At 36.5% G+C, this 72089-nt stretch overlaps 2 protein-coding genes and 1 long non-coding RNA gene across 3 annotated transcripts; 2 read left to right on the plus strand and 1 right to left on the minus strand.

The window, feature by feature from the left end:
• Positions 1-9629: 9629 nt before the first annotated feature.
• On the minus strand, positions 9630-14223 carry LOC104247309 (AP2-like ethylene-responsive transcription factor PLT2). Its single transcript, XM_009803278.2, has 10 exons — positions 14085-14223; positions 13750-13951; positions 13265-13667; positions 12656-12738; positions 12515-12523; positions 12316-12404; positions 12127-12200; positions 11389-11439; positions 11181-11257; positions 9630-10570 (listed from the first exon to the last, which is right to left on the minus strand). The coding sequence occupies exons 2-10, from the start codon at positions 13886-13888 to the stop codon at positions 9840-9842; spliced, it is 1656 nt and encodes a 551-aa protein (XP_009801580.1). The 5' UTR covers positions 13889-13951; positions 14085-14223; the 3' UTR covers positions 9630-9839.
• A 21268-nt stretch (positions 14224-35491) lies between these two features.
• Positions 35492-40461, plus strand: LOC138882350 (uncharacterized). Its single transcript, XR_011403936.1, has 2 exons — positions 35492-36060; positions 40274-40461. It is a non-coding gene; the product is annotated as an uncharacterized lncRNA (long non-coding RNA).
• A 24316-nt stretch (positions 40462-64777) lies between these two features.
• LOC138881891 (uncharacterized) lies at positions 64778-65663 on the plus strand. Its single transcript, XM_070162189.1, has 2 exons — positions 64778-64810; positions 65121-65663. The coding sequence occupies exons 1-2, from the start codon at positions 64778-64780 to the stop codon at positions 65661-65663; spliced, it is 576 nt and encodes a 191-aa protein (XP_070018290.1).
• The last annotated feature ends 6426 nt before the right edge of the window (positions 65664-72089 follow it).

Here is a 72089-nt window from a genome sequence, read left to right on the forward strand (position 1 = left end):
TTTTTCGAAAACTTTATTTCTGTAACAGTCAGGTGTTACCTAGGGGAACTCGAAAATGCCTCTAGAATGGAGCAAAACAAGGCAAGGCCAGAAGCACGAACCAACCTCCCCCATAAAACTTACAATTTTTTCTTTGAATGCGGGCACAGTTGACGTAGCGATAGCATCCACAAATATATACACATAACAAATTCACTATCAATCAGGACATCAGACACCGAATATATCTCCAGCTAAGACATGTACTACTCTCATTTGCTACTTGTTATCTACATGAGGCTAATCTTTGCCTCCCCATTTGCATGAGGCTAATCCTTGTCTCCCCATTTGCATGAGGCTAATCCTTGCCTCCCTATTTGCATGAGGCTAATCCCTGCCTCCCTACTTGCATGAGGCTAACCCCTGCCTCCCCACTTGCATGAGGCTAATCCTTGCCTCCATACTGGCATGAGGCTAATCCCTGTCTCCATACTTGCATGAGGCTAATTCCTGCCTCCATACTTGTATGAGGCTAATCCCTGCCTCCCTATTTTGCATGAGGCTAATCCTTGCCTCCCTACTTGCATAAGGCTAATCCTTGCCTTCCTACTTGCATGAGGCTAATCCTTGCCTCCATATCTGCATGAGGCTAATCTTGCCTCCCCATCTGCATGGGACTAAGCACAATCCCTCTCTGCACAAATATTGCGCTATTTCTAATACTATCTATTTATTTTTCAGTCGGGCTAAGCTTTGCCCTCCATTTCACAAGACTAAGCCTTATCTTGTTAAATCATATTATTGTATATCATGGGTTGAAACATCGCCAATCTATCCGAAGGCGTCATAGTCTAAAAGGCATCATCCTCTTAGCCGGAACACACCATACTATGGCCTGAGGATCCCTCAAATTTGCATATCATTATTCAAAGGCTTCATGGTTCGAAGGCACCATCTTCATGGCTCGAGAACATCATTTCATGGCTGTGAATCCCTTACTAAACAATTCATGGCCCAGGATGTCATGGTCCAAGGACGTCATCTCTAACCGTCCAAAGACAACCTTTATGGTCCAAAAAGGGAATTTGCATCATGTTTAAATTTTCGTACAAATACATGTTCGTAGCATCTTTTATCTGCAGGTGACCAGTAAGAAATTGCTATCAGGAGTGACCTCACTTTAGTTCCTTCAACTGTCTCAAACCTTAACCGCTTACCATAGCCGCTTTTGCATCTCGTGTCCATTCTTGCAATAACTTCATCGGTATATTCCGCCAATAAATCCAGAACTACACATGGCCTGATTTTTGTAAGACCAGGGATATATAGGCAACTCGAAGACCAGAGTCCAACCTCTATCTTTCAAAACATCCCATCCGGTCAAAATTGGCCATCATTTCTTTACCCGAAAACTCTTTCATCCTTCCTAGGTAAAGAAAGGCAGATGTTGATACACAACTTTTTTTATATTTTTTTAATACATATATATATATACTTTCAAAATAGCATATATGCAGTTATAAGCATGCATGAGCATTTTTATAATTTTTTATGCAATTTTTATAATTTTTAAGACCATGGATATGTAGGCAACTCGAAGACCAGAGTCCAGCCTCTGTCTTTCAATACATCCCATCCAGTCAAAATTGGCCATCATTTCTTTACCCGAAAACTCTTTCATCCTTCCCGGGTAAGGAGGAGCAGCTGTTGATACACAATTTTTCTTTATATTTTTTTAATACATATATATACTTTCAAAATAGAATATATGAAGTTAAAAGCATGCATGAGCATTTTTATAATTTTTTTATGCAATTTTTATAATTTTTAAAAGCTCCAAATTGATTTATTTCTTCCTTTTTATTCATAAAATTTTCAATAATTGCCCTTCAAATTATTTTTCTGGTGATTTAGCCATCTAACTTCTATATTTATGCCAAAATATTGTTTAAATATTTTTAGTGTATTATTATAATTACATTTACTTTTTTTAAAGCTAATTTGTATATATTTGCAATACTAGCCCTATTAATGCATAATTACTTTATTAATACATAAAATGGTCTTTTATATTTTTAAAATGTTAAATAACTATTTTAACCCATTTTAGTACACGAAATTATTTTTCAGAGATCATTTATTATTTTCTTATAAATTATATAGTATTAAAATGGCTATTTAAAATCTAGCTTAATTTCATTTCAATTTCAGCCCAATTCCAAACCCTCCCCAATCCCAATTTAGTTGAACTGGAATCTAAAATTATCCAGACCAACTTAGGAACACCTACCTGACCCAAAGCCCCATCAGATCGTGGCTATTGGTCTTTTAGCTCAACGGCCCTCGTTGAAACCTTCTTTTTTATTCCCAATAACCCCTAACCCTAAATCATTTCTACACACCCGTCGCCCTGAAATCCTCTTTGCACTCAAACGCTCTCAACCTAACCTTAATCTCCAAACGCCATCACTCATCTATGGCCATCTCCGATGACCTCTCACCGCCTCTCAGGCCTCCGATGGCCTCTCTCATGTTGTTCTTGCCATCTCCAGAGCCCTCAAGGGACCAGGGCTAGTGGCTTGCATCTATTTGTCCTCTCTCGCCGGTTTCAGGCCACTTCAATGAGATTCCGAATAAGATCGTCCTATAATAGTTACGATCTATGGGTTTCTCGGTATGTTTCAACATCTCTGTATGGTTCTCTTCGAAACCCTAATTTCTTTTCTAAACCTCTTAGATCTGTACAGATCTAAGATGATTTGGGTTTGTTTCATGTGAGTTTTACAATAACCTTGAGATTCTTTACAAAATCGTATGATTTTCATCTTTTCCTAAACCTAGGGTTTTTAGATTTTCTTTTAAGAACTGTTTGATAATTTTTTGTGTTTAATCTTCTGCTTCTCGTATATTTTGACTAATTTTGTAAGTCTGCTACAGCCCTAGCCCGTTTGTATTGAAAGCCCTAATTTTCTAGGGTTTTTCGTTTGGTTTCTGAGTATTGTTGCATCTGATTGTGTTCTTATCTTGGGTTCTTGTGACTTTCCATGATTTTCTTGTCCTAACATGCTTCTACTGAATTTTCCTAGTTCAAACTTTCACTAATATTATGTACTTGTGTTCATACTGAACATTCGTGCAAGAGTTGTATACTTCTCCTTAAATCAGTGTTGTTTAACTTTTGTTTTATTAAAATTATGTATCGATTTCTGACTACTCATGCTTTACCTCATTTTATATGCTAAGCAAGCTGATTCTTTCGTGACTTTCTCTTCGATTGAACCCTTGATTATTCTGAATCCCTTAATTCCTGGTTTAATTTGAACACTTTCCTTTAAACGTTTGATTCTTACCTCTTTACTCAATTTGATTGAATTTACATGCCTTAATTGCTTTTCCCTACCATGTTTGTATTCTGCTGATTATTTATTGATCTGTTTCCTTTATTAAACTGTTGTGCATTTACCCCTAATTACCTATTCTATACCTAAACTTTACTTGATTCTTTTCCTTAAATACTTAGTAAGTTTTGTCGTTGATTTAATTGTCCCTTGATTAAGGGAAGATATTGATGATTTATATGTGACTTCCTTGATTTTGCTACTTAATTGATCTCTTAACTTATTTGTTAAGTTTTGATTACTATATAACCCCCCCCCCCTAATTCTAAGTTAAAAAAAAAAGAGATAACAGCGAACACTAGTTCAAAAACTCTCTCTTATACTTAAGCTTTCTGCTCTTTTCTATTACTTGTTACTTCTATTGAACTAGCCGACCGTAAGCCAAGGCTAGTTATTGCACTACACTGCTCTATACTTTGTGTCTGCTCACCTTAACTGGTATGTTCCTCATTAAGTTTTGAAAATCAAACCCTATGTGTTTCATTCCTGCATTAGTCCATCAATTGTGATTTCAACTTGTATTCATGTTTATCTCTTTGCTCAGCATGTCTAAAGTTCTGTCATGTTCAATGTATGTTTTACATTCTGCCCTCTCTCTTGCTTACTCCTTTGTTTAGTATGTCTAAAATTCGGTCATGTTCAATGCATGTTTTACACTCTGCTTACTTCTTTACTTAACATGTCCAAACTATATGCTTAAATCCTGTTCAAGATAGGCCAACTATTATTTATGTTCTAAACTATATAGTAAGTCTCCAAGATCCTAAGTGTGTATGCAGTTTGTGACTGTATGTTTCTACTATCCCTATCCCTATACCCTGAAGTGATTCTTATGTGCCACAACCCTTTTATTCCCATGTGAAGTTTTGTTGTTAAGTAATCTGAATATGACCAATTAATTGTCTACTGCTTGATACTCTTCTCAAACTGTCTTTTACCACTAAGTTATTTCCTGTTTTCTGGAAAAAAAACTTTCCTACTTCTGAAGTCATCTCTGTACTATTTTTAAAACAAAACTATGTCAAGCACTCTCACACTACTCCTAGAATATTAGGTTCTGCCCCTCTGGCATGTGTACTGCCTTGAGATCCTTGAGATTTCTCTGAACTCTGGCATGTTAGAGCTGGCCTTTCCATACTGCACTTAAATCAGTTCTTGTTTGAGAAAAGTCTAGGTGTGAGCACTGCCCGGGATCCTTGAGGTCCTTAGGGAACTCTGACACACCTAGACAAGTGTCTATGGAACTTTGGTATTTGAGGCTATTGGAGGCTTGGAAGTCATTTGGGCCTACTTCAGGCTCCCTATAGTTAACTTCTTCTCTCTTTTTTATTTGTTTATGTAATTTATTCAGATGGTCTGTAATAATTATTTGTAAACAACATTGGGGTGATTAGTAAAAAGGGGTGGGTAGTCATATCTATTGGGTAACTCGGATAGATACCATGCCTATAGGATTGTGTTAATGCACTTACTATGTTTGCTTTACTTTCACAATATTAGAAATCATGCCTATAGGATCTAAATGGATTCAATAATAGAAATCATGTCTATATGGTTAAAATCAACTTCATAATTAGATATTATGCCTATAGAGTGTAAAGTGTTTGAGTTCAGTTTCTATTACAGCATGTGTTTACATTCGTCTCACTAGAAATCATGCATATAAGTTCAAAAATCAGCTCTTAACAATTAGATACCATGCCTATAGGAATTAATATCAGAAATCCTGCTTGTAGAACTCAAAATCAGTCTAGTTAACAAATCAGTTTAATCCATGTTAGTTCATTCTGAATTAGTTTAATCAATTGTCCGCTTCTCTAAATGAGTTTTCAAACACTGCCTTAAATCAACATCGCTAGAAAACATGTCAATAGGATACCCAAGTGTCCGTTTAAAAACTGTTCACTATTTTACTGCATCAATGCAGATATTATGCTCGTAGGACATCATTGTTATGCGTTTAGGCAATCTTGTAGGGTGATTTAAATTCTTCAACTCTGAAACTGTGCTTTGTCATTTAAAAATGTTCAGATTTAACAGGTCTAAATCAGTAGGCAAGTCAAATAGGATTTTGACACTTTGTCCTAAGTCAATACTGCATAATCCCTGCTCACCTTGATATCATATTCTAGGATTTTCTCTTAAATACCTGACTGTTGTTTGAAGACGTATATTTGCTTCTTCTATTTATGGAGGTGACTGTGAGCCTATAATCTGTTCTCTTTAAATGCAGTCTTACTTGTTCTTGATTGACGCCTAGATTTTTATCCTTTAAAACCTTAGGAAGGTCTAGAACTGTCAAAAGGTAGAGGTCATAAAATACCTCCAGGGCCACGAGGAAGGGACGGGTAGTGCAAGCATAGGACATTTTTAAGGTTGCTAGAACGTTTTAGGATACGACCAAGGGGAGGGACTTAGGTAGAAAGGATATGATGACTACGCGCTACTGTCACGTGTAGTCCCTCATTGAGGAGTGTTTACCGGGCATTGTGTGGGGTGATCCTATAGGCTAATCAACCTAGGACCCCTATTTCCCAATTCCTGATGTTTAAACCTTACTCTTTTATATGCAACTTGTTCAAATTCTTTGAGTCATACAGTGTCCAAAACATGCCCTTGTTTGCAAGTACGTGTTTAACTGTTTATTTGTTGAAGGACTAATTCATAAGGATAAGTTTGGCTGGGGCCTACCTTGTGGACCTAGAGGGGTACCTAACACCTTCCCCTCAAGGTTATTTCGAGCCCTTACCTTAAATCTCGGGTAATACAAACTAGTATCACTCTAGGTGCCCTAACGCACCATAATCCGCTAGGTGGCGACTCTTCAAACCCAATTCCCAAAAGAAAATGAGTTATTACCCCTCATGAATGTCGAAACTCGGACTTCTCTATCTCTCTCCGTGGAGGGTAAAAAAGGGGGCGCGACAGGAGCAAATCGAGGTATGATGTAATATAGAGATTTTTTTTATAACCATAGCAAGACTAAGTTATCACTTATATATATATATATATATATATATCACTTTTGGTTGTTAACAAATTTAGTTACAATGAGGTATACGAAATATAGCCAGTTCTGATGATCGTACTATGCTAGAGTTCAAGTGCACCATAAATTTAAGTCATAAGAAGACACCGAAAATATTACCACTACCGGAAAAATATTACCACTATCGGTGGTTATATGGTTCTTGTAAACTCTACTTGAGTTTAAATGGACCTAACAATATTATCCACTTTATAATATTTTTTACAAATGATACGTGATGAAAATAAGTATTAAAAAATAGATGTTATGTGCTAATACGTATACAGAGCACGTAACATAGCAAGTGTTAATTCAATATACAATTATTTTCTTAGCGTTCAAATTTGTATTTCAAATCACAATATACCTGCAAGACCTCTTCAGAGACTTGGAAATTAACAAAACCAACGTACTGTTCACCACCCCAAGGATAAAATTCCTCATAATGCTCTGAATGAACTCGGTCCAACCATAGACGTAAGAGCGTCGCCTTACATCGGAGATGAACTCTAAAATAGAAAATAAATTCGAAGTAAGTGGTCAAAATGATAGAGTCTCGTGCTGATAACGCGTTATAAAATAAAAATTGTAAAGTAAATAAATCGAAGACAAGTATAGAGAGAGCTTGATATTTTATTCAACTTCAAACTGATGTGCATAATGAACTGAAATCTCTTCTATATATAAACGAAAGGAAGTAGTTGCGAGGCTTTTTAGAAAGCTGCTGCAAGGCTTTTCTTGAGCTGCTTGTAAGCTGTCTGCATGAGCTGCTCGCAACCAGCATGATTAATAAGAAGTTGTTGCAAGTTATTTCATTAAGTTACTTGCAATCTGCTTGCATCAGCTGCTTGTAGTCAATAAAGTACTAAATGGATAATCTTCTTCAAAAAGATTATCTATAGTGGAGTATTAAATGAACATCTACAATATAATATTTTTATAATAATTTTTTACTTTTATAATGAATGATTTCTGCTTTTATTATGATTCAGGCAGGGCAATGGTCAGGGGGAGCACGTGATCTTAAAAGGAACGTGGAACACACGTGTTTGTGGATGAATTGACGATTATACCCTTTGAACAAAGTTGTAAGAAAGCGAACTTTTTGTATTTCTTTTTAGATTTGCTTAGTTTGATCTCGGTTAAAAACCTTGCTTTTATTAAGTTCATGTTTGACCCAAAATTTAGATTTAAATTTAAATAATTAAATTTTCTAATACGATAGAGTTATTCTTAACCAATTTTAATATTCAAAAGATTTATTAACAGATTTTGTAGCAAAATGTTACGAGTATTATTTTAATAGCAATAAATAGTGACAATAAAGCAATTTTTAATGACCCGAGTACAAAGAAGGTAGTATTAAATAGCAATAAATAATGATGAATGGCATTTCATAAATGCACATGAATCATTTGAAAAGGGTAAAATTCTTCGATGTTCCTTCTGACAAAGATGGGTGATGATAAGTCTTAGAATATTCGGATTCTCCTTGGATTGTGGGAGAAAACATAGATAAAGACCTAAAAAAAAGGTGTATCTTGTATGTCAATGATAAAGCTAGAATCTTCGAAGAATGTCAATGTGTTATTTTTTTACAATGAGTGTCCCCTCCACTTTACAATCCTTTCTCTTTCTATTTATAAGGGCATATGGACCACAAAAACCCTAATAGTACAGATGGGAGGAATATTCCCTGGAATATTCTCTGTAAGGTCTTATTTCTAAAAGTAGCCGTTACGACATTCTCTTCTTGATCACCGGATATTGATAGAAAAACAGTCACACCAAAAGAAAGACGAAGAGGGAGCCTGCGGCAAGGGTCAGATTGACCCTAGGCTTAATGCTCCAACGAGCACAGTCAGAAGAGAAGCCTTTGGAACTGTTGCTGAATTCATGGGCAGGCAAGAGAGAACCAGGCGAGCTGAAAGATCTTAGTAGCTAGAGGAAAAGAAAGCAAAAGCGATTCCCGTAGTAGCGGGGGCGAAATGGAAGTTACCTAAACCGTGAAAACGGGATTGTGGGAGCTGCTCTGCTAAAAGGAGTATTTGTCCTCGTCTTTATCCTCTGTTGAGTCAACTCGACCTCGCCTTCGTCATCTGTTAGGTCATCTCGACCTCGCCTTCGTCCTCTGTTGAAACCAAATCGATGACGCGAGCCAACCTTCGAAGGCTTTCTTAATGTCGACTTGGCCCATATATTATTATGATAATTTTTAGCCCATACAATTCAATTTCGATCAAAGTTTAGCTCGGACTCAACCGAGGCAACTCTATTTTGTAGTTTATGTTTAATCACATCCAAATTTAAGTTTTAATTCATTTATATGAATCAGTCACATATGAATTCAATTACTATAACTTCATCACCTCTTTATTCTTTTATATTTTTCTTAACACAATCGATTTATTATGAAAATAATCTCTCTTAAACTAACATTAAAGAAATGATTCAAAATTAAACATGGTAGCAAAACACAATTGGACTTGATTCGGAATAGTTACGTTCGATTCGGCTGAAAAATAGTAGGAAGCTCAGTTGAACTAGATAGCCCGAATGGACGAAAGTCGTCATCCCTTCGCACGAAAGTTGCACCTATGTAGCTAGGTACAATTTTTTTTTTTAATGTATATGTAGAACCCAGCCACTTAAATACACCGGGTGTGGTGTCCTTCATGCAGACAAGAACGGTTTGCGCAATGTCAGATAAAGATAATATACAAATCTATGACATATATTGTGATTATAGTATAAGTGTTGGGGTTGGACTTGGTTAAGAATTGGACCATTCTATGTCTCATATACATACACTATAGTACGTAATTAGACTTGTTTGGAATACGTGGCATGGGCTGATCAAACATAATAGTACCCGGTTAAATTAAACTCATAACTTTCGAGGCGGAGCATAAATTTAGACGTAAAAATCGATTAAAATTCTAACAAAGAATAGATATGAACTCATAATTCAAAAAGTAAAATGGATTGAATAAAACCATAATCCGCCTCTAATACATGGCGGTTGGTACTTCCGTTTAATATCAAGGTTACTCTGCTAAAACAACTCTTAACAGAAAACTAGGTATGAGAAGGAAAAAATAATGGCTTAAAAGGTGGATATTTGACAAATAATTTCAAATTGCAGGAAAATAGCAAATTAATATAACAGCCGCGAATATAGAATTAACCAGATTTAAAGAGACCAAAAAAAAATTAGAGAAATATTGGAAGAAACTTGAATGCATTAGTCAGTTGGTCCGAGGAAAACTCTCATCAAAATAAAAACGAACTTAAACTTGCTAGCATTGCAGATAAATCTATGTTAAAACATAATCTCACAAAATATTTCGTCAGCCATTTTCAAGAAAATTCACGTTACCATGCACCGTAACGATTTATAGCATCCACCTTTCTGAATTCTTAATTAATTTTTCTCAATCATTCCACATAGAGAAAACACCAGGATTTGATCCTTGAACTGATGAATCTCCAGACCAACCATTGTAATTACTTCCATTAACTGGCATATTATCATAATCAACTTTCACAAGTGCAACTTCCTCTCCATTTCCTCCTCCTCCTACACCATTAGAAGTTGAATTTGAACTTATTCCGCCGAGTCCAGTTGAATTACCAAAATACCCTCCAGTACTGTAACTTCCAGTACTAGAACTTCCTCCACCATTCTCCATCAACCCATGCAAGAAAACCGGATTACTCTGAAGATAATTGTTGTAGAATTGATGAGTAGAATCATAATGACTAGTCTGCACGGCAGGGTGAAGTTGAAGTTGTGTTTGGAGATAACTCTGGTGGAAATGTGATGGTTCTTGATTTTCGAGAGTCATTAAGGGTTGATGAGATTCAATACTAAAGGGTTGTTGTTGCAATAAAGGATAGGCGTGTAAAGGATTATTTGATGTACTTGAATTTCCATATTGGAAACTTGAGTTTAGAGCAATCATTTCTTGATCTCTTTTTCTTGAGGATTCAAGAGCTTGTGCTTCTTTTAGTCTTTTTGCTGCTCCTCCTCCTATAGGAAGAGTGTTGCTTTCAAGTATGGCTTTCACATCATAACGATTCATGTCGAAATTTGTAACTGCATTTAAGCCTCTGAATTTTATTGCTGCTATGTCATATGCTTCTGCTGCTTCTTCCTCAGTAGCTGCATGCAAAATTCACTTGAAATTAGAATGGTCATTTTTTGCTTTAACGTAGGGTCATAGGGATATAACTAATTACTGATAAGATTGACAGTACGTAGAACATGAATCTTTCTTAGTTTAGCTAGGTTATTAATCTTGTTTGTTGTAGAAGTACAATTATCTCTAGTTATCTTATCTAGTTAATTAGAGGATGTAAAAATTACTTCTACTTTACGCTATCAATGCATAGAAGCTGAACTCCAAATATATTGTTAACAATAATAATTCTTTGAGTTTAAATTCTATACACTAACAAGTATAAAGTATTTTCTCTATACTGTTGTGATTTGCATGCTTGACTGGAGTTGAGGGGTTTACCAGAAACAGTATATCTACCTGCATAAGGTAGGGGTAAGGTTGCATACATAATACCCTCCTCATACCCTCTATTTATGGAATATATTGAGTTTGTTGTTATTGTTGTTGTAATGAGTATAAAAGAATTTTTACACTATCATGATGAACTACGACAGCATTTAACTATTCACAATAAGTGAAATTTATAGTTACATGAATAATAATAAGTTACTTTATACTGAGAGTGTAAATATTATTGACACAATTACTTACTGAAAGTTCCCAAGTAGAGATCTTTGTTTCCAGCAACTCTTCCTATCCTTGCTTGCCATCTTCCATGCTGATGGTGCCTGCTCCCAGATATGTCAGACAGAAAAAGAAAAATTAAGGATGAGAATAAAGAGAGAGGAACTTTCTTTTTTTCTTTTCTTTTATCTATATGAAGTTTTAATTGGGAAACAAAAAACAAGACTATGAATACCTTGTTACACCACGATACATGGATGCACCCCTGGAGAACCCACTACTCTTCCTGTTATTATAGCAAGAAAAAGTTGAAGTAAGAGTTTAAATAGAATAATTAACTTATATATAATGACAGTTTAGAAGGGAGCCTTGGCGTAACTAGTAAAGTCGCTATCATGTGACCAAGAGATCACGGGTCCGTGACGTGAAAATAGTCTATTGCAAAAATGTGGGGTAAGGTTGCGTACAATAAACCCGTGTGGTCCAGCCTTCCTAGACCCCGCACATATCAGGCGCTTGCTGCACCGAGCTATTCCTTTTTTTTATACTGACGGTACAATGATCTTCTTTATTATCAGTGTATTTTGACTTGTTAATTAGATCTGTTATTATGTCATTTTGTAAGTTACTAATTCCACTTTTATGGTAATCGCCAGTAGTTACCTTTCGGTTGATTTGACAGTATAAAAATTCTTTTTTAGATCATAGAAATAGAAATTATAAAAGAAAAAACAACAAAATTGTAAATACAAATAGGTATGAAGGGGTTAAAAGAAGTTGTCAGTGGAAAGAAGCTATGGTCAGTCACTGCCAAGATTTTCTGGATCTATTATAGTGCCAATAATTGGTTACTATAAAAAGAATACAAGTTTACACAGACTATTAATTTCCTATTAAAATAGAAACTCTAGAGCAAAGAAAATTAAAAATATTATAGATGGAATAATAACAACAATTTATAAAAGGTTCTGACCTTCTAATTGCAGCAACAAATTCTTGCCTTGTCATGTGCTTCATATCTTCCAGTTCCTTCTCATAGTTGCTAATCTATTCTCATTATATAAAGAATTAATAAACATGTCAGAACTAATGCAAACATTTTTATTTAATACTTCATCTATTCTATAATTTATATTTTAATGTTCTAAGTAAGGTTAATTACTGGGAAATTAGTAGTGGTAGATGTTCCCCAGTATTTCAATGCAGCAAGATCATAAGCCCTAGCTGCCTTCTCCTCCTTATCATACCCTCCTGCTCGAAAAAATTAAAGTAAATAAAAAATAATTAAAGAAAATTAACATTTTATGTAATAATCAAATAAGCATTTAATAGTTGAACTGATAAACTGATAATTTACTTACCCAAATACACTGCAAGTGATAAAAATTAGCAGCCACCCCAAAATGATGAGAAAAAAAAATAGTTAGCTAAAATTGATTGTAGAGAAGAGATTGATTTAATAAAGAAACAACTTTAAAATATTATTGATATTGAAATTTCACCTTGACGACCCTTTCTTGATTGCCCTTCCCTTCTACAGCTATTATCCCATAGATGTGCTTCATATCTTCCTGTCCATCTATGTCTACATTTTCCAAAACAAAAAAAAAACATATATAAAAACAAAAGTTTTTCTCCTTTAGCCTAGGAATTTCATAATATGCTGGTGTCACATAAGCATAACCAGCCTAAAAGGCACGACCAAGTCCAGAACGAGCACTACCAAGCATAAGATAAAGAAAGGGTGTTTCACACAAGGAACCTCCTACTCTTAAGGATAAACTACGATATTTGATGGACTGGCAGGTCAGCCACGTAATTAGGAATAACATGATGAGAAATCAACCAGAATAAAAGAAAGCAATTGTAAGTATTTAGGGTTCCCACGAGCCTGACCAGCCTAAAAAGCACGACCAAGTCCAGAACGAGCACAACCACTCATAAAATGATCAGAAATCAACAAGAATAAAAGAAAGAAATTTGTAAGTATTTAGGCATTGCACGAGCCTACAAGCACGACCAAGTCCAGAACGAGCACAAGCACTCATAAAATTATGAGAGATCAACAACAATAAGAGAAACAAACGCTAAGCTTAGTAAGAAAACTTTACCTAGTTACACCTCTATAAATTGATGTTCTTTGGCCAAAAGTATCCAAAGTCCTTCTAGGTGCAGCTTCAACAATACTAGTATTACTATTTTCACTTGCATTTACTGTAGTAGTAGCACTTGGACTAGCACTTGTTTCGCTAGTTGAACCTTTTCCACTTCCCATTGACAATGTCAAAGACTGAATATTACAAGCATTTTCTTGAAGTTCATAGTTTCCTGTTGGAGCTAAAGCATTTTGCATTGGCATAACGCTATTGTTTTGAAAGAGATAATCTGAATCGTTCGATTGGATTTCGTTGTAATGAACTAATTCAGATTGGTTTTCATCAGATTTGTTCACTCCAAGAAAATCAGCCACCTTTGGTACTTCATTGCTTCCTTGTGTGTTCATTAAGTTCCATTCTACAAAAATATACGAATTATTGATGAGATAGTCATACACTTCAACATGCAGAAATTAAAATACGATAAGGACGTAGTATACCTTGGTTATGGAAGGGATTGTCAATGGTTTCATTCACTAACCCTAAAGTAAAGTGATGAGATTGAGTTGTTTGTAGATGAGGAGGTAAAGATGAATGAGTGGGAGATAGTGGAAAAGATAGCCAATTGTTTGAATTCATTGAAAACTCAAGATTTTCTTGATAATTTCTTGAATCTAATGTTTTGGACCAATGGATCAATTCCTGCACATGTTCAAAAAAGAAAAGAAATGAATAAAACAGAAGAACAACAAATCATAAATACATAATTAGTAGCACATATATATTGTCATACATATATACAATAGAAGATGAAACTGACAAAGGAATGAATTACCCTAAAAAGAATATGAAGAGACTCTCTTTCTCTCTCTCTTTCTCTCACTTTCTCCCCCTTTGCCTTTCTTTGGTTTATTTCATTGTTTCACTCAAGTATGAGGTTTTAGTAGGGGGAGAGAGAGGAGAGAGAGAGAGGAATAAAGAGGTGGAAAGAGAAATAAATATTGAGAAAGAATGGGGTATTTAAATGACTGATTTTTTTTTTTCTGCCAAACCCCATTGTAAAGAATGGTCAATTTTTTCAAATGAAGCTGACTGTATGCTCTCCACATTCCAACACTTAAAACTAGAAGCGGTAGAATATTTTTTTCTTTGGGGGGGGGGGGGTGTGCTTTAATTTATTTTAGGAGTTAAGTCATACACATTTATGTGCAAATATTTTTAGTATAATATAACCTGTAATAATAGATTAAGTAATTATAATTTTATCAAACTATCAACCAGAGTAATATTTATCATAAAGATTTAATAATTATCTTATATGAACTACATAAAGGTCTGTTACATAAACTAATTTATTTATCATCAAAGATTATTAACTTTGGTGCACCGATCGATGTATATTCATTTTACACTATCAGATTAAGCTATCTACAATAAAAATGTATATTCATAATAAGTCTAATATGATAAAAAGATCACAATAATAACTACGTATTAATCCCGAACGAGTGTATGTACATACAAATTAAATTAAAACCATTTAATAATAGGTCACGAGTGTCTTACTGTAACAAAAGCTGGTGGTCCTTTCAGTCATTGAACTAAGATAAACCTACAATTCCTAATGGAAAAATTCATTATTTTTTACCAAAGGGTAACCCTATAAGAATATTCAAGCAATATTTTCAAGTTGGGTTTATTGGAACTCTCTTAAATACCTCGTGGAGCGTAAAACATGACACCCCAAAGGCCAGCATTCCCACACTACACAAATCATCTCTTTTAGACTAAATTTTGACAGTTTTACATAAAGTTAATTACCCCATCTCTGATCTCTTTTCTTCACTCGTGCAACCACTTGTATATTCATCCACACCAGTCAAACATATTCTTTTCTTAGCCAAGAAAGCAATTGACATTATACTCTTACTACTATCAACTCTAAAAAGGCAGAAGCTTAATTTTTATTTAGGGGATTTAAAAATATAAAAAAAGTAAACAAGTAAAAATACTAAGGGAATTCAACATCTAATATATACAAATTAAAAAAAATAATTTAATATAGACAATGTAATTTCGGCAAAGAGGGTTCGACGTACCCCCTTCCACCCACTTGGCATTGTTCCTGCATGCGCGCACACACAAAAGTCTATATTTCAACTAAAAAATCCAATCTATGTCAAGTATAAAACAATTATGCTCGAGAATGAATTGTGACGACTTTAAGGGAAATAAAATAAGAGGTCCGACACCATACATTTTGCTGCCTTGGGACGACTACACGTTACATCATAGCAGTAGTTGTGTAACATATATCACTATATTGTCACAAAAACAAAGCTCAATAAGTACCGATTGACCTTCACATTGCACTAGCAAGGTATTTTAAGGGGCAAAATGGGATGGATGTCTCTATTCTTAGAAATTAAACCAAATAAAATTTAGGGTTAAAAAGAACGATGTAAATTCAAACGATTTTCAATGACAGGCTGCAAAATTTGATATCATATGATTTTTAACTACTATTATAGGAAATGCACCATTAAATGCTATGTTAAACATAGTACTATAGTATAGGAGTTCTCTTTGCCATGAAATAACCAGTCAGTGGAGTGGATCCCCGAGTAGAAATAGAAGCCCTAGTGCAATGTGTACGGATAATTAAATACTTAATGTGAAAATATCCGACATATTAAATAATAAAAGTACTGTAATTGAGTAAATTTTACTCTATTAATAAATTTAATAGAAAACCTATTAATTGGAGAGAGATGAAACGATCTTTGATTGGATTTCCAAGTTGAATTCTGTTGACCGTCTAATTGGAAATCGCACTCGTCAAAAGATTAAAAAACATAAATTAAAATTTTATTTGAATATTTTAATGTTCTTTTTTTAGTAACTAATTATTTAAATATTTGTGTTTGCAGTGCATGTCGACTGCAAATTTAGAAGATTATACTGCTGTACAGAAGTCTCTTTGTTTCTGTGCCTTTTGTCTTCCACTCACAGGCTAAAATCTCAGTCAAATAAACAGAATTTCAAAGAGTATCATTTATAATTAACCACATTATAGTTTAATTTAACCCTTCATTAAACTAAGTCAAGCATATGGTTAATTAAACGGCTATATTTAATATTTTCTAATATCCAGATGAAAAGCAGACCTGCTATGGACTATTTTGGTCAGGTTATCTGCAAAACACTGCCACATGCAATCTTAGGAAAGTCATTAATTTATAAATAGAGTAAGTAATAAATTTTTAAAATCTTAATTAGGGAAATATATATGTTCAACTTTTATATGCATTAACATCATAAATATTTTTTCACACAATCTGACAACCCTACAAGTAACTAACCATAATAAATGACGCAACCTGCTACAATAGGTTATATTACTCCGTGAATTAAAAATTCTAGGTCATTTGATTAGAACACAAGTTATCCAGGGATTAGTTTTACTGAGAATAGTTAAATTAAGATTAATTATCCTGGTATTATTTCTTATTAATTGTTTGGCATATATATTGTATTAATCCTGGATTTGTTAATTTTACTAATTTATGCTACGATAATTTATACTAGAAATAATAACAATTAATCCACCTCTAGCATATATTACTATATAAGTTATCCCAATGTTATTTTTAATTTTATGATAACTTATCCCAGAATTAATAACCAAACAAGGGATAAGGCGATTCTAGATTTTTCTCTATAATTATTTTTGTTTATCCATCCTACCAAACAACCCACTTAGTTTATATAAATTTATTTCCATAAAAATTCTTTTCTAACTCTGACACTTAGGTTAACACATGGTTTACTTATTTATCCAGTTTTAATTTAAAGTCACTGAAGTCTCTGACATTCAATTTTTGTTAGATTGTTTTGGAACTCTGCTTCACGCTGTCTAACAGAGATTCTTTGGACAGTTTCTAAAAGCAAAATGTACCCTTTTTGACTGTGAAAGTACTACTCAAAAGTCTAAGCTTCCTGTATTTGCAAATATACTAATGTTATTAACAATCAAATTCACACATGAAAACTAAGTTACAAAAGAATATTATAGGAAAACGCACAAAAGTTGACCAAAGAAAAATTCTGAACAATCCGATAGTAAAAAGAACTAAAACAAAAAGATATAGAAAATGATTGTACTTTTTTAAAAAGGAAATAATATAAACAATTGAGTTATATGCATAATATACCCACATTGCAATACATTGTCTAGTGTAAAAATATATGCATCCTCAGTGTACATACATATATATATATATATATATATATATATATATATATATATATATATATATATATATATATATATATTAATTACTGAAAAGGTAAGAAAAATTCCTCCTTTTGGGTTTCTGTTTCTCCTATTGAAAGTTCGTACACACACACAGTAGCTCTATATTTGCTTATTGGAAAATACTACAAACATCATCCTTTGGTTAGATTATGCATACTCAACAGAAAAAATTGTCAACCAACATACAAGAGACTAATACGTACATATACAGTAAGTTAATTAGATATATTTTTCTCCTTTTTTCTTTTGTTGGGTAGCTAATACCAAAGCTTTATAGGTTTACGTGCTTCACATATATATATAAACCTATTTATCTGTACAAAGTAGAGACAAAATTTACGTACACATTATCCTTTTCAGACGCTACATATAAAAATATACTGCTTGTTTAAAATAGGAGCAATATTTGCATACACACTACGCTTCTCAAATCCCACGTATAAAAATATACTGGGTATATTGTTGTTGTCGTAATATATGTATATATTAAGAAATAGGACCCCTTCTCTCGCTTTCTTAAACCCTTCTAAAGCCATTTAAAAAACCATAGTATTTTTACCCTATCCCAGAACTCTAGTAAAATGGAAGAAAAATATATCCTTAAACTATACTGAGAATAGATAATGAACTTTCTATGCACGAAATATTCAAACTTACCAGTAAAGAAACTTCCTTTTTTTCTACTGAAAATCTTGTTCTTTTCTTTTCTTTAAAGTTCTTGTTTCTCGATCTAAATCTCAGTATCTACAACAGTGCATGTATGTATAGTTGTTGGAAAATGTGAAGAGAAGGGAAAAAGGTGGTGGGATTCGCTACTATTTAGGGTTAAATTGACGTTTTAATTTTCTTTGTTTTGTTTTTTAAATTTTTAATTTTAGATAGACCGCCATGTCGTTTCAGGTTTTGTGACTAGGTTCGAAGAGACATGAATGACACGTGTCAGTTTCTCGTGTTCTACTTTGACTCCTGTTGCCCAAATTTCTATAGCACGATTTCATTTCCTTTTTATCTTTATCGCTTTTATCATTCATTAATAATTAGAAGGGTTTTTCTTTTTCTTTTGGAGGCCAATAAATTTTCAAGAGGGTTATGTTTTCATTAATCATAAGGAGTTACGTCTAATTAGTTAGGGTAACCTATTTTTAAATTGTTGCCCATTGTAAATATTTACTTAGCTTCCGTCGCTAAACTGTCTAATTCCATGCTAAATATTGTTGTCGTCGTTAATAATCTAATTTCGTCATTAGTCCGTCAGATATATTTATGTAGCTCAGATCATTCGTCGCAAAGTTCGAAGCTAAATTCAGTTTTTTTTGTAGTATAACATTCTAATAACAGATTTTTTTTTTAAAAGTACATTTTATAAAACACATGGTGACCTAGCTTAACAAATTTACGCATTTTGTTAAAAAGAAGCTTTATTAAAAAAAAAATTCCAAGACTTTTTCTTATATTAAGACCATGCAATGTGGATATTTTGAGTCGATTCTATTATCATACTCATGTATAGTGATAACACTTGTTTTCTAGCTAGTTTGATTTTTGTGCATCGACAAGAATAAATAAATAACCCCGAATTGGTTATTAAAAAGGATTGAGGGACAGAAGAAACGGAAATTAATTTGGACTAGCTATTTCAGTGGAGTATTATTTTTCCATTTTATCATAATATTCGATCACTATATGGTGGAATCAAAGCAAAGTTCTTCACATAATAGATAAATAAAATCGCTAAAATTAGATCAGGCTAGACTTGTTTTTAACCGCATTCACGAAGAAAATCTTGGAACAACAGTAAAGTGTGACCAAGTTAAGGGTTTGAGTCGTATGTGAAATTATTCTCTGATACTTGTGTTAGGGTAGATACCTACATCAGTATAGGGGTGTGACACTTTTTTGAACTTAGCAACAACAACAACACGTCAACAATCATCCAGTGAAATCATATAAGTGGGGTCTGAGAAGGGTAGTGAGTACGCAAACTTTACCCCTACTCATCGATACTTTATGCACCATATTTCTTTTCTTTTTTTTTTCACTTTTAAATGTTTATGTTTTTTTTTTCTAGAAACCAAAACATCGAAACAAGGGGGGAAAAAGAAACATGCAAGAAAATGGTGATTTCCCATGCGACTAATGCTAGTGCCTAGCTAGTAGCATATTTTGCTACTAATAGCCAGATTTTGAGCTCATCATGGGCGACAAACTCTTAAGTACTACTTCCTCCGGTCCACAATAAATGACTATTTTATCTTTTTATTTTGGTCCAAAACAAGTGTCCATTTATATAATCAAAAAAGAATTCATTTTATTTTTATAAAATTTGCCCTTATTTATATATTTCAATGTGTCAAGTTAACAATTAATTAAGGTTAATTTAATAAATATATGTTTTTTCTCTAGAAGTTCGTATTTTCTTAATGGGTGTGCCAAAGACAAAATGGTCATTTATTGTGGATCGGAGGGAATAATTTTCAGTCCTTCACGCCTTGTTTCTCAACTGATTATAAACGGATCAGCTTTCAATTCAACTTTATTGGATCGGAAGATGAACTTATAATCCCATCAAAATTAAATTGTGTTTTTATGTTTCCAACTCATCAACTGGCAAAATTAATTATGCATATCTTAATTACAGGTTTCTTTTCTAACTAAATTTTGACAAAAGCACCGGTATTGATTTCCTTGTGTTTATTGCATGGTTTGGTTGTGGTTACTGATTACCATGTATATTTGGATTGCTGCTATAATTGTTCGTGTCTTTTTTTTCTTGATTAAAAACCCATATATGAGGATTTAATTTAGTGTTTGGATTATAACTCTTCTTAATTTACAAGTATATTTCATGAAGTAATGCTATTGAAATTGACATTGGTGACACTTGCAATTCAACATTGTACCAGAAAAGGCATACATATTTCGTTTCAAATTATACCACCACCTATTATAAGAAAAATATTTGGATGAGTTTATCACATAAGTCAAGAATTTATGTCAGATTGAACGTCTGATAGTCTTGTAAATATGATATATATCAAGCTAATTAGCTATTTCATATAACTGTGTAAAATTTTAATAATATCATGAATCAAACGACTAAGAAATACAAATGAAATAACTTATCATGTGTACGTCTAAAGGTTTTCAATTAATTTCAAAAATTTAAACTAATGATCTTTTCCTTTTCATTATAATCATCTTGTTAGTGTCTAGAAACCACTCATCCGACCAACTCAAATTAACATCATATATTATTTAAGGAGAAAGCACTTCCTACAGTTAGAGGGGGACTTATGTATAGACAAGAGGGGTTATCGAACCCTATTAAACTCAGCGAAAATTCTGGATATATATATGTATACATATATTAAAACGATCATATATTTTTACATAAAACATAACCCTTAAGATTAAAAGTCTGATGGAGTACTGATTGAGTTGTCCGCTCATATACCTACATCACATTCAAATCTTCAATCCGCCTCTGCATATAATGATCACCTTAACAACTTAAAAATTATAAAGTAAACTTAGTCATGTTGCCAGTTGGAAGAAGAATCGGTAATATTAGTAGTAATTAAATTGAGGTAGACAGGGGAGGGCAATCTTGGAAGGGAAACCTACTACATTAACACAAGAATTCATGAATTGAAAGTATTGAGGAGAATGGGTGGGAGAAAACGCCGGGAAAGTGCTCGTGTCGCCTCGAAATGGAGCATATATTTTCATGGCTGCAACCCACTGTTTCCTAACATTTTAAATTTTAAACAAATGTTAAGAATTGTAAGGCTATAGGTCTAGGGTTTTAGTATAGTAAGGTTTAGGGTTGTTTTCTTGGGATATATATGTAACGATCTGACCGGTCATTTTAAGCATTAATGCCCCGATCTTCTATTAACTGCATTCTTTGTGTTTGTTTCTGCTATTGTGAGTTACCGGGAGGATTTATTTGGAGTTTCGGAGAGTTTTGGGACACTTAGTCCCTAAATGAGAATTTAAGTTTAGAATTTAGACCGTAGTTGGAACAGTGTGAAGACGGCCTCGGAATGGAATTCCGTTGGTTCCATTAGCTCCGTTGGGGGATTTCGGGCTTAGGGGCGTGTTTGGATTGTGTTTTGGAGGTCCGTAGTTTAATTAGGCTTGAAATGCCGAAAGTTGAATTTTTGAAGTTTCTGGTTCGATAGTGAGATTTTGATCTAGGGGTCGGAATGGAATTTCGAGAGTTGGAATAGCTCTGTAGTATTGATTGTGCGTGTGTGCAAAATTCCAGGTCATTCGAACGAGGTTTGATAGACTTTTTGATCGAAAGCGGAATTCGGAAGTCTTTAGAGTTTTTAGGCTTGAATTCATGGTTAATTCGATGTTTCGATGTTGTTATAGGTGTTTTGAGGATTGGTATAAGTTTGAATAGTGGTATATGACTTGTTCGTGCTTTTGATTGAGGTCTCGGGGGCCTCGGGATGATTCTGGATGGTTGACGGGAAGTTGAGAGTTAGGGTGCGCAGCTGAAGCTGCTAGATTACTGTCATAACCGCACCTATGGATTGGGGACCGTAAGTGCGGAACCGCAGAAGCGTGTGGGCAGCCACAGATGCGGCCAGACGAGGGAAATCCAGAAGTCGCAGGTGCGGAATGTTGCTTGCACCTGCGAGACCGCAGATGTTGTAAGTTGGTCGCAGGTGCAGAAGTCCGGGTTTTAATGAGTTATCGCAGGCGCGGTTTATTTCCCGCAGGAGCGGGACCACAGGTGCGGTCCCATAGACGCAGAAGCGGATTTGCTAGGCAGAAATAAGACATTTCGAGGGTTTGAAATCAAAAGTTAGAAAAATCGATTTGGAGCTCGGAGAGGGCGATTTTGGGAGGATTTTGAAGGGGAAATCAGTGGATAACGATTCCTAATCCCTTTCTAGTTGTATTCATATAATCTAATCTTAGTTTTGTCATTTAATTTCGGATTTGGGATGAAAATTGAGGAAAAGTGGAGAAAAGTTCTTAGGCCTAGTTTTGGGGTTTTGATCTAGATTTTGTGTCGGATTGGAATAATTTTGGTATAAATGAACTCGTGCGAGTATGAGAATTCTGAATTTGTAAATTTTACCTGATTCCGAGACGTGGGCCCGGGGGCATTTTGACCATTTTCCCCAATTTCGCGTATTAGTTTAGAATTAATTAGTGGAATTAGTTACTTGAAGTTATATTTACATTATGCAATTGAATTGAACAGACTTGGGCCATTTGGAGTCGAGTACTCGTGGCAAGAGCGTGGTTTCGGGTTGATTTTGAGCCGGTTCGAGGTAAGTGGCTTGCCTAACCTTGTGTAGGGGAATTCCTCTTAGGATTTGGCATTTGTTGATATTTGAAATGTCTTGTATGCGAGGTAACGAGTGCGCACTTGTGCTAATTGTTGAAAAATCAGGTTTTCTTTAGGTAACTTAATTGTGTTTCCTTTCATGTCTATATTACTTGCAATTTAAGTCTGTTGTTAGCTTAGGAAAGCATGTCTAATTGACTTAATTGCTTTACTTGCTCAAACTGCCTTATTTGGATTATGTGTAGCATGCTAGGTTAGAAATACCTGTTTCACTTTGGTATGAGATTGAATTTAGTTGAATATTCTTTGTGTTGCTACTGTGTGTTTACTTTGGGACTACATGATGGTATCCCGAGAGATCCCCTACATATATATTGACTTGGACTGTAGTGCGGGATATCGAAAGATCCCCAGCACGTATATTGAGGATACTAAAAGATCCTTGGGATACCGAGAGATCCCCAACATATATATTGAGGATACTAAGAGATCCTTGGGATACTGAGAAATCCCCAACACACATATTGAGGATACTAAGAGATCCTCGGTATCCTGGGAGATCTCCGGTTGTTATCTCTATGTTGAGCGATATTCCTTCTATGATTATTTTGTCTCTGTCATAGTTGTTGTTATTCTTATTATCTTGTGTTACTTCTTACTGTTAGCATTTAATTATATTATATTGTCGTATTACACACTGTTTTACCTCATTTTTTAGCTATAATCAGTAGGGCCCTGACCTTCCTCGTCACTACTCAACCGAGGTTAGGCTTGGCACTTACTGAGTATCGTTGTGGTGTACTCATGCCCTTTCTGTGCATGTTTTTATGTGCAGATCCAGGTACTTCGACTCAGTCCCACTACCCTTGAGGCAAGGCGATCCTCCAGAGACTTCAAGGTATATCTGTCGTGTCCGCAAACCGAAGAGTCTCTTTCCATTCTCTCTTATAGTTTTAGCCCTTTTGTATTTATCTTGATTTAGACATTCTGGAGTTAGAGCACAATGTAGTATTCATAGCTTGTGATTTCATGAGATTCCAGGTTTTGGGAATTGTTCAGTTTTTGAGATCTTGTATTGGTATATGCCGAGCGGCATCTTAAACACTTCTATAATTGTTTATTTTCAGTTTTTATTAGTTTTTCCGTATTTTGGTTCTTTTTCCGCATTTGTTAAGCTTACCTAGTCATAGAGACTAGGTGTCGTCACGACAGTTCACGGAGGGCGAACTTGGGTCGTGACAATATATAACAAGGTTTTTTCAAGGAAATCTTGTTGTCCTATGAGAATTCCTTGTGGTAGAACACAATGTGATTCCTAGGGAGCTACATTGTGGTATAAAATGAGGCTTGGTTTATATTTGGACGGGTTAAACCGAGTCGGTTGATAAACCATTTGAGTTATAACTTGCCCGAAAATTACTTGGTCAAAGATGAGTGGATTAATTTCGGTCAAACAATGAGTCGTAATATAGTATGTCCAGAGTTGGAGGGTAACTTACATGGTGTGAGCCCCTCATCCTTAGTTGTGGTAAGGGGTCGAATCAGACATATTTCTCTACCCACATCCTCCTCGTAAAAGTAACAAAAAGATTTTTTTTAAAATTTCATATGTCCAACTCATAATTAATATTTATTTATTTATTTATTTATTTATTTATTCTTTTACAATTTATTTATTAGTTATCAAAATAAACTCATAAAATCTTTCCCTTTTATTTATTATGGTTGGTCCAGATAAATCAAACAATAAAAAACGTATATCTCTATGTTTTAATAAGTTTTAGGGTTGTTTTCTTGGGATGTTTAAGAAGGTTTTTTAAGGAAAAAAAAATAGATACAGAGGAGACACCGAGTCTATTAAGGCTAAGTGCTAGATTGTTAGGTTTTGGGAGTCGGCTGTCTGAAAGTAAAGAAATGAGAAAGATTAAGGTATAAATAGGTAAATAGGAGATGATACGTGGCAAAGAGAGGAGATAGCTAATAAGAGAGCAATGGCTTAGATATTGTAAATCCAACGGCTGAGATAGTAAAAGTAATTAGATCCAACGGTGTAGAAATTAGAAACAGTTAGAGAGATTAGGCTGTTATAATAGAATTGGGCTGGCCCAACAGAGTTAATTTTTCATCGGTACTCTTTCTTCTCAATCTCTCTCTTCGATCTTTCTCTTCTCTATTCTCTCCCCTCTCATTCTTCATCTCTCTTATTCTTTTCTCTTTTCTTTCAGGTTGAAGTCATCAATGGAGTGTGCAGATTAATTTAATAAATTTGTAATATTCATTGTATTTGCAGATTAATTCAATAGATTTGTAATATCCATTGTACTGAATTGCTGAAATCAATAAAAGTCTACTCATTCATTTCTCAAATATTTTCATAGTTACATTTCTAAGTGGCAAGTCCATTACAATTGGTATCAGAGCAATTTTCTGGCCAAATTCACGATGACAAGAGCAGAAACAAGGTCTAAATCTACAGATGAATCAGTCAAAAAGTTAGAAGCACAATTACAGAATACATGTTATCAAGTGATTCGAAAATTGATGAACTAGGTAACAAAATCGACAAGCTATTGGAGAAAGTGGTCTCTCCACAAGGAGGAATTCTGGGAAGTGCACCAACTGAAGGACTGCAGATTATGGGGTCTGGTAATCGCACACGAGTTGAAGAAAATGGTGAATCTTCATTGGGTCGATCATAGGGGAATTTCTCAATGGGAAATTCCATATTTTGAAGGAGTAGATCCATGTGCCTGGTTGTGCAAATGCGAGAGGTACTTCCAGTACAATCGCATAACAGACCCACAACAGAAACTGGAGGAAGTTGTTCTTCACCTCAATGGTAAGGTTGAATCTTGGTTCTTCTCCTACCATGTTAGCAAAGGCATAGTTAGATGGACAAATTTTACCACAGAACTCTGTAATAGATTTAAAGGTGCAATTAATAGTAAATTAAACCTTATTGGTGAATTTAACACATAGAACAAAAATGAATTGTTCATGAATACTTGGAAGAATTTGAAGACTTGAAAGCTTGGGTGTTAATAAGGAATCCAACTATACCGGAGGAATTTTTCTTAGAGTTTTTCATTGAAGGGCTAAAAGAGGAAATTAGAGACTCTGTTAAAATGTTAGACCCATATCCATTTCAGTAAAGAAGGCTTGACATCAAGAGAACCTGATAGAATCCTTGAACAAAAAAGATAGAGTGCAGAGAAATAGGAGTCCAGCTACAAATTATCCTTCTCAGACCACTTGAGTTCCTAATAACTCATTGGGTAGTCAAGATAACAAGTTGTTTGAAACTAGGAGAGCCCAAGGACTTTGCTACAAGTGTGGAGATAAATATTACCCAGGACACCAATGCAAATAGAGGCAGTTAAATGCTATCTCTGCTACGACCGATCAACAAGGGAAGCAAGGTTTGAAGAAACAGACCCATACTCACAGGAAAAAGAAGTAATTGATGAGGCAATTAGTCTAAATGCTTTATCAGGTAATGAGGTTCCTAACACTATTAAATTGAGAGGTGAATCTAAGAAGAATAGCATATTTATCTTGTTAGACTCAGGTAGTACACACAGTTTTTTAGATATAGATATTGCCAAGAAAATGGGGTGTGTAATTAAAGAGACCTCTCCTATTAGGGTTATTGTGGCCAATGGAAATCATGTGATGAGTTATTACACTTGTCCCACCTTCAAATAAAGTATCCAAGGAGTAGAATTTGAAGATTCAATGAGGTTGATTAGATTGGAGGGAATGAAATAATTCTGGGAGGTGACTGGATGAAAAAACATAATCATGTACTCGTAGATTTTATAGAATACAAGGTCAAAGTGACTCACAGAGGAAAAAGGGTGGGATTGAAGGGTATCTACAGTCAAGGGGAGCTAAAAAGTATGTCTACTTATGGAGTGAAACAGTTACTGAAGAAAGGGAAGAAAGTCTAGGCTCACCTGTTTACTATTTCAGCTGCAGAAGAGCAAAATGAAGGAGAAATACTTGCAGAAATCAGCACAGTCCTCCATCAGTTTGCTGAGCCTACTTCCCTGCCTCCTAGGAGGAATCATGATCACCACATTCCCCTGAAATCATATGCAAATCCAATCAGCATAAGGCCATACATGTATAATTTTTTTCAAAAAAATGAGATAGAAAAGCGGGTCAATGAAATGTTGCATAATGGACTAATACAACCCAGTCATTCCTTTTTCTCTTCCCCTGTACTATTGGTTAAGAAGAAAGATGGAAGTTGGAGGTTTTGCACTGATTATAGAGAATTGAACAACATGACTATTTAAAACAAATTTCCAATCCTTCTGGTAGATAACCTAATGGATGAGTTGTGTGGATCAAGTGTATATTCTAAGATTGACTTAAGGGCAGTTTATCACCAAATTAGAATGGGGGAGGATGATATCTACAAATGCACCTGCCACCTTAATGAATCACCAAGCGAAAGGACATGACTCTAATGCAGATTTGTAGATATCATCCTTAATTTATCACCAAGCGAAAGGGCATGACTCTATTAAATTCGCTTGACCAATGCACCTGCCACCTTTCAATCTTTAATGAATCATGTATTTCAGCCCTATTTGAGAAAGTTTATCTTAGTATTTTTGATGACATATTAGTCTACAGTCCTTCTATGACATCTTATGTCACTCATCTCAGAAAAGTATTGGAAATATTAAGAGCTGAACAGCTGTCCAAATGTTCCTTTGGACAACCTAAGGTGGACTACCTGGGCCACATCTTCACTGGTGAAGGGGTGTCAACTGATCCTTCTAAAATTGAAGCTATGTCCAAGTGGCCTATTCCTAAATCAGTTAAAGCCCTAAGAGGTTTCCTAGGCCTGATAGGGTACTATAGAAGATTTATCAAGTCATATGGAGCCATTAGCAAGCCTCTAACAAACTTGCTAAGGAAAAATGCCTTCCAGTGGAACTCAGAAGCTGAACAAACATTCTTTCAGCTTAAGGAAGCCATGACAATAGCTCCTGTACTGGCATTAGCAGACTTCACTAAGTCTTTCATCATTGAAACGGATGCTTGTGATACAGGTATGTGTGCAGTATTAATGCAAGAAGGTAAACCCATTGCCTTCTTTAGTCAAACATTAGCCTCTGCGCATATGGGGTTATCCACTTATGAGAAGGAGTACATGGTTGTACTATCTGCTGTTGACAGATGGAGACACTACTTACAAAAGAGTCATTTTATGATCAGAATTGATAACCACAGTCTGAAATATTTGTTTTAGCAAAGGGTGACAACTGCACTGCAACAGAAAGGTCTAACCAAGTTACTAGGATTGGACTATGAGACACAGTACAAAAAGGAGGCTGAAAATAGAGTAGCAGATGCCTTGTCCAGAAGACAAGAGGAAGTATTTGAACTCTATGCTATTTCTTCTGTGGAACCTACATTGATGAAAATGATGGAGATGAGCTACGAGCATGATCTTGTGGCATCACAACTCATAACTGAGCTGATTACAATACATGGGGCCAAGCCTAAATACACTCTAACTCAAGGAGTTATCAGGTTTAAAGAGAAGATTTTTGTAGGCAGGGGAGCTAACTTAAGGCTTAAGATCTTTAAAACCTTACATTTATCTCCTCTAGGGGGTCATTCTGGGCAGCATGTTACCTATAAAAGGGTTCAATCTATCTTCTACTGGCCTAATATAAAAGCTCATATACTTAAATAGGTGTCTAAATATGAAACTTGCCAAAAAGTCAAGACTGAGAATGTGCACCCTGCAGGGCTTCTACAGCCCCTTCCTATTCCTGAGTTTCCACGGCAAGACATAGCCATGGATTTCATTGAAAGACTCTTTTCTTCGAGTCAAAAGAATGCTATCCTGGTCATTATTGACAGATTCACTAAATATGGTCATTTTTTGGCCTTAAAACACCCTTATACAGCCAAGGATGTGGCCAATCTTTTCTTGAAGGAGATCTATAAACTTCATGGCCTTCCTAAAACCATTCTATCAGACAGGGATCCTATTTTTACTAGTCATTTTTGGCAGCAGCTGTTTAAAACTTTGGGCACTAAACTCACAATGTCCACTGCTTATCATCCACAAACAGATGGTCAGACTAAAAGACTTAATCGATGCTTATAATACTACCTCGGGTCTATGGTGTTCTCTGAATCTAAACAATGGGTCACATGGCTTCCATTGGCTGAGTGGTGGTATAACACCAACCACCACAGTTCTCTAAAGACTACTCGTTTTCAGGCTTTTTATGGGTTTGCCCCTCCCCAGATTTTATTGGGTTCTCTTCCTATTCCTTACACTTACATGTGGGTTCATGTATTGCACAAAGACAACAAATGCTACAACAGCTCAAGGAGAATTTGGTGTAGCCCAAACCTGCACTAAAATCTATGCAGACAAGAATAGGACTGACAGAGTCCTCAATGAAGGCGACCTTGTCTACCTCAAGCTTCAGCCTTATAGACAAGCATCTATAGCTATGCGAAGAAATTTGAAATTATGTGCTAAGTACTATAGACCATGTACAATACTTAAAAGGGTATGGTCAGTCTCTTACCAGTTACATTTACCTCAAGGATCACAGATTTATCCCGTCTTTAGGGTAAAAATGGGGTAAATAGGAGATGACACATGGCAAGGAGAGGAGATAGTTAATAAGAGATCAATGGCTTAGATATTGTAAATCCAACGACTAAGATATTAAAAGCAATTAGATCCAACAGTGCAGAAATTAGAAGTAGTTAGAGAGATTGGGCTGTTATAACAAAATTGGGTTGGCCCAAGAAAGTTAATTTTTGACCGGTATTCACTCTTTCTTCTCAATCTTTTTCTTCTATCTTTCTCTTCTTTATTCTCTCCTCTCTCATTCTTCATCTCTCTTATTCTTTTATATTTTCTTTCAGGTTGAAGTCATCAATGGAGCTCGCAGATTAATTCAATAGATTTGTAATATCCATTGTACTGAATTACTTAAAACAATAAAAGTCTACTCATTCATTTCTCAATTATTTCTATAGTTACATTTCTAAGTGGCAAGTCCATTACATAGATTCCATTGACAAATGAATCAAGATTCTTTTTGTTTACAATATTGTTGTTTACCCTCCACAAACAGTTCGAGAATTCAAGACTTCAACTTGCAAAAAAAAATCTTGTAGGATTTTAATACGAGAAACAGCCGCAGATTGCCATACATAATGATTTCAAAATCACATATTTATTTAATTCTTTCTTTATGCATTCGTATTTTAAATTTACTGGCATGACTTATTTGGGTTCATGATGCATAGGGCACAGTCTAGGGGAAGCAGTCTCTCGCAGATTTTTTCAACTCAACGGGCTTGATCCTAGGATCTTTGGTTAAGGATTGAGAGATTTTATTGATCCCACTATATTTCTTAATGGTAAAAATCAACATACTTATATTGTAAGAGAATAAGAATTCTACATCTCGAGATTCAAACAACAAAAGGTAATGGGAATGTGGTCTTGTGTTGTCAACTAAAATGGCCTCTAGCGAGCCGAAGCGGATCCAGAATTTTAAGTTTTTGTATTTCTCTAATGTTCTCAAGTTAATATATATAATATTGTATTTTTTTTGTGTGTGTGTTGGAGGGATAATTGAGTGATTCATTATGAACAAGTAGGAAATCATCCGTTGATAACGTTGGTGATCGGATCAATGAAGCAAATTAGTTATATTGGGAGATTTTATCAAGAAAATATTTGATCTTCCTCAAATCTAGTTGCACATGTATCGGAGAAATCAATGGGAAGAAAATGAAAAAGAACTAGTAATTAAATTATTTTAGTAAGTATAATGAAATTGGGGAAAATAAATGTATATAAACTTGTTTCACATAGTTGTAGAATACTTGAAAATCATGTGCATGGCATTGTCTTGTTTTAAGGAATATATTTATCTATATAAAAAATCTGGCTATCCTTTTTTCAAAGCTTAATAATGTTTTTTGAACTTTATTTATACGTATAGCAATCTGGATCCAAGATTAGAGCTAAGAAAAGATCTATTCCATTTAATATTTTATTTATTTTAAATTGGTTCATATTTGTTCTTCTTATCCTCTCTTGCTCTCTAACGTTTTGAAAGTTCTTTTAAACTTCATATAGTAAGTGCCTTAGGTTTTTCAGATGAGTGAATCAGTATACTTTTATCTTAAAAATAGCTAATTAAATTACACCACGAATGCACAATTTCTATTAAGAAATTGAAATAGATTACATCACGAACTTCAGGACATTGTGTTCTAAAGTTTGAAAATTGTGTTTAGAAGATCGAATCATATATCCTGAATTTTAGATTAGTAGTTCAGAAATTCAGGACACTTAGTCGTGAATTTCAAATTAGCGCGCAACTCAAAAATTCAGGATACTTAGTCCTGAAGTTTGGAGGAATTGGTTAATCCTTAATTACATTGCAACAACAACAACGACACCAATGACGACCCAGTATAATCCCACAAGTGGGGTCTGGGGAGGGTAATATGTACGCAGACCTTACCCCTACCCGAAGGGTAGAGAGGCTGTTTCCAGGAGACCCTCGGCTCAAAAAAGCAACAAGAGCCGATATATTAGTACCATAAAAATGCATAATAAAATAACAGCAATATAAGAGATATGAAATACAGAATACGAAATACGAAATAGATGGCTGGTATAGTAAAACTAGCAGATAAAGCCCTGCATCAATAGACGACCAATGACATTCTTAGTCTAACTCCTAACTGGCTAGTCTCACTCTATTGTGCTGTAGAAATATTCACAACTTTCCCCTAACCTACAACCTTAATGCTCGACCTCCATAATTCCCTGTCAAGGGCCATGTCCTCAGTAATCCTAAGTCGCGCCATGTCCTGTCTGATCACCTCTCCCCAATACTTCTTAGGTCGCCCTCTACCTCTCCGCGTGCCCACTACAGCCAGTCGCTCACACCTCCTCACCGGTGCATCAGTGCTCCTCCTCTGAATGTGCCCGAACCATCTGAGTCTTACTTCCCGCATCTTGTCCTCCATGGGGGCCACACCCACCTTCTCTCGAATATCTTCATTCCTAATCTTATCCATCCTTGTATGCCCGCACATCCACCTCAACATCCTCATCTCTGCTACTTTCATCTTCTGGATGTGTGAGTTCTTTACCGGCCAACATTCAGTTCCATATAACATGGCAGGCCTAACCACTGCTCTATAAAACTTACCTTTTAGTAACGGTGGCACTTTCTTGTCACACAAGACTCCCGACGCTAACCTCCACTTCATCCACCCCACCCCTATACGGTGTGTGACATCCTCGTCAATCTCCCCGATCCCCTGAATAACCGATCCAAGGTACTTGAAACTACCCCTCTTGGGAATGACTTGAGAGTCAAGCCTCACTTCAACTCCCGCTTCCGTCGGCTCAACTCCAAATTTGCACTCGAGGTATTCCGTCTTCGTCCTGCTCAACTTGAAACCTTTAGACTCAAGAGCATGTCTCCAAATCTCTAGCCTCTCGTTGACGCCGCCTCGTGTCTCGTCAATTAGAATAATGTCATCAGCAAATAGCATGCACCATGGCACCTCCCCTTGAATATGATGAGTCAGTGCATCCATCACCAGGGCAAATAGGAATGGGCTGAGCGCAGACCCTTGGTGCAACCCCGTAATAACTGGAAAGTGTTCAGAGTCGCCTCCTACTGTCCTAACCCGAGTCTTAGCTCCAGCATACATGTCTTTAATCACCCTAATATAGTCAACCGGGACCCCTTTATCCTCTAAGCAGCTCCATAAGACCTCCCTAGGAACCCTATCGTACGCTTTCTCCAGATCAATAAACACCATGTGGAGATCCTTCTTCCTATCCCTGTACTGTTCCACCATCCTCCTAATAAGGTGGATAGCTTCTGTGGTAGATCGCCCCGGCATGAACCCGAACTGGTTGTCTGAAATAGACACCGTCCTTCGCACTCTCATTTCTACCACTCTCTCCCAAACTTTCATGGTATGACTTAGTAATTTGATGCCCCTATAGTTGTTACAGCTCTGGACATCACCTTTGTTCTTATACAACGGGACCATTGTACTCCACCTCCACTCTTCAGGCATCCTATTAGTCTTGAATATAACACTAAACAATGCAGTAAGCCATTCCAAGCCTGCTCTACCCACACACCTCCACAGTTCAACCGGAATTTTGTCTGGCCCGGTAGCTCTGCCCCCTCTCATCTTACGTATTGCCTCCATGACTTCGTCAATATCAATGTCCCTACAATTACTTAATTCATGGTGACTGTCGGCATTCCTCAATTCCCCAAGTATAATATCCTGATCCCTTTCTTCGCTTAGAAGTTTATGAAAGTAGGTCTGCCACCTCCTCTTAATCTAATCATCTCCCATCAAAACTTTGCCGTGATCATCTTTTATGCACCTCACTTGGTCCAGATCCCGAGTTGTCCTCTCTCTCGCCTTAGCGAGTCGAAATAACTTCTTCTCCCCACCTTTGTTCCTTAGTTCCTCATACAGATGAGCAAAAGCTGTCGTCTTAGCCTCCGTCACTGCCATCTTTGCCTCCTTCCTAGCTACCTTATACCTTTGACTGTTCTCTCTCTTCTCCTCCTCGTTAGTGCTCCCTACTAACCGCAGGTAAGCCACCTTCTTTGCTTCCACTTTACCTTGGACAACTGCATTCCACTACCAATCTCCTTTGTGGCCACCATTGAGGCCCGTAGATATCCCTAATTACATTAAAAATTATGGATATATTTTAAATAGCGGGCTTAAAGTGCTATTGCTGCATTTTGCCAAGTGCACAAATAGTCATTCTCAAGGATTCCATTTAGAGATTAGCCAGTACTTATTTTGTCCTGAAATTTTAAACTAAAAATCTTAACTTCATGATACTTTTGTCTTGAATATTTGAACTGAAAAACTGAAATTCAGAACGCACTGGCTAATTCCTAAATAGCAGCCCTATAGAACTGTGTCACGACCCGGATTTTTTCACTCTCGGGAGTCGTGATGGCGCCTACTAGTAAAAGCTAGGCTAGCCGATTAGTTCAATTATTTGACCATTTTCAGTTATATCCCTTAGCAATTCCAAAACAACATAACAAAAGCAGCGGAAATAATGGTAGCAAAAATAGTACGGAAGACGAAATGTGATAATTTAATTTAATACAACTGCAGAAATCTAAGTACAAATCTACCCAGAATTTGGTGTCACAATGTCACGGACTATCTATGAATAGTATAAATAGAGTCTGAATAGAAAATACACGAATCTGTCTCTGAATCAGTAAAAATAGAAAGGGAAGGAGAGAAGGATACGCCAAGGCATGCGGACGCCTGCAGGACTACCTCGGGTCGCCTGAATGGACTGAAGACAACACCCTCACTGCGGTCCAAAAGCTGCAGCACCGGAATTTGCACACAGTGCAGAGTGTAGTATCAGCACAACCAATCCTATGTGCTGGTAAATGCCTAGCCTAACCTCAGCGAAGTAGTGACGAGGCTAGGACCAGACTACCAAATAAACCTGTGCAGTTAAATCATATACAACGGAAAATAAAATCAGATATTCACAGTTAAAGATGGGGATGGGAAAGCATGCTACAGGGAGAATCAAATAACAATAAAATACCAAAGAGAAATGTAAAGAAACCAGAATTTCATTGCCAACAATAATGAGGAAAACAAACACAATATTCACTTTCATTTTTTTCTTATTGCAGACGTGCAACCCGCTCCCATTTCATATATCTTGTTGCAGGCGTGAAACCAGCTCCCATTTCTTATATCTTGTTGCATGCGTGCAACCCGCTCCCATTTCAAATATCACCGTGGTGGTGTACCACCCGATCCCATTTACAAATCAACATCAATCATAAGAGAATCCCGACAAGGGAACAAGAGTATAACAACAACATCCCGGCAAGGGAGACAATATCATAAACTCTAACATCCCGACAAGGGAACCAACAATGATAAGCATCGTATTAAGCATGAATAAATCACAACGGAGTTACAACAATTACAATACTAGACTCACGGGCATGCTTGACTCCGACGTATAGATACTCCTTGTTGACATCCAATTTTGACCCTTCTTTCTTCCAAACTATCTCTTTAAGCTTCTAATATTACTAATAATTTAAGAATAATTATTTTACAAGTTGTTATCCCAAGATAGACCTAATTAGTATCATTATTTTTATTATTGCTATTGTTTCTATTATTATTACTAACATTAGATATTATTATTGTTGTTGTTAATAATATTACCGTGACTAATATTTTCATTACTTTAATATTATTAATATCTCTTAATATTATTTTTCTCATACATATATGGTGTATAAATTTAAATCTCAATACAAAGAAGTTCAAAAGAAATAATTTGAAGATTGGAAAAAGACCAATTAAATTCGGTCTATTAAAGGCCCAAGTTCATTCTTTCATTTCCACACAATAACCCATTTCCATGGTCCAATTCGTCAACCCAGCAGCCCAACCTAAGAAGCCTCTAGAATTTCCCTAAATGACGTCGTTTTGTCGTCTCACCAAATCAGATTGTGCTTAATCCTAATTTCCCTAGAACGACCATTTCTTGTCTTCTTCCCTCTGTTTCCTCAGAGACATGCCACTCCATTTTGGTGAAAATTTTCCTCCTCTTTCCATCTTAACACTTCAAATGTTTTTCCCTCTATACCATTAACGTATCTTCAATGATTCGTTCAGCAAATAAAGCCAAAATGACTTTTCAGAAAATCTGATTTAGAATCAACACCAAGGATTTGATTTGCTTTTTCCAACGGCTCTTCTCAATCACGAGTCTGTGATTCAACGGTTGTTTTGACCAAGTTCAAAATCAATTTCAGAATCCCGCCCAAAACCAAGAACCCTAGATTTTCACCTATAAAAACCAGCACTTGGAGTCCATCTGGAGAGAGAGGTTGGACGCCCCTTTTATCTCCCTTAACCCTTACTGTTTGGCTAACTATTCATAGTTTATCTTCCTCCCACTCTCTTAAAATCTAGCCTTTTAAGTTTCTTTGCCTTTTGATCTCTATTTAATCTATCGCCCTTCCAAAGTACGATCAGAGAGAAAGAGTTGGGCCAAAGCCGGAGGTAGTAAATTTTCTTGACGTCGCCCCGTTCTCTGCCTACAAAAAGGTCAGTGACCTCTAACATTAAGTTCCTCTTTCTGTTATTATTATTTTTATGTTAAAGGCAAATAGTTATTTCTGTTTGAAAATTGGTAGCTCACTTCCTATGTAGAGATCATGATTTAGGACTCATTTTGTACACATAAAAGTCATGTCTATAAGGAAATTGTATTCCAGTCGTGTTTGTCCAGAAACCCATAAATAAATACTTGATAAATTGCCTACACAAATATTTTGTGTGTTCTATGTCGTTAAAAGGCCATGCTCACTTGATGTTTCATATCTAACTTCTTGTTAAGGATAAACGTATTATGTGAAAAAACTCCTTACTTACTTGTGAACTTCAATAGCGTTTATGAGTAAAAATGAGTAATCTTTTAACTCAAGAATTTGGGAGTGTAATATTTGTGGACAGGTTACTATTTATCTGTCAAAGGTTAAAAAAAGAAAAGAAAAGAGAATGCCTTCTGTAAGAGTGTTGGTGTATCCTGTATACCTTCGAGCAATATGAGCTTAGGTTCTTTCATGTCCAGATAATCATGACATAAATATAAGGCTATTGCAAAAGTTAATCGAATATGTTGCAAGTAATTTGTGGATTTACATTATTCATAAATAGTATGCTTATATGGTTTTGTTGATGGCTGCATTTCTTAAGTACTGAATAGCTTTAAATCTATGTAAACTCCTTCAGTTAAAACAATAGCAGAAAACTTGATGATCTCCCCATAAACCTGAGACCTTAACTTATGCTCTTTTTGGCCTCTCTGTTAATGGAAGTATATTGCTTTATGATAAGCACCATGCTTAGGCCTTTCTTCTTATTTTTAAATGCCCAATATCACGAGCATGGGTTTCAATGAAATAATTAGCTTTGGATATCCTTTGGCAGTAATTAGCGAAGAATGTCCCGTAAATGAGTGAGTTACACTCGTTATTAGCATGCCTATAGAGGCCTTATAGATAGTTCTTCTACCCAAGCTCACTTAGAAAGTTAAGCTCTTTGTCAGAACTATGGTATAGAATTCCATCCCTAAGATACATTTTTATTTATTAATAGCTAGACCAAATTAAGCAAGCTATACTATCCTTGATGCCTTCTCTGTCACGATGAAGTAGAGATGGCTATTTGCATTATGATAATGACATACATACTGCATCTAAGATTTGTTCACTCATTTTCTCATCATATAAGATTTATTTGCTTACTTAGTAAAGCATGCCTTAGGGTACCCTACTCAACTTGTAATTGCTCCATCTTAAGTTCTAAATGAGAATAATTGAAAATTTCTGCTTGAATACTTCGTTAGAGGATGTTCTCGAATCAGTGTTATGAATCTGATAGTATACCATTATAACATGATGAATGTGTCTGCTATGTTGTAAGTGTAAGCACGTGATTTTTGCCCTATATGAGAATTACTCCCAAAAAATTCAAAAAATAAAATAATTTTTCTTGGTGTGCAATTTTGGTGCAATTTTGTGATATTTGTGTAACTATTTGTATGTTTGTCTGTGCATGTTTATTTGTTAAATTATTAACAATACAAAAATATGTCGCATTTTGCATGTAGGATTTAATTCTACAATTTGTTAGTAACTAAGTTTGTTTTACAAAAAAATAAAAATTACAAAAATAGGCATCGTTTGCATTTTTAGCATTTAATGTCCAAATATACAATTTTATGCTTAATTATTACTTAATTGTGCGTTAATTGTTATTTGGAGTTAATTTACGCTTTTATAACTTAATTTAGTTCTTAATAATAAGTTAAGTATTTTTATAATTTAGTTTTAGAAAAAATAAAAGAAGAAAAAAGAGCAAAAATATAAAGAAAGTCGGAATTTGGCCTCTTCTTCGATTTCAAGCCACAGGCCCAAAAAATGGTCCTATCTTCCCAAACGACCCAGTCCATTTCAAACTGGGTCGACCCGGTCGACCCAGTCCAGTACCAACAACCCAACTCCCCCTCTTCATTTTCATTTTTTCATTTTTTACAAAAAAACAAAAACAAAACAAAAAAAAAAGAAAAACAAAAGAAAACCCTAACACTAAGAGACCCGCCCCCCCTTTCTATCTTTCTTCTTCTTCTTCTTCCTCAAGCAAGACCCCATCCATGGCTACCCTCCCTTCCGACCAACTTTTGCTCCTCCTCCGTCGTTCTTCGTTCAAACAACCAAACGACACAACCACCACGATAGTCCATCGCCCCAGCGTTGTTTCTCCATTGACGAGCTCAAGCTTGACCATGGCTACCTTTTGCTGCTTTATCTTCTCCATGGCGAGCTCGAGCTCGTCCATGGACTGCCCGCTGCTTCTGCTTCAGCGTTCTCCTCGCTCTGCCTCAACATCACGTCCAAGCGACCCCAAGAACCACCAACCATGAACACCCACCAGGCTTCACTGTCGTTCAGCCATGAACGACCTTCGACAAGCAGCTGCTCCCAGCCCACACGACCCTACTGTGCACGTCGAACAGCTGAGGTTAAAACAAACCACGCTGCTGCGTCGACTGTTGCTTCACTTCGGCGTCAACTCTAGTCGAGTTCGCGTACATGGATGAGTTTTGGTCGATATCGTCGATCACTGTTCGAGTTCGTCATCGTTTGGTCGAGCTTTGGTCCAGGCTTGTCGAAACAGTCCGTACATATTTCGTTCAATCCGGTTAGTAGATATTTGATTTTTTTTTTGTTTTGTTCATGTTTATATGTTTTGTTGAGTTAATTTTCAGATTTCAAATGGAAGTTTAATTAGTTGTTTTTCATGTTTATTTCATGTTTGTATTATTGTTTAGGTAAATATTTGTTAGTTTAATGTTTGTTAGATTCAAATTGAAATTTAATTGATTATTTCTTCAATTTGTTTCATGTTGTTATGTATTTTCTAGAAATTATTAATGTTGTTTAAATCGTTTGAATCTGTCATGTTGCTTAAAATAGAGTTTAATGCATGTTTATTCATTGTTTGAAGTTCGTCCAGTAATTTAATGCGAAGTTATGTTTTTAATCATGCATCTTTGTTATAAGTTTTGTTGTCATTTGCCTAAAAGAATTTAGTTGTAATAAAGGAAGTATGTTGGTTTTAATCATTTGAATCCGTCGTTTTTATTTTTAGATTTAATTCATGTTCATATTATGTTTGTTGATCTTGAATCCGAAATTTGTATAGTTTGATTTCTTGTTTATCATTTATGATTATCTCTTGAATTTGTCTCATAATCTTGTTTAAGTTTGATATAGGAATTGTTGGTTGTAATGTTGTTATGGTTGATTTTAAGTTCAATATTATTGAATTTAGAAATCTAAATATACTTGTTTGTTGTTGTTGTTGTTGTTGAATCTGAAAATAGGTTTGTATGTTGCTAAAAATATTGTTCAATCAAATTTTAGTTGTTCTTTGTTGTGCAATTTGTGTTCATGTGATTTGTTGTTGAAATGTTGAAGAAATCATGTTTATGAAATTTGTTGTTTGAACATTGTTAGAAATTGATCATATTGTCTATATTTTGGTTAAGTTTGATTAATTGTTTGTTATAGCTGGTGGGGTAGTTTGGTAATTTGTAGTACGTTTCGGGGTAAAATAGGTAATTGCAATAAGGTCGGAGGGTAGTTTGGTAATTGAACATTTTGTAATTTTTTATGTGAAGCATGAGGGACAAAATGAAATGGGGTGGTTTGTGATTTAGTTATTTAATATAAAGGGAGGACAAGACAAAATTTAGTGGGGGGAATCTTGTATTTATTTATGTTAGGCATGGAGGACAAAATATAATGAGGTAGTGTGATATATTTATTTAATATAATGGGGATGAGTGAGAAGATAATGAGTTTGGTAGTGAAAATAGGTTGATTTTAATTGATTAAAAGATTTATGGGATGAGATTATATATAGGAGGTCTTGAATACAGATAAGGGAAAACAGATAGAAAGAATAGAGGAACGAATCTGGAACAGAAAGAAAATAAGAGAAAAAAAAAGGCTGAACATTTAAGAGAAAGAAAAGCTTTCAAATAACAAAAAAAAAATATTCTGCTTTCTTTCATTGTTTGAAATCAGCATTAATTGTTGTGGTTTCATAAAAGTTGGAAGCATTTGTTTTGGGATTACTACTCCACCGGTCTGTTACTGGGTTGTTACTGTTGCTGGGCTGTTGTTGCTGTGTTGTATTGTTATTACTGTTGTTGATTCTCATCTTCATTTTCTTTTGCTTCCAATATCAGGTACACAACTGACACGCTGGTTATTGTAATCCGAAATATGAAGCATGAATACGAAAAAATGAAAAGTTGAAATTCTGATTTATATTTAATTATATTCTGAATTTTATTTGTATGTATAAATTATTTAGCTTACAAAAATTAGAATCATGTAGATATTTAATATATATAGTGGAACATTCGACGATAGCTTAACAAATAGTTATCTACATCTATTGCCTAAAAATAAATAAATGGTGTAGTAATTCCGTCGAGTCAAAAATCAAACGAATAGGCCATCTAGTAGGAAGTTGGTAGAAATATTGTTTAGTTAAATAATATTGGTTAATTTCAGCATGTAAATGGTCTAGGATTAAAATTAGAATTGCTATGTTTTTTTTTAATTTGACAAACTGAGAACATGCCTAGTATAATGTAACTAGGTAATAACATGTAAATAAATTAAGATATTTCTCCTTTATTTTGTAGAGACAAATTTCAATAAAAAATGTAGGCATTTTAGGACTGTCCTTTTAAAAATAAAATGAGATGAGCCTCGCCCAATAAAATGCACTAACTGCGGGGCCCTCAATAAATGTTTAATTGAGTATTTAGAATTCGGGATGGACTGTTTTGTGAATTCTACAGTCTTACCCATAAATAATAACACGTTAATCACTTTAGGCATGATTTTAATAATAATACATTCTTAAACACAGGTGTGTATCTATGCGACCCAAATCCAAATCCCAAAACATTGAATAAAAATACGTTCCGGATCGCGGTTGCATTTTGTGTGGCGCAATTCAAAGACATGTTTTTAAACAATGTTCACATTCTTGTAAAAATAATAAAAGCGGTAAAAAGATAAAATTTGCACATAAGTTCATATTTGTATTAAAATCAGATAAATAAGCCGAATATGACAGTTGAGCGACCGTGCTAGAACCACGGAACTCGTGAATGCCTAACACCTTCTCCCGGGTTAACAGAATTCCTTATCCGGATTTCTGGTGCGCAGACTGTAATACATAATCATTCTTTTCCTCGATTCGGGATTAAAATTTGTGACTTGGGACACCCTAAATCTCCCAAGTGGCGACTCTGAAATAAATAAATAAATCCCGTTTCGATTGTCCTTTAATCGGAAAAAACTCCCTTATACCCTCGCGGGGGCGGAAAAAGGAGGTGTGACAGCTCTGGCGACTCTGCTGGGGAATAAACCCAAAATCTCTGGTTCAGGGTTAGAATTCGAGCTTAGATAAATTGTTATATTTGGTTTTATCTGATTTTTACATATTTGAGCCTAATGTGCTAAATGTTGCTTTTACCGCTTTGATATTATTTGAACTGTACATATAAACTGTGGCGAAACCTTTCTCTTCTTACCTCCGGGGAGAAGCTCGCTGGTCGAGGCTCCTTATTCTGTTAGTGTCAATACCTGAAATAAGAAAGAGGACGGATAAGTTACGAAGCTGGATGACCTTTTGATTCTCGGTAAGTTGCCCCCTTCTCGGCTCGAGTTGTCCGCTTGGGTACACAGTCTAGAACATATACCCAGGTTAACGAAACCTCATGCCGGATCCCTAGTAGGAACGCTTATTTGCATCACGTTGCATTTGACTTAGGGGACTCAACACAGGGGTTGGGTCCGTCTAGGACTAGCAACCTGAAATAAAAAGACCATTCTAATGCATCCTAATTGCTCTGTACATATATTTGTTTCGAACTTGCATGTTGACCGGTTTCTGAATCTCGGGAATGTTGGAAAATTGAAGGAAAAAAAAAAGAGGAAAAAGAATATATCAATTAGGGAGTTAATTGATTATTTTAGAAAAAATCAATGATCAATTACTGGCGAAACTCTGCCGAAATTTTGAAAAAAAAAAGAGGAAATTTTTTTATTTTGTTTTACTAAAAAATATAGAAAAAAAAGAGTCTTTTATTAAAAATAGATTGTTTTATTGTTTGTTGAAAATAAAAAAATAAAAAAATCGTTATTTTGTCTTTTTCAAAAATAGAAAAGGAAAATAGATTGTCTTGCCAGAAAAAAATAAAAATGGAAAAGAGTCATGTTTTAAAATAGTTCGTTTAATTTGCCCGAACTACGCAAGTTTGATTCTCACCGGATGTGAGATACGTAGGCAACCCTCATCGGGTCCAACCCCCTTTTTTTTGCTAAAATAGCCAAAAAACCAATAAATAAATAAAAAAACGTGTCAAAATTTTAATTTTTGTCATAAATAAGTCGGGCGGTATCCAACCTCCCCATTTTTGCTAAAATAGCCAAAAACCAATAAATAAATAAAAAACGTGTCAAAATTTTAATTTTGTCATAAAGAAGTCGGGTGACGCTGTTTTGTCAAGACATAGCCGAATGTTCCCGAAAGGGACGCCGGAAGGCTGACTTTGCATAAACAACCACCTTTTGGGTCATGTTTAGGATTTTGGTCCAGTTGACCCACACAGCCTTAAAAATCTTCGTCCCCGAGGCGCTGAAGGGCCGTGTTTGCAACACCACGTTTTCATTGTAATTTGGAAAAAACAATCAGCGGTTAGGTGAATACCATTTGAATTTTTTTTAGTCAAAAAATAAGTCGAGCCAGCTTCGGCCGCGTCTTAAACCGTTCTTGCCGAAATAGCCTTAGAGTATCTTTCAATTGTCGAAAGGCTATTTTCGTAAAAGAATGAACAAGTTTGTAAAGTGTTATAAAATAATCCTCTCCGGCCTCAAAATTTGGAAGGGGCCACATTTGCAAAAATAACCGTTTGGTTGCATTTGTCAAACGGAGAAAGGAAGATGGCCATTTGTTTTGGAGTTTGTAAATCTTTTAATTAGAATATGTGGGTTGTTTGATTTTCGAGTTTGTAGGCCATCTTCAAACCTTTAAAATACCCAGTTTGTTTTAAATTGAAAAAAAATGTTTAGTATTGTTTATCTTTTATTGGTCCGAACTATGCAAGGTCTGATTCATACGGGGTCATGATACGTAGACAATCTCCATAAGATTCGACCACAACAAAAAAAAGGAAAAAATGAAAAGAAAAAAAATGAAAAAAAATCAAAAAAAAAATCAATAAAAAAAAGAAAAATGAAAAAAAGAAGAAGATGTTATTAATAATGGGGACCGACGGAGTCCATTCTAACCTGTTTCGCTTTGAATCACAAAGAAAGCTAAGGTGATTGGTTTGTGGTAAGCCGGAAATACAAGACCCAGAAGCACACTTTGCGGGGATCAGGCCTGATAACAGAAGCACTCGAATCCTATTGGGACTTGTTGACTAAAGTTGATGATATTGAAGTTGGCAATGGTCTTGACAATACTGATGCGAAGTTCAGTGGCTAAGATGCCAATTTTGATAAAGTAGGAGGACGCTCCGTTCCTTGGTTAGCAAGAGAGAAGCTTGTGGTGGCTTATTTTGTTGTCATTTCTGTTGTCCGGATTATTCTTAGGGTTGTAATCCGAATATTGTCTTGTGTCAAACCTTCTTATCTTTCCATTTTTGTCGTATCAGTTTGTTTAAGTCTCGTTGATGTTGTGTTAAGATTTTATTCTGGTTGTTTTGTTTGTTTTTCTAACCATTTCGCCGGAAGTCTAATACAAAAGCCGGTCTTTTATTATTTCCAGTCATCTTTTTATTTAGTCCTTTTGTCATTTTCGTTCAATGCCGATTCTAGGGACATGACATGCGCACACAGTTTGGGCCTAGTCTATAAAGTTAATCATAAAACCCTGGGAAGGTGATCAAAGCATTTAAAGGAAATAAGAACGGTTTGAGATTATTTGAAGCCCGAGTCATGTGGAACTGGGGCAAGTAAAACATAAAGAAAACCGTTAAATGCAAGATTCGCCAAATTGGCATGAGGGTCGTTCATGAGAGTGAGAGTGTCGCCCAACGGTGCTTTAGAAATGACAAATAAAAAAGCAAGTGTTTAACATAATTGTCAAGTCCAGCACCATCGGAAGAGACAATAAATCTATGATCAATTGTGTTGTTTGCACTTGACATGTTTTGAAGACTGGAATGACGAAGGCATTTTGTTCTGCTATCTAAACATTTTATCCTTCGTTACCCCCCTTTGAGCCTTATTTATTTTCTTTCATACCTCTCGTTCGGAATCAATAGCAACGACTAGGAAATACGAGCCTGGAAGGTAAAGAAAAAAAATCAAAAAAAAAACGAAAAAAAAGAAGAAGAGAAAAATGATAACAAAAAAAAAACAAAAGAAAGTCAAATGAAAACAGAGGAATTGGGAACTACGTTTGACCTGATTCCTCAAAGATGATACGTAGGCGCTTCACGGCTCGGTCATAGGGTGCATAATGGCCACAATGGTCACAGTGTACATGGTGTAAAAAAATATATAATAATAAATAATCCCCAAGCAAGAAATTGGAGCAAGGGTTGCGCTTGTTGTAAACAAATATAGTTCCGAAAGTTGTAACTAATAACCCAGAATTAATGCATTTTTGAGCCTTTAATACCCTTTTTTTTCTAGCCCTATCCAAAACCCACATTACGGTCCAAAGAAAGACCTTCTGACCAGTCTTCAAAAGATGCCAAGTCAGACAAATGAGAGTCTTACCGGCGAACATAACATTCTGTTCCACAGCAGAAAGGACTCTAATCTCCAGCAGAGAGAGTCATACCGGCAACACTCCAAATCCCCAGCTGGAAAGTGATACAAATGAGAGAGTCTTATCGGTGAAAATCTTCACGGACACCATAAGGCGATGAAAGCTGAGAGAAAAACCAAAATGAGAGAGACTTGATAGTGAAAACCCTTCGGGCACTACAAGTCGAATAAGATTGAGAATCAGATGGGGAATTGCCAATTGAAGGTCTTGAAAGACGATTGACGACGGAAGATAGGCCACAAATGCATGCCATGACCATTAGAGTCGGTGTCTGCGTTTGATAGGTTTTTATTTATAGTTTCTTTTGTTACAGAGTCATCTTTTTCATTTGTCTTTTATTCTGTTCCCTTTTTATCTTTTTCCTTTCATAGAAAAACTCCCCAATAGAGTCTGTCTGGTCAAAACAAGTGTGAATTGACTTCAAAATATGCCATCAGCTTTCCAATTATGCAAGATAAGATCTGACTAGTACATCCAAGTGGTATAGTCAGCGAGGAACAAACGCGAGGCCAGTGTCAAAAAAAGATATCCCCAGCAAAAGGGAATTGACAAAAGGATTGACAAGTGTCAAGAGGGATACCCTTGCCGAAATCAAAGGTTATAAACCTCAAGGCCAAGGCCCGTTGAACAAAGCAAGGAGAGCAGTGAGCATGATTTGGGGAAATTCATACTAGACTAAAAGGTCGGGGAAATGCCAGTTTCCGAGCTATGCCACAAAAGAAGAGGGATATCCCCAGCAGAAAGGGATTATCCCCAGCAAATAATATCATCCCCAACAAGTTGTGGAGCGCAGAGCAAGGAAGGAGAAAAGGAAAAGCCATCCCAGTAGGAATATCACAACCAACCACCACGTTTTAAACTAACAAATTTTGTTTGATTTGAAACAGGTAAAGGAAATGGCATTGATGACAGAAATGCATGCCATAAGGGAGACTGTCAAACTGGGGCAGAAAATTTTCCTTTCATTTGGAAAATTTTCTGGAAGTCAGGTACCCATTCGAGGAAGAATAAAGATAGCACCAGTCTCAAGGGAAGTGGTGTTTGAACCAGTGTTGCCCCAACATAATAAGTTTCAATGGAGGAAGTATTCCCCAGCAGACAGAATAAAGGGATGACACTTGTGCTCAGAAAAGCAAAAAGTCATTATCATCCCCAGCAGCTTCCAGAAGAATGAAGCATCGACTTGAAGGGATAAAATTCCCCAGTAGCGTTATCCTCAACAACGTTATCCCGAGAAGATAACACTTTTATCCCCAGCAGTGTTGAAAAAAAAAACAAAAAAAAAAGAAAAAAAAAAAAAGAAAAAAAAATTGAATTTGAAGGAGGGGAAGAAAGGAGACTTCCCCAGTAGTATTATCCCCAGCAATCAGGCGTCCACCTGGAGAACAAGGAAGAGCAGTTGGAGTATTAGCAATCAGGCGTCCACCTGGAGAACAAGGAAGAGCAGTTGAAGTATCAGCAATCAGGAGCCCACCTGGAGAATAAGGGAATACAATGGAAGTATCAGCAATCAGGAGCCCACCTGGAGAATAAGGGAATACAATTCAAATTTTAAGTAATCAGGAGCACCCCCTGAAGAACAGAATGGTGATTTGTTAGTTGAAGTTGGGAGCCCGCCCATATAACAGAGGAATACATTCAGTCTTTTCATTTCAAAAAAAAAAAAAAGAAAAAAACGAAAAAAAGAAAAAGAAAAAAAAGGGAAGTAGTTTGCAGAGGAATGAAACATCCTACTCAAAAGAAAGTAATTTTGGAAGGAGTAAGATAACATATTTACTCAGCAGAGTTATCCACAGCAGTGTTATCCCCAGTGGATCATCGAGATGTAGAAGCATCCTCGACAGAGTTTCGAGCAACCCAGAGTGGGTAAGGAAGAAAAGGAAAAGTCATCCCCATCAAAATAATCCCCAGCAGTTTCGAGGGAAGACAACACAGGTAAGTAAATAATTCAGGAAGAAGGAAATGGTTCACGCATAGGAGACGCACTTCCTAAGTGAAGATTTCATTAATAGGAGATGCATTTCCTCCTAAGTTTGTTTTTACCCATAGGAGAGACATTTCCTCCTAAGTTTAGTTTTTACCCATAGGAGAGGCATTTCCTCCTAAGTTTAGTTTTTACCCATAGGAGAGACATTTCCTCCTAAGTTTAGTTTCACCCATAGGAGATGCATTTCCTCCTAAGTTTACTTTTACCCATAGGAGACGCATTTCCTCCTAAGTTTAGTTTCACCCATAGGAGACGCATTTCCTCCTAACTAAGTTTAGTTTCACCCATAGGAGATGCATTTCCTCCTAAGTTTGTTTTTACTCATAGGAGAGGCATTTCCTCCTAAGTTTAGTTTCACCCATAGGAGAGGCATTTCCTCCTAAGTTTAGTTTCACCCATAGGAGATGCATTTCCTCCTAAGTTTAGTTTCACCCATAGGAGAGGCATTTCCTCCTAAGTTTAGTTTCACCCATAGGAGATGCATTTCCTCCTAAGTTTAGTCTTACCCATAGGAGAGACATTTCCTCCTAAGTTGTTGTTTAACCCATAGGAGAGGCATTTCCTCCTAAGTTTAGTTTCACCCATAGGAGATGCATTTCCTCCTAAGTTTACTTTTACCCCATAGGAGATGCATTTCCTCCTAAGTTGTTGTTTAACCAATAGGAGAGGCATTTCCTACTAAGTTTAGTTTCACCCATAGGAGGCATTTCCTCCTAAGTTTACTTTTACCCCATAGGAGATGCATTTCCTCCTAAGTTTAGTCTTACCCATAGGAGAAGCATTTCCTCCTAAGTTGTTGTTTAACCAATAGGAGAGGCATTTCCTCCTAAGTTTAGTTTCACCCATAGGAGATGCATTTCCTCTTAAGTTTACTTTTACCCCATAGGAGATGCATTTCCTCCTAAGTTTAGTCTTACCCATAGGAGAGGCATTTCCTCCTAAGTTGTTGTTTAACCAATAGGAGAGGCATTTCCTCCTAAGTTTAGTTTCACCCATAGGAGATGCATTTCCTCCTAAGTTTACTTTTACCCCATAGGAGATGCATTTCCTCTTAAGTTTAGTCTTACCAATAGGAGAGACATTTCCTCCTAAGTTGTTGTTTAACCAATAGGAGAGGCATTTCCTCCTAAGTTTAGTTTCACCCATAGGAGACACATTTTATCCTAAGTTTGTTTTTACCCATAGGAGAGGCATTTCCTCCTAAGTTGATTGTTGACATCAGGAGTCCGCCTGAAGAACGGAGACATATAGTTTAAATTTCAAAAGTCAGGAGTCCGCCTGGAGAATAGAGACATTCAAATTTTAAATTTAGCAATCAGGAGTCCGCCTGGAGAACAGTCTTTTCATTTCAAGTGTTGAAGTTGGGAGCCCGCCCATAGAACAGAGGCATACATTTCAGTCTTTTCATTTCAAGTGTTGAAGTTGGGAGCCCGCCCATAGAACAGAGGCATACATTTCAGTCTTTTCATTTCAAGTGTTGAAGTTGGGAGCCCGCCCATAGAACAGAGGCATACATTTCAGTCTTTTCATTTCAAGTGTTGAAGTTGGGAGCCCGCCCATAGAACAGAGGCATACATTTCAGTCTTTTCATTTCAAGTGTTGAAGTTGGGAGCCCGCCCATAGAACAGAGGCATACATTTCAGTCTTTTCATTTCAAGTGTTGAAGTTGGGAGCCCGCCCATAGAACAGAGGCATACATTTCAGTCTTTTCATTTCAAGTGTTGAAGTTGGGAGCCCGCCCATAGAACAGAGGCATACATTTCAGTCTTTTCATTTCAAGTGTTGAAGTTGGGAGCCCGCCCATAGAACAGAGGCATACATTTCAGTCTTTTTATTCCAAGTGTTGAAGTTGGGAGCCCGCCCATAGAACAGAGGCATACATTTCAGTCTTTTTATTCCAAGTGTTGAAGTTGGGAGCCCGCCCATAGAACAGAGGCATACATTTCAGTCTTTTTATTCCAAGTGTTGAAGTTGGGAGCCCGCCCATAGAACAGAGGCATACATTTCAGTCTTTACATTTCAAGCGTTGAAGTTGGGAGCCCGCCCAGATAACAGAGGCATACATTTCAAGATCAAGTCAGAGGACAATAAAACAGAGGGTTACAACAGGAATCCCCAGCAGGAAACAATAAAAATCCCCAGCACCGGGAAGCAGAAGGTTGCAACAAGAGGTCCCAGCACAAACTCAAGTGCATGTGTCAAAAGGAAGAAAAGAATCAGAAGAAAAGCACCGGAAGAAATGCAAGCAAACAAGAAAGCAAGGCAACAGGAACAAATTGCAGTCTAGCCTAGCTTCTTGTTTTCTTTTAAGCACGGTGTAACAAGGAGATCGGTGAGTAGTGGTAATAGCATGCAACAACAGTAACATGGCAGTCCCACGGTAGTCCCATCTACCAAAATTTCCCGAACTACATTGATCTGATTCCTGTTTAGCCCAGGATATGTAGGAAACCTTTGAAGCAAAGGTTCAGTCAAATCTTTTTCAAAAAAATGCTTCACACGGAGTACTTGGATGGGCAAAAATCGCTCGCTTTATCTTTGCACGAAAACCCTTCGTGTCTTCGGGCAAAGAGGGGCAGCTGTAAGCACGCAATTTTTGTCCTATATGAGAATTACTCCCAAAAAATTCAAAAAATAAAATAATTTTTCTTGGTGTGCAATTTTGGTGCAATTTTGTGATATTTGTGTAACTATTTGTATGTTTGTCTGTGCATGTTTATTTGTTAAATTATTAACAATACAAAAATATGTCGCATTTTGCATGTAGGATTTAATTCTACAATTTGTTAGTAACTAAGTTTGTTTTACAAAAAAATAAAAATTACAAAAATAGGCATCGTTTGCATTTTTAGCATTTAATGTCCAAATATACAATTTTATGCTTAATTATTACTTAATTGTGCGTTAATTGTTATTTGGAGTTAATTTACGCTTTTATAACTTAATTTAGTTCTTAATAATAAGTTAAGTATTTTTATAATTTAGTTTTAGAAAAAATAAAAGAAGAAAAAAGAGCAAAAATATAAAGAAAGTCGGAATTTGGCCTCTTCTTCGATTTCAAGCCACAGGCCCAAAAAATGGCTCAATCTTCCCAAACGACCCAGTCCATTTCAAACTGGGTCGACCCGGTCGACCCAGTCCAGTACCAACAACCCAACTCCCCCTCTTCATTTTCATTTTTTCATTTTTTACAAAAAAAACAAAAACAAAACAAAACAAAAGAAAACCCTAACACTAAGAGACCCGCCCCCCCTTTCTATCTTTCTTCTTCTTCTTCCTCAAGTAAGACCCCATCCATGGCTACCCTCCCTTCCGACCAACTTCTGCTCCTCCTCCGTCGTTCTTCGTTCAAACAACCAAACGACACAACCACCACGATAGTCCATCGCCCCAGCGTTGTTTCTCCATTGACGAGCTCAAGCTTGACCATGGCTACCTTTTGCTGCTTTGTCTTCTCCATGGCGAGCTCGAGCTCGTCCATGGACTGCCCGCTGCTTCTGCTTCAGCGTTCTCCTCGCTCTGCCTCAACATCACGTCCAAGCGACCCCAAGAACCACCAACCATGAACACCCACCAGGCTTCACTGTCGTTCAGCCATGAACGACCTTCGACAAGCAGCTGCTTCCAGCCCACATGACCCTACTGTGCACGTCGGACAACTGAGGTTAAAACAAACCACGCTGCTGCGTCGACTGTTGCTTCACTTCGGTGTCAACTTCAGTCGAGTTCGCGTACATGGATGAGTTTTGGTCGATGTCGTCGATCACTGTTCGAGTTCGTCGTCGTTTGGTCGAGCTTTGGTCCAGGCTTGTCGAAACAGTCCGTACATATTTCGTTCAATCCGGTTAGTAGATATTTGATTTTTTTTGGTTTTGTTCATGTTTATATGTTTTGTTGAGTTAATTTTCAGATTTCAAATGGAAGTTTAATTAGTTGTTTTTCATGTTTATTTCATGTTTGTATTATTGTTTAGGTAAATATTTGTTAGTTTAATGTTTGTTAAATTCAAATTGAAATTTAATTGATTATTTCTTCAATTTGTTTCATGTTGTTATGTATTTTCTAGAAATTATTAATGTTGTTTGAATCGTTCGAATCCGTCATGTTGCTTAAAATAGAGTTTAATGCATGTTTATTCATTGTTTGAAGTTCGTCCAGTAATTTAATGCGAAGTTATGTTTTTAATCATGCATCTTTGTTATAAGTTTTGTTGGATTTAATCTAAGAAAGATTAGTTGATTATTTGAAGATTAGTGATTTGAATAGGTTTATTTGTTTTGTTTAAGTTTAATTCGAAATTTGAACAAAGTTTGTTTGTTATTGTTATTGAATATTTTCGTTCATGTTCATACTTTGTTTGGTTGATCTTGAATCCGAAATTTGTATAGTTTGATTTCTTGTTTATCATTTATGATTATCTCTTGAATTTGTCTCATAATCTTGTTTAAGTTTGATATAGGAATTGTTGGTTGTAATGTTGTTATGGTTGATTTTAAGTTCAATATTATTGAATTTAGAAATCTAAATATACTTGTTTGATTGTTGTTGTTGTTTAAATCCGAAAATAGGTTTGTTGTTGCTAAAAATATTGTTCAATCAAATTTTAGTTGTTCTTGGTTGTTCAATTTGTGTTCATATGATTTGTGGTTGAAATCATGTTCATGTGATTTGTTGTTGAAATGTTGAAGAAATCATGTTCATCTATATTTTGGTTAAGTTTGATTAATTGTTTGTTATAGCTGGTGGGGTAGTTTGGTAATTTGTAGTACGTTCAGGGGTAAAATAGGTAATTGCAATAAGGCCGGAGGGGTAGTTTGGTAATTGAACATTTTGTAATTTTTTATGTGAAGCATGGGGGACAAAATGAAATGGGGTGGTTTGTGATTTAGTTATTTAATATAAAGGGAGGACAAGACAAAATTTAGTGGGGGGAATCTTGTATTTATTTATGTTAGGCATGGGGGACAAAATATAATGGGGTGGTGTGATATATTTATTTAATGTAATGGGGATGAGTGGGAAGATAATGGGTTTGGTAGAGAAAATGGGTTGATTTTAATTGATTAAAAGATTTATGGGATGAGATTATATATAGGAGGTCTTGAATACAGATAAGGGAAAACAGATAGAAAGAATAGAGAGGAACGAATCTGGAACAGAAAGAAAATAAGAGAAAAAAAAAGGCTGAACATTTAAGAGAAAGAAAAACGAAAAAATATTTAAGCTTTCAAATAACAAAAACAAAAAAAATATTCTGCTTTCTTTCATTGTTTGAAATCAGCATTAATTGTTGTGGTTTCATAAAAGTTGGAAGCATTTGTTTTGGGATTACTACTCCACCGGTTTGTTACTGGGTTGTTACTGTTGCTGGGCTGTTGTTGCTGTGTTGTATTGTTATTACTGTTGTTGATTCTCATCTTCATTTTCTTTTGCTTCCAATATCAGGTACACAACTGACACGCTGGTTATTGTAATCCGAAATATGAAGCATGAATACGAAAAAATGAAGAGTTGAAATTCTGATTTATATTTAATTATATTCTGATTTTTATTTGTATGTATAAATTATTTAGCTTGGAAAAATCAGAATCATGTAGATATTTAATACATATAGTGGAACATTCGACGATAGCTTAACAAATGAACTATCTACATCTATTGCCTAAAAATAAATAAATGGTGTAGTAATTCCGTCGAGTCAAAAATCAAACGAATAGGCCATCTAGTAGGAAGTTGGTAGAAATATTGTTTAGTTAAATAATATTGGTTAATTTCAGCATGTAAATGGTCTAGGATTAAAATTAGAATTGCTATGTTTTTTTTTAATTTGACAAACTGAGAACATGCCTAGTATAATGTAACTAGGTAATAACATGTAAATAAATTAAGATATTTCTCCTTTATTTTGTAGAGACAAATTTCAATAAAAAATGTAGGCATTTTAGGACTGTCCTTTTAAAAATAAAATGAGATGAGCCTCGCCCAATAAAATGCACTAATTGCGGGGCCCTCAATAAATATTTAATTGAGTATTTAGAATTCGGGATGGACTGTTTAGTGAATTCCACAGTCTTACCCATAAATAATAATACGCTAATCGCTTTAGGCACGATTTAATAATAATACATTCTTAAACACGGGTGCGCATTTATGCGACCCAAATCCAAATCCTAAAACATTGAATAAAAATACGTTCCGGATCGCGGGTGCATTTTATGTGACGCAATCCAAAGACATGTTTTTAAACGATGTTCACATTCTTGTAAAAATAATAATAACAATTATGAAAGCGGTAAAAAGATAAAATTTGCACATAAGTTCATATTTGTATAAAATCAGATAATCAAGCCGAATATAACAGTTGAGCGACCGTGCTAGAACCACGGAACTCGGGAATGCCTAACACCTTCTCCCGGGTTAACAGAATTCCTTATCCGGATTTCTGGTGCGCAGACTGTAATACAGAGTCATTCTTTTCCTCGATTCGGGATTAAAATTGGTGACTTGGGACACCCTAAATCTCCCAAGTGGCGACTCTGAAATAAATAAATAAATCCCGTTTCGATTGTCCTTTAATCGGAAAAAACTCCCTTGTACCCTCACGGGGGCGGAAAAAGGAGGTGTGACAGTAAGCTTATAGGTTTATAGTATGATTCATATTGTCTTTATCCTATGTTTGCTCGGAAACTAAGTTCATTCTAATTCTTGTTTTGTTCTCTCTTTTGCATGTGCACTTGGAGCTAACATGGAGTCTTAATGCAAGACTCTCCATACCCGAGTACGGAATCATCACATCCAATGTTCTTATAGAGTCACCGGATAACAAGAAAACAAGCAAATTTGCTTGGGGTCGCTTATGGCGGTTTCATTATTCTTTACTCATTCTGTCTAAATATATTTGTTAATTTTTGGTGGCTTGGTTTTGTTTTTATCTATAACTGATGATTAATCTTTTCATGAGGGATTACAACTCTAATTTTAGTAGGGCATTTCCTTGATTAAGGACTTTAAAGCTTTATCACCTAGCGCGGTGAGGATGCCGTCTTTGAGACCTCAAGGAAAAACTATTTCTGTTTAATCACATCAGGACAAATTGAAACACAGGTTTAAAAACAAAAGTCTTTGAGTTGAAATTTAGAAGAAGTTTAGTGATTCCATCAAGTCATTTCTTGGAAAACAAAAGTAGTCTTTGAAGTTCCATTTATAACGTCAATGTTATAGTGATCATATTCATTAGTTATAAACTTTTGTCCATTCCACTTAAAGTATTTTAAAGTTGAATGTATTAATAGGTTGTCTTCCCTAAAACCATGTCAAAATGCAATGTTTCAACAAGTTTTAACTAATTAACCTAAATTTTGCCGGTTAACCAATTTTTATGGATCTTAAAAGGTGCCTTACCTCTTCCTTTTTGAGATAATTAGAACCCTTACCAAGAATTTCTAAAATTAAGCAGACCATATAAAACAGAGTTAACTTTAACTATTATTTAGTAAATATGTGTCCTAATTCACCTTTAAAATAATTAGGTGGCGACTCTCTTAATTAATTAAACCTTTGAAATTACCAATATGTTATATTCTAGTTTGACCTGTGTTAAAATGGGGTATAACACTCCTCACTATGCCTATATGTCGTATTCCATAATTAACACATAGCAAATAAGACCAAACATGTACCTCGATGCCACGAACACAATTCAAGCCCCAACTACCGCTTTACCTCTTGTTTCCACCACCAATTTGCTTGTATCTAGCCACAATTTACTATCAATAAATGCTAAATGAATCAATTCTAATGCATAAAAATAGGTTTTCCAATGATTTTTCCAAAAAGTCAAAAATTGACCCCGGGCTCACATGGTCAAAACCCGAGGTTCGAACCAAAATCCGATTACCATTCACCCACGAAACCAAATATATAATTTGTTTTGAAATCGGACCTCAAATCGAGGTCAAAATCCCCAAATTTTGAAAAACCTAAGTTCTACCCAAAACACCCAATTTTTCCCATGAAAACCTTTTGATTTTGAGTTGAAATCATGTGAAAAGATGTTAAAGATTAATGAAAACGAGTTAAAAATGACTTACAATCGATTTGGAAGAGTAACTGTCTTTGAAAAATAACCCAAAGGTGTTTAGGTTTTGAAAAAGTTTGAAAAATAAAGAATTTTCGGCTAAGTTATAATTTGCACAGGTGCAGATATCGCATTTGCAAAGTCAGGTTCGCAAATGCGGCCCAGGCTTCGCAAATGCGAAGGTAGGCCAAATCCCGCTTTCTTCGTAATTACGGATAGTTGTTCCTATTTGCGGTCCCTGTTGAAGTCGCATTTGCAACATAAGCCTCGCAATGCGAGCGTTCCTGCCCTAGCCCATCATCGCAATTGCGATGGATCTTTCGCAAATGCAAGCTCGCAATTGCAAGCTAGGCTTCGCAATTGCGAAAATTTGAAACTTCCTAAGTTCAAAACACTCAATGGCCTATTCAAAAATATCATACGGACTTGCTCGTGTGATCAAATCATCAAAATAATATCAAGGTAAAATGGCTTCCTAGCCACTTAAACTTGTCGGTTTTTTTAAAGCCGATACATAAACTTATAACTTTCCCATTTGAACACTCGAATTCGTTTTTTCCATAACTAATAAACACATCTGACCATTAAACATGTGCGCGTGTATTACACATACACATACGTGTCCATCCAGTCAGCAAATGACCAATGGATGTCTTACACGTAAGGGCGCGAAAAGTCAAGCAACAACTCCTTCTCTTTGAATGCTTTAGCGTTCTTCTTCATCAACAATGGCTATCTGCTTTTCATTATTTTGTTTCACAGGTGATCCTTTTCCATGTTACTCTTTCGTTCCTCTTCCTTCTTTTCTTCCAGCATTTTTATTTCAAGGATTCAACAGTTAACAAGATAGTGCCCTAATTTCCTACAATGTTTGCAGAATTTGGGTATGTTTGCAGACCTTCAATTTCAATCACCCGCTTATATAGAACAAAATTGTAATCTTCATCATTAGTGAAACTGAGAAACACATTTAATTTATCATAAACTCCAATTTTTGCAGATCCCTTCAAAGGGAATTTTTTAGAGAATCTTGTCCTATAATTCGGGGTCGGGTCTTCAGAAATCGACCAACAATTATCCTCTTACATTGAGCTTCCATGATGACATAGTATTCTCTTGTTTTGAAGATCACTGCCGGCATGCCGTTGTGTGTCGTCTTTCTAGCTTGGAATTTCAGAGAGAATCCGAAGGCCCTCCTTATTGAAACTTGAAATCCCCCAGAATCTCTTCTTCTATGCATAATGAAAACATGGAAGAAAATATTGCAGAATTAGGCCCTCCTAATTTCCATACTTTCCACCATTTTTACGGTCTGAAAAATGAAAAAAAAAATTAAAAATGGAGCTTTAGATTTTTAAAAATGGAGGAAGGGGGTATTTTGTACTGTTGGGCGTTGAGAAGGGGTTTTCATGCTCCTGTGCGTCGTGTTCCTCACGCGGGCTGCTGATTAGGACCAACTGACGCCACATGGGCATGGTCAATGGTCAAATGTGTTTATTAGTTATGGAAAAAACGAGTTCGAGTGTTCAAATGGGAAAGTTTTAAGTTTATGTATCGGCTTTAAAAATCCCGACAAGTTTAAGTGGCCAGGAAGCCATTTCGCCTAATATCAATAACTATGAATTTAGCATCAAAATCAAAAAAAAATCTCATGAACTCTTAAGTTCCATTTTTGACAACCTAGGGTCCGATTCACGTCATTTCAAGTCCGTTTCTTACCAGATTTTACAGGCTCAACTTAAATCACCTATAAGACCTGTACCGGGCTTCGGAACCAAAATGCGGGCCCAATACCATCTAATTCAAACATATTTAAATTTCTGAAAACTCTTAAAGTTTCAGTTAAACAATCTTCTTCAAAAATTTATTTCTCGGGTTTGGGACCTCAGAATTCGATTCCGGCCATACATCCAAGTCCCAAATTTTACTACGGACCCTAAGAGATTGTCGGATCACGGGTCCGGGTCCGTTTACCAAGAATGTTGACCAAAGTCAACTTTATTCAATTTTAAAAAGCTAAATTACTTATTTCACTTAGTTTTCACATAAAAGATTTCCGGAAACGCGTCCTGACTGCGCACGCAAATCGAGGTGAAACAAAAAGAGGGTTTTAAGGCTTCGAATAATAGAATTTACTTGAAAACAAGTGATGATGACATTTTGGGTCATCACATTCTCCACCTCTAAAACAACCGTTCGTCCTAGAACGGACCTAGAAAAGAAGTACCTGAGTCGGAGAAAAGATGGGGATATCGGCTTTGCATATCGAACTCGGACTCCCAGGTCGCTGACTCAACGGGTTGACCTCTCAACTGAACAAGAATAGAAGGGAAACTCTTTGATCTCAACTGACAAACCTGCCGGTCTAGAATAGCTACCAGTTCCTCCTCATAGGACAAATCCTTGTCCAACTGGACATTGCTGAAATCTAACACGTGGGATGGATCGCCATGATATTTTTGAAGCATGGACACATGAAACACTAGATGCACGACTGATACGCTCGGCGACAATGCAAGCCTGCAAGCCACCTCTCCCACTCAATCAAGAATCTCAAAAGGACCAATGAACCTAGGGCTAAGTTTGCCCCTCTTCCCAAATCTCATCACGCCCTTCATAGGCGACACCGAAGCAAGACCTGCTCGCCGACCATGAAGGCTACATCACGAACCTTAGGGTCGACATAACTCTTTTGCCTGGACTGAGCTGTATGAAGCCTATCATGAATGATCCTGACCTTGTCCAGGGCATCCTGTACTAGATCCGTACCCAACAACCGAGCCTCTCCCGGCTCAAACCGTCCAACCGGCGACCGACACCACCTACCATATAAAGCCTCATAAGGAGCCATCTGAATGCTTGACTGGTAGCTGTTGTTGTAGCCAAACTCCGCTAATGGCAAGAACTAATCCCACGAGCCTTTAAAGTCAATGACACAAGCTCGGAGCATATCCTCCAAAATCTGAATAGTACGCTCGGTCTGCCTGTCCGTCTGAAGATGAAATGTTGTGCTCAACTCAACCCGTGTGCCCAACTCACGCTGAACCACTCTCCAGAAATGTGAGGTAAACTGTGTACCTCGATCCAAAATGATAGACACTGACACACTCTGAAGACGAACAATCTCTCGGATGTAGATCTCAGCTAACCTCTCGGAAGAATAGGAAACTGCTATTGGGATGAAATGCGCTGACTTGGTCAGCCTATCAAAAATAACCCACACTGCATTGAACTTCCTCCGAGTCTGTGGGAGTCCAACAACAAAATCCATAGTGATCCGCTCCCAATTCCACTCAGGAATCTCGATCTTCTAAAACAAACCACCTGGTCTCTGATGCTCGTACTTTACCTGCTGACAATTCAAACATCGAGCCACATATGCAACAATATCCTTCTCATTCTCCTCCACCAATAATGCTACCGCAAATCCTGATACATCTTAGCAGCGCCCGAATGAATAGAGTATCGGGAGCTATGGGCCTCCTCTAAAATCAACTCTCGAAGCTCATCCACATTAGGCATACAAACTCGATCTTGCAGTCTCAAAACTCCATCATCTCCTAATGTAACTTGCTTGGCACCACCGTGATGCACTATGTCCCTAAGGACACACAAATGAGGATCATCATACTGCCGATCTCGGATACACTCCAATAAAGAAGAATGAGCGACTGTGCAAGCTACTATATAGCTGGGCTCAAAAATATCCAACCTCATGAACTGATTGACCAAAGCCTGAACATCCAAAGCAAGCGGTCTCTCATCGACCGGAATATACGCAAGACTGCCCATACTGACTGACTTCCTACTCAAAGCATCAGCCACCACATTGGCCTTTCCCGGATGATATAAGATGGTGATATCATAGTCTTTCAATAGCTCCAACCACCTTCTTTGCCTCAAATTTAGATCCTTCTACTTGAACAAGTATTGCAAACTCTTGTGATCCGCGAACAACTCACATGACACGCCGTACAAATAATGCCTCAAAATGTTCAACGCGTGAACAATGGCTACTAACTCCAAATCATAAACTGAATAATTCTTCTCATGAATCTTCAATTGAGCGAAGCATAAGCAATGACCTTGCCATCCTGCATCAACACCACACCAAGTCCAATACGAGATGCATCACAATAAACTATATATGGCCCTGAGCCTGTGAGCAAAACCAACACTGACGCCATAGTCAAAGTTGTCTTGAGCTTCTGAAAGCTCACCTCACACTTGTTTGACCACCTGAACGGGGAACCCTTCTTGGTCAACTTGGTCATCGGGGCTGTAATAGATGAAAACCCATCCACAAACCGATGATAATATCCTGCCAAAACCAAGAAACTCCGGATCTCTGTAGCTGATGCGGGTCTTGGCCAGTTCTTGACTGCCTCTATCTTCTTCGGATCTACCTAAATACCCTCTACTGATACAACATGACCCAATAATGCAACTGAACTCCACCAGAACTCACACTTCGAAAACTTCGCATATAATCGACTATCTCTCAACGTCTGAAGAACCACTCTCAGATGCTGCTTATGCTCCTCCCGGCTGTGGGAATAGATCAAAATATCATGAATGAAGACTATCACGAATGAATCCAAGTAAGGCTTGAACACTCGGTTCATCAAATCCATAAAAGCTGCTGGGGCATTTGTCAACCCGAATGACATCACCAAAAACTCATAATGCCCGTACCGAGTGAGAAAAGCTGTCTTAGGGACATCGGATGCCCTAATCCTCAACTGATGGTATCCATATCTCAAGTCAATCTTTGAAAATACCTTGGCACTCTAAAGTTGATCGAACAAATCATCAATCCTCGACAATAGATACTTATTCTTGATTGTAATCTTGTTCAACTGCCGGTAATCTATACACGTCCTCATCGATCCATCCTTCTTCTTAACAAACAACACTGTCACACCCCAAGGAGAGACACTAGGCCTAATGAAGCCTTTATCAAGCAAGTCTTGCAACTGATCCTTCAATTCTTTCAACTCAGGCGGTGCCATACGATACGACGTGATAGAAATGGGCTGAGTGCCCGGGGCCAAATCAATGCAGAAGTCGATATCCCTGTCGGGTGGCATACCTGGCAGGTCTAATGGAAAAACCTCATGAAACTCACGAGCAACATGCATAGAATCCATAGAAGGAACCTCAACACTATAATCACGAACACATGCTAAATAGGCCAAACACACCTTCTCGACCATATGCCGAGCCTTCATATATGAGATAACACTATGGGTAGAATGACTAGGAGTCCCTCTCCACTCTAAACAAGGTAAACCCTACAAGGCTAAGGTCACAGTCGTGGCATGACAGTCCAAGATAGCGTGGTAAGGTGATAATCAGTCCATCCCCAAGATGAAATCAAAATCAAACATGTCCAACAATAACAAATCTACTCGGATCTCCAAACCCCCAATCACAACTGTACAAGAATGATGAACACGATCTACCACAATATAATCATCCACCGATATAGACACATATACATGAGCACTCAAAGAATCACTAGGCATGACCAGATACGGTGCAAAATAAGATAACACATAGAAGTATGTAGACCCTGGATCAAACAAAACTGAAGTATCTCTACTACAAACCAGAACAGTACCTGTGAAAACTGCATCGGAAGCCTCAACCTCAGGCCTGGCTGGAAGAGCATAACATCGGGGCTAGGCCCCACCACTTTGAACTACATCTCTAGGACGACCTTCTGCTAGCTGGCCTCCACCTCTAGCGGCTTGAGCTCCACCTCTAATACCTCTACCTCCACCTCTAGCACCCCTACCTCTACCTCGTTGGCTGAGTGGGCGGTAGAACACTCAGTGCCTGAACCATGGTACGGGAACCCTAGTGCTGAGAACTACTAGGTGCTCGAGGGAAAAATTTAGCAATATGCCTCATGTCGCCACAAGTTAAACAAGCCTCGACTGCTGGGGCTGATGACCCTGACAGCCTGAATAACCACTCTGAAGAGTGGAGGTGCACTGATAGGAGCTAGTGATGCACTGTAGGGAACCTGATCAGAATACTGCATACGAGAACTACAACCACCTGGAGCACCATGAGAAGCCTGAAGTGCTAAATGAAACGACCTGGGAGCATGGCCCCTACCTAAAATAATCTCTGCCTCCAAACGAGGCACCACTGAACCTTCCAGAAAGACGAGGTCTCTTGTCAGACCCCAGACCACCCCTCTGTGATAGAACAATCTCAACTCTCCTGGCCACATTAGCCACATCCTGAAAGGAAATCTCACTTCCTGCCTTCTTAGCCATCTGCAATCGAATAGGCTGAACGAGTCCCTCAATGAAGCTCCTCACTCTCTCTCTCAGTGGGAAGTATAAGAAGAGCATGATGGGCCAAATCAATAAACACGGCCTTGTACTGAGTAACAGTCATGGAACCCTACTGGAGATGCTCAAACTGCCTCCGATAGCTCTCCCTCTGAGTGATAGGAAGAAACTTCTCCAGAAATAGCTGAGAGAACTGCTCCCAAGTCAAAGTTGGTGACCCAACTGGTCTAGCCAAACAATAATCTCTCCACCAAGTCTTGGCGGATCCAAATAAGCGAAAAGTAGCAAAGTCGACCCCATTGGTCTCCACTATCCCCATGTTCTTGAGAACCTCATGACAGCTATCCAAATAATTCGGGAGATCCTCAGAAGAAGTACCACCAACAATAGTAGTAAAAAGCTTGGTGAACATATCCTATCTCCACAAGGCATATGAAGATATAGTTGATCCATCTCCGGTCTAAGCTGCCACTCGGCTGAAGAAGCGGTACGTGACCTCGCCATTCGCAAAAGAACAAGAGTAGAGGGTTCAATTTAGCGGTGAAAGAACAAAATCGCACGATAGAGAAGAATAGATGTGAAGTTTTTCCTAACTCTGTAGCCTCTGGGGGATAAATACATACGTCTCCGTACCGATCCCTCAGACTCTACTAAGATTATCCGTGAATTGTGAGAACTAAATAACCTAGAGCTCTGATACCAACTTGTCACGACCCGGATTTCCCACCCTCAGGAGTCGTGATGACGCCTACTAGTGAAACCTAGGCAAGCCGATTAGTTCAATTATTTGACCATTTTCAGTTATATCCCTTAGCAATTCCAAAACAACATAACAAAAGCAGCAAAAATAATGGTAACAAAAAGAGTGTGGAAGACGAAATGTGATAATTTAATTTAATACAATTGCAGAAATCTAAGTACAACTACACCCAGAATTTGGTGTCATAATGTCACAGACCATCTATGAATACTACAAATAAAGTCTGAATAGAAAATACACGAATCTGTCTCTGAATCAGTAAAAATAGAAAAGGAATGAGAGAGGGAGACACCAAGGCCTGCGGACGCCTGTAGGACTACCTCGGGTCGCCTGAATGGACTGAAGATAGCACCCTCACTGCGGTCCAAAAGCTGCAGCACCGGGATCTGCACATAGTGCAGAGTGTAGTATCAGCACAACCGACCCCATGTGCTGGTAAGTGCCTAGCCTAACTTGGCGAAGTAATGACGAGGCTAGGACCAGACTACCAAATAAATATGTGCAGTTAAATCATATACAGCGGAAAATAAAAGCAGATATTCACAGTTAAAGATGGGAAACATGCTACGGGGAGTATCAAATAACAACAAAATACCAAAGAGGAATATAAAGAAACCAGAATTTGATTGCCAACAATAATGAGGTAAACAAACACAGTATTCACTTTCATTTCTTTCTTATTGCAGGCGTGTAACCCGATCCCATTTCATATATCTCATTGCAGGCGTGCAACCCGCTCCCATTTCATATATCTCGTTGCAGGCGTGCAACCCGCTCCCATTTTATATATCTTGTTGCAGGCGTGCAACCCGCTCCCATTTCAAATATTACCGTGGCGGCGTGCCACCCGATCCCATTTACAAATCAACATCAATCATAAAAGAATCCCGGCAAGGGAACAAGAGTATAACAACAACATCCCGGCAAGGGAACCAATAATGATAATCATCGTATTAAGCATGAATAAATCACAACGGAGTTACAACAATTACAATACAAGACTCACAGGCATGCTTGACTCCGACGTATAAAAACTCCTCACCATGCCTATACGTCGAACTCCACAATTAACACATAGAAAATAAGACATAACTCCTAATCCCTCAAACTAAGGTTAGACCAAACACTTACCTCGATACTACGAACACAATTCAAGCTTCAACTACCGCTTTACCTCTTGTTTCCACCACCAATTTGCTTGTATCTAGCCACAATTTATTTAACGATATCAATAAATGCTAAATGAATCAATTCTAATGCATAAAAATAGGTTTTCCAATAATTTCCCCAAAAAGTCAAAAATCGATCCCGGGCCCACATGGTCAAAACCCGAGGTTCGAACCAAAACTCGATTATCCATTCACCCACGAACCCAAATATATAATTTGTTTTGAAATCGGGCCTCAAATTGAGGTCCAAATCCCCAAAATTTGAAAAACCCTAAATTTTACCCAAAACAAGCAATTTCCCCATGAAAACCCTTGATTTTGAGTTGAAATCATGTGAAAAGATATTAAAGATTAATGAAAATGAGTTAGAAATGACTTACAATCGATTTGGAAGAGTAGTTGTCTTTGAAAAATCGCCCAAAGGTATTTAGGTTTTGAGAAAGTTGAAAAAATGAAGAATTTTCGGCTAAGCTATAATTTGCACAGGTGCAGATATCGCATTTGCGAAGTCAGGTTTCCAAATGTGAACTCGCAAATGTGGCCCAGGCTTCGCAAATGCATAGGTAGGCAAAATCCTGCTTTCTTCACAATTGCGAATAGTTGTTCGCATTTGCTATCCTGTTGAAGTCGCATTTGCGACATAAGCCTCACAAATGCGAGGGTTCTTGTCCCAGCCCATCATCGCAATTGCGATGGGTCTTTCGCAAATGCGAGCTCGCAATTGCAAGCCAAGCTTTGCAATTGCGAAGCCTGCTGACCTGCAACACACAGCAGTTGAAAATCTGAAACTTCCTAAGTTCAAAACACTCTGTGGCCTATCCAAAACTCACCCGAGCCCTCGGGGCTCCAAACCAAATATGCACGCAAGTCCAAAAATATCATACAGACTTGATCTTGTGATCAAATCATCAAAATAACATCAATAACTATGAATTTAGCATCAAAATCAAAGAAAAATCCCTTGAACTCTTAAGTTCCATTGTTAATAATCGAGGGTCCGATTCACGTCATTTCAAGTCCGTTTCATACCAAATTTTACAGGCTCTACTTAAATCACATATAAAATCTGTACCGGGCTCCGGAACCAAAATACTGGCCCGATACCATCTAATTCAAACATATTTAAATTTCTGAAAACTCTTAAAATTTCAGTTAAATAATTTTCTTCAAAAATTCATTTCTCGGGCTTGGGACCTCGGAGTTCGATTTCAGGAATACGCCCAAGTCCCTAATTTTACTACAGACCCTACGAGATCGTCGGATCATGGGTCCGGGTCCACTTACCAAGAATATTGACCAAAGTCAATTTTATTTAATTATTAAAAGCCAAATTACTTATTTCACTTAGTTTTCACATAAAAGCTTTTCGAAAATGCGTCCGGACTACGCACGCGAATCAAAATGAAATAAAAAGAGATTTTTAATGCCTCGGATCATAGAATTTACTTGAAAAATAAGTGATGACCTTTTGGGTCATCACAAATGGCTACCTGGTGTCATTTCTACTTAAAAAGTTGGCCTAGATAAAAAGGGCAATCGGGTTTACAGTACATCGCGCGTTCATGTAGGGTCTGAAAAAAGACTGTCATGGGTAGATGTAAGTTGTCTACACTGATGCAGGTATTATCGATTGTTTTCACGACTGGAACCCGTGACCTATTAGTCATGTAGAAACAATTTTACCGTTGTTCCAAGGCTCCCCTTAAAAAAACTAGCCCATGTAAACTTCACAAATAATCACTTTTCAACCTTTTCTTAATAGAGTTCAAATTTCACATGTGAAACTCCAAATCATTGTCGTGGAGTTTCACCTGTGGAATTTAAAACTCCATGACACTGGCTATTTTTTTCCAAAACAAGCAAGTTGGATGGTGAGGAAAATAATGGAAACAAAGAATATACTAGCACAGGATAATAAACATATTTGCAGGAAAAAGGTGTCATTAAGCAAATATACCTTCATCTACTGGGAGATCAACCGAGAATGCCATGGAAATGCTTGATGTTTGGGAATGCTGCAAGACCAAAAGCAAAGTTCACTGTATGGTTACAAATGCAGAACATACTACTCACTGCTGATAGGTTGAACAAATGGGGCATGATGATTGATACCAAATGCAGTTTATGTCAGAAAGCAAAGGAAACTAGAGACCATCTATTTGTGGAATGTGAATATACGAAAGCAGTGATGCATAAGCTAATGAGTTGGACACAAAATCAAAGCATAGTAGCAGGTAGTTGGGAGCAACATGTGCAGGAGGTGATCAAACGAGCTAAAGGCAAGTCAAAGGAAGCCCAACTATTCAAGATGTTATATTCAGAGTTAGTACATTATATATGGATAGAGAGAAACAGAAGGATTTTTGAGAAGACAAGTATAGGATGGGAGAGGATAGCCAAAGAGATCGCATGTGTTTGTTGTGTGCGAGCTCCTCCTAGAATAGTAGATATAGTTCAGAGATACAGTTTTTAAAATAGGAAGCTAGGAAGAGAAAGAGTATATTGTAAATATGATAGTTAGCTAAGTTAGCTAACTATGGTACCTTGTACAGTTGTAATACTGGTGATTAATAAAAAGTTAGTTACCAAAAAAATGGCTATGTTTAAAAAATTATAGCCAAAAAGTGTCCAATGAATGTTATTTCTACCAACATACCAAGATATTTTCCACTTGCAGTCAACTTTGTTAAACATTAGCCAGTAATGTCATAGGCTAGCCCATTAGTTGTTAAGATGCTCTGTAGAAGTCCACTTCGTTAAGATGTTAGCCCAGTGAGATTAACGATTTGAAAGCATTGGGCTTTGTTACGAAAAAGGCCTACCCCGTGAAGTCATAGATTGCACAAAAGTGATTTTAAAAGATCTTTATCTATTTATTTAGGGCAAAGATCACTTTTAACTTGCAACCAATAGCTGCAAAAGTGTGTTGTAATATATAAAAGTGGTTATACAATATCATTTTTATATTTATTTATTCTTTTGAATTAATACATACACGCAAAGCAGTGATTAAAAATCCAATCTACTTTTCCCAATTTGCCTCACTAGTCCCCAACGATGAACATCGGTTTTGTGGTCCATAAGACTATAATGTTATATAGCCCCATTTTAGGAGATCGGTAAAACATAATAATGGAAATTATTAAATAAAACAGATGTGTTATAATAGAATTTTATTTATGGTGAATGTCTATATTTAGAGAGATTTTAGGATTTATTACTTGGTGGCTAAGTCACTTTCTCCCTATAAATAGAGGGTTCTATTCAATTGTAATTCATCTCAAATCAATAAGAATTCTCTCTCACTACTTTTCTCTACAATATTCTTCTTCTTTTATTGTTCATAACACGTTATCAACACGAACTCTAATCAACTGAGTTCCACCCGTCTACAAATATGTCCTACTTAAGAAAAGCTGATGAAAGAAAGTCTATGAATCTAAATGGATCCAATTGGCTTGGTTGAGAGTATAGCAGAGGTTAGTACGTTTTCTTTAGAGCTATCAATATACTGGTGTGATTTCGGCAAAACCCATAGTACATTAATCAGTGGCTTATTTAATACTCAAGTTATAATTTGACTATTAAGGAATAATAAGTTACAGAAACTTAATAAGACAAATAATAGTTCAACTGTAAAAGTCAATTTTCTTATATCAATATCCTTTACATTATAACTTTGGCATACACTAATTGCATTGATTATTTGGGAAGCAAATATGAATATCTCACATCGCAAACTTGGATTAAAATTCAATTGTAAAAATATTTGTTTAATTGATTCCTATACAACACATATAATATTCAAAGAGAAGAAATATTTCTCTCATTTAAGTATGTGTAAGGCAGATGTTACTACAATTTCTGGTAGTAGTAAATTAATTGAAGGCTCTAGAAGAGCTACTATAACTCTGCCTAGGGGAACAATACTTATCATAGAGAATGCAATGTTCTCCAAGTCCAAGAGGAACTTGTTGAGTTTTAAAGATATCCGTCGAAATGGATATCATATTGAGAAAATAGATGAGAATAATCTTGAATATCTCATCATTACCAAGAATGTCTCTAGCCAAAAGAGGGTTATTGAGAAGTTCTCATCTTTGTCTTGTGGCCTGTATTGGACAAGAATTAGTGCAATTGAGGCACACTCTATTGTAAACCAAAAGGTTACTGATTCCAATACTTTTGTACTTTGGCATGATCGATTGGGACACCCTGGATCAATTATGATGAGACGAATTATAGAAAACTCAAATGGGCATCCATTAAAGAATTTAAACTTTCTTTTAAATAATGAATTTTCTTGCACTTCTTGTTATCAAGGCAAGTTAATTATTAGACCATCACCAACAAAGATTGGAATTGAGTCCCCTGCATTTTGGACGTATACAAGGGGACATTTGTGGACCTATTCACCCACCTAGTGGGTCGTTTAGATATTTCATGGTGTTAATAGATGTATCATCTAGATGGTCTCATGTGTGCCTATTATCATCACGCAACCTCGCGTTTGCAAAATTAATGGCACAAATAATTCGATTACGGGCGCAATTCCCCGATAATCCAATTAAGTCTATTAGACTTGATAATGCTGCTGAGTTTTCTTCCCAAGTATTTAATGATTATTGTTTATCAATTGGGATAAAAGTGGAACATCATGTAGCTCATGTTCACACTGAAAATGGCCTTGTAGAGTCTTTAATTAAACGTCTACAATTGCTAGCAAGACTGTTACTCATGAAAACGAGGTTACCCACTTCTGTTTGGGGTCACGCCATTTTATATGCAATAATGCTAGTTCGTCTTAGACCGACAAATTATCATAAATATTTTCCATTGCAATTAGTTTTGGGTCATGAACCTAATATATCCCATTTAAGAATTTTTGGATGCGCAGTATATGTGCTTGTAGCACCGCTATATCACACCAAAATGGGGCCCCAAAGAAGGTTAGGAATATATGTTGGGTTTGAATCGTCCTCCATTATTCGCTATCTCGAAACATTGACAGGGGCTTTGTTTACTGCACGATTTGCAGACCGTCGATTCGATGAGACACTTTTCACAAAATTAGGGGGAGAAGTTGGTGAAACCAAACGGAAAATTTTATGGAAAAATTCATCATTATCTCATCTTGATCCACGAGCCTCTATTTGTGAAAAAGAGGTACAAAAGATTATCCATTTGCAGAGAATAGCAAATCAAATGTCAGACGCATTTACGGATTTGAAAAGGCTAACAAAATCACATATCCCTGCAGAGAATGTTCCAATCCATAGTGATGTCCCTGTTGGACAATCTTCTAGTGTCATAGCTAATGAGTCAAAAGCACGCCTAAAACATGGCAGACCATTAGGTTCCAAAGATCAATATCCTAGAAAAAGGAAAACAAATGATCAAAATGACACTACGATAAAATCTCATGAAGAAATCCACGATGTAATAAATTCTGAGATTCATGAGGAATCCAGTGAGCCCGAGACTCAAGTAAATAAGGAACTATCAATAAATCCAATCGATATTGAGACAAATTTGAATCGAATGGATATAGTGGTGGATTATGTCTTTGCATATAATGTTGCATCTAGCATTATGCAAGAAAGTAAGGATCTTGAATCTCAATCTATTGGAGAATGTCGACAAAGACTTGATTGGCCAAAATGGCAAGAAGCAATCCAATCAGAGTTGAATTCACTTGCAAAACATGAAGTTTTTGGGCCTGTAGTCCAAACACCTAATGGTGTTAAGCCTATTGGCTATAAACAGGTCTTTGTATGCAAGAGGAATAAGAAAAATGAGGTACAAAGATATAAGGCACGCTTGTTGCACAAGGATTTTCACAAAGGCTTGGTGTCGATTATGAAGAGACATATTCACCTGTTATGGACGCTATAACGTTCTGTTATCTCATTAGTTTTGTTGTCCATAAAAAGCTTGACATGTATTTAATGGATGTGGTTACCGCCTACATTTATGGCTCACTTGATAATGAGATATACATGAAAATTCCCGAGTGATTTAAAATGCTTAACGCGCATAATTCAAAGTCCCGGGAAATGTTTTCAATCAAATTGCAAAGATCTTTGTATGGTCTAAAGCAACCAGGACGAATGTGGTATAATCATCTTAGTGAGTATTTATTAAAGGAAGGCTATATAAATGATGCCATTTGCCCATGTATTTTTATAAAGAAAACAACATCGGAATTTGTTGTACTTGTCGTATATGTTGATGACATAAACCTTATTAGAACTCCTATAGAACTCCAAAAGGTAATTGATTATTTAAAGAAAGAATTCGAGATGAAAGATCTCACAAAGATAAAATTATGTCTTGGTTTGCAAATTGAACATTTGGCATGTAAGCACGTGATTTTTGCCCTATGAAAGAATTACTCCCAAAAATTCAAAATAAAATAATTTTCCTTTGTGTGCAATTTTTGTTGTTTTTGTGGTATTTTGTATAATTATTTGTATTTTTATGAGTGCATGTTTATTTGTTTTAATTAATAAAAATATAAAAAAATATCACATATTCGTTTAGTATTTAATTAAGTTTGTTTTGCAAAAATGAAAGTCACAAAAAATAGGAATATCTTGCATTGTTAGCATTTAATGTCAAATTATGCAATTTTATTTTAATTGGTGTTTAATTGTGTATGATAATTGTTGTTAGGAGTTTAATTAGTATTTTTGGAGTTAATTTAGTTTGTAGCTCAATTTAGAATTTTAGTTTTATCAAAAAAAAAAAAGAGGGCTACAAAACGTTAATATTTGAATTAAGTCTAATATAGCTATTTTGACTATTTTACTTTATTTCTTCGCAAAAGAAAAATTACAAAAAATATATATGTAATTTTAGCTTGTGTATTTCCCATAAATTTGAAAAAAAAATACAAAAAAAAAAACAAAAAAAAAATATAGTACCTTATTTTGTACTTTATATAATTTCGAAAATTATAAAAAAAATGTAGTTTTATTAATGTTTTGTAGTCATTTTAATTTTATAAATTATAGAAATAGTACTTTATATTTTTATCGTTGTATAATTCCGAAAATTACAAAAAAGAGTTATTAACGTTTTGTAGCCATTTTAATCTTGAAAAATACAAAAAATAGTACTTTATATTTTATCTTTATATAAAAACAAAAATGACAAAAATAGTTTTATTTATGCTTTGTAGCTATTTTAAAAAATAGTTTGTTTTAGTCGTATTTTTGTAGTTATTTCGCTTGCATAGGATTAATTGAATAACATCGTGTTCTATTCTCGGGTCTGGACAAAGAATAATAATTGGGTTCAAACTATCCGTTTTTAGGCCTAATTTTCGGACCTAGCCCGTAATAATCCAAGCCCACCACACATGGGGGACACACGTGGGGGACACAGACGGAACACAATGCGATGGGCTCATATTTTGAGACACTTGTCTACCACGCTTTTTACACATGAGAGCCTCTCACTTTTGGACTTACACGGAAGATTTTAAAAGAAAAAAGGGGATACACGGACAAGGAAAAAAGGAGAAAGGGGATTTGAAAAAAAAAAGAGAAAGAGAATGTACTGTTCATCTTCTTCTTCTGGCTTTGAAGAAGAAGAAACTAAAAAAAAACGAGCTAGCCCATTGTTTCCTCTTCTTTCACGTCCAAAACGACTCACTCACCTTCAGCTTCCCCAGCAGCGCTGCTGCTGCGTCGCCATCGCCACCCCCATCACGTCGAGCAGCAGCTGTTCGTTGCTGCTGTTGCTTCATTCGACCACCCCCGTCGCCTTCACGTCCAAACAAGCCCAACTTCCCCCCGTCGACCATTACCCCTCAACACCACCCCAACTGCTCGATCAAACCCCACTGCTCGCGACGCCGCTGCTGCTCACCACCACCCCACTGCTCGCGACGCCGCTGCAGCTCACCACCAAACCCCGCTGCCCAGCTGCTCCTCACCACCACCCGCAGCTGCTCCTCACCACCACCCGCTGCCGTTCCTCACGACCAAACCCAACCACTGTCACGTCGACCATGGCAGCAGCGAACCCAGCTGCTGCCGCTGCTACTCCTCACGACACCCTCGCCCCTCCATGCTAATCCGCCACAGTCCAAACGTCCAGCTTCTGCTTCGTCCTTTTTCAACGTCCACAAAACAGTCCGTTCGACCTCCAATAGTTCAACTCCGAGTTCGACTTGGGTTCGTTCAAGTTTTAGATTTTTCTTTCAAGATTATTTAGTTCATTTGATTTATTTTCCGTTAGGGTTTTTGGTTTTAAGTGTTGTTCGTAATCTTGTTTTGTTCGTTCTATTTTTCGGATCATTGAATCTTTGTTTAAAGTGTTTATTTTTGTAAATCTTGTCTTGTTCGTTAGTTCTCCTTCTTCTTCAAGACCTTTTATTTGGTCAAGGTTTTTCTTCTATTTGTTTGAGTGTGCGTTATAAGCTACCTTCGATTTGAACAACTTCGTCGAATAGTTAGTTTATGACTGCTTTGTTTGGACGAATACAACATGAATCACTTCTTAGGTCTGTTTTGATGCTTGAATCTTTTGTGTGAATTTGACTTAAGGATTGGTTGTAGCTGTGTAGTGATTTGGTGTAGTTGTAAATCAGAGAGGTTTAAATACAGATTGCTAAGAGTGAGGGCAAGGCAATAATAATAGGGGATTTTCAGGGGTATTTTTGGGTGTTAAAAGATTTAAAATGTTTAGTGTTAGTAGTCTGCCAGTTGAATATTTAGTGTATAATTAAATTAATGAATTATTTAATGAAAAGGGAATTAGTAGTGCAGAATACACCCTGTCTGGTATCTTTAAGGGTGGAAAATCAGAAAATAAGCATGAGATTAATGATAAAAGTGTATAGATGCACATGGGAGGGAATATACAGGCTGAAAGTGAAAACTTTGAATAA

Source organism: Nicotiana sylvestris, chromosome 11 (assembly GCF_000393655.2).
Source record: "Nicotiana sylvestris chromosome 11, ASM39365v2, whole genome shotgun sequence".
NCBI lineage: Eukaryota > Viridiplantae > Streptophyta > Magnoliopsida > Solanales > Solanaceae > Nicotiana > Nicotiana sylvestris.

Excerpts from the sequence above, each read along its gene's own strand:
- LOC104247309 (XM_009803278.2), bottom strand. The coding sequence starts at position 13,888 with ATGAATTCAAACAATTGGCTATCTTTTCCACTATCTCCCACTCATTCA. Across the intron at positions 12,739-13,264 it reads ATTTATAGAGGTGTAACTAG|ACATAGATGGACAGGAAGAT; the intron begins GTAAAGTTTTCT and ends TGGAAAATGTAG. Across the intron at positions 12,201-12,315 it reads CTACCACTACTAATTTCCCA|ATTAGCAACTATGAGAAGGA; the intron begins GTAATTAACCTT and ends TAATGAGAATAG.
- LOC138881891 (XM_070162189.1), top strand. The coding sequence starts at position 64,778 with ATGGGTAGATGTAAGTTGTCTACACTGATGCAG. Across the intron at positions 64,811-65,120 it reads AGTTGTCTACACTGATGCAG|GAAAAAGGTGTCATTAAGCA; the intron begins GTATTATCGATT and ends ACATATTTGCAG.